This window comes from Marmota marmota, unplaced genomic scaffold (genome assembly GCF_001458135.2).
Source record: "Marmota marmota marmota unplaced genomic scaffold, marMar, whole genome shotgun sequence".
NCBI classification, from domain to species: domain Eukaryota; kingdom Metazoa; phylum Chordata; class Mammalia; order Rodentia; family Sciuridae; genus Marmota; species Marmota marmota.
This window is the reverse complement of record NW_026000051.1, coordinates 6,594,743-6,666,831: the sequence shown is the minus strand read 5'-3', so window position 1 is coordinate 6,666,831 and position 72,089 is coordinate 6,594,743. Positions and strand designations below refer to the sequence as shown.

The following is a 72,089-nucleotide window of genomic DNA, read 5'->3' as shown; positions in this document are numbered from 1 at the left end:
GTATGCTTCATCTTTTTAATAAAGATCAGGTTTTTTTTAACCAGGAAAATGTGGATTAGGAATTTAATGGGATTTACAAATACAAGCATGCAATAGGTCCCTGATGTTAATTTCTTTTTTATCCCTTAATAATAAAAATACTATGCTAAAGTTGAGTATCTGCCATCTTCAAACTTACAAAATAAATCCATTCAAAGCCATTTTATCAGATATCCATTTGAGTCTGCTTGTATATAAATTATTATAACCTATAGTCCTACTGTTCACCACCTCTCTGCTGTATACAAACTGATTTCATAATTTGAATACTCTCAGTTAAAACCTGGAAAAGAATGTGTGAGCCTCCATCACTAGTGGTCTCAGTGCTCAATAGCCCTCAGAACACAACTGCAGGCTGAAGAAGGGCCACCAGGCCAGCCTTAAGAGGACTCCATGGAACATTCAACGCTGTCGGTGAGTTTGGGATTTAAAAAAACCACCGACCGTTGACTGTACCTTGGGATCCTTACAAACAACACTATATTTCCTGAAGTAAAGGAGTAGGCTATCTGTTCGCACATTACATGAAACCACCTTAAAACAGTCCTGCAGCCTGTCCCCAAAAGTGAATTTTTTTTAAAGTCCCCCACCTATTTGAATTACCCATTGTTTCTTGTTTTTTGCTGTGTTTGACTACAGAGTGATTCATTTTAACAAGGTTAAGAGAGCTCCATGATAGGACCTACTATTATATTTAATGTCTCCTAGAAATACACATCTGGTAAGAAATATATCAACATCAAGAAGAAATTTTTTAAAAATAAATTTGGAATAAAACCTAGTCAAATATTTTATGCACATTTCTTCCATTTTCCCTCAAAAATTTCCACTATGGGCAAGGATATGATTTAATCAGCAAAACTGCTCAAAATTGTCCAATATCTATATAGTACTTATCACATCCCAACTCCAATTAGTTTATGTGGTTAAGTTTTAACAGCTATGAGCTATTGCCTCACTATTTCCATACCAACATATGCTTATTAAATGCTTCTTAAATTCAAGCAAAAAGTTAGCTCTGGAATCAGATCCAGAATGAATCTTGGCTCAACCCTCTAACTAGATGTGTGACTGAGCAAGTATCTGAATCTATTTTCTCATGTACAAAATGAATAAGAGAACCTACCTCATGAAGTTTTGAGATTCAAAGAAATAATATATTTAAGTTGCTTTGAACCATTCCTAGCACACAGCAAATGCTTTAGATATGAACCCTATTATTTAACTCCAAACATAATCTGTGCTAAATTACCTTGAAAAAAGTACTCATAGCTCTAAGTGTGACACAGAAAGCAAAACATAAGCAGGGTCCCTGAGCTCTGGTTTACAGTTACCAATACACAGGTACTGCCTATATGGTCACAGAGCTACCTGTGAGGTTCTCTAGGAGCTCTTTCCTTCTCACAGTTTTTCCACCTTTAAGAAATTACCCAGCTCTATGTGAACTGGCAACCATGCAGACAGCTGATTACTAAGACAAAAACAGACTTCAAAGAACCAGTGTGAAAAAGAAGAGCTAGGAGTGGGGAGGACAAAGGCAACTCCACAGACTGGAAACACTGATGGCTGCACTCAACATTCATTGCTGTCGGTGGGTTTGGATCTGAGCTGACTCACTGATCAATGAATGCAAACTGCGGACCAAACAACCCAAAAAACCAAAACAGCATCACCAGTGCATATCAGCTACTGCTCTGTGTGGGATTCCAACACACTAATTTAAGCCTCTCTTATTTCTTTGGTTCTAATACAGAGGAAGCTCTCTAGATTCCTAGTACTATTTTTTCAATGTTCTAGATTTAAGGAAATTATATGTATGTGCAAACACACACACACACACACACACATCTCCCCACCCTCTACCCTCAGTACTGGGAATTGAACCCAAGAGTACTTTACCACTGAGCTACATCCCCAGTTCTTTCTTTTTTAATTTTGAGACCAGCTCTAAGTTGCTAAAGTTCTAAATTGCTGAGGCTAGCGTCAAATCTGCAATCCTCCTGCCTCAGATTCCTGAGCCACTGGGATTACAAGTATGTACCACTGCACTTTGGCTAAGGAAATGGTATTTTACAGGGAGAATAAATTATATATATATATATAAATTTTTTTTTAGTTGTCAATGGACCTTTTTTTATTCATTTATATGTGGTGCTGAGAATTGAACCCAGTGCCTCACAAATGCTAGATGAACAGTGTACCACTGAGCCACAACCCAGCCCAATACATTATAGATTTTTTTAAAGAGAATTTTTTTTAATATTTATTTTTTAGTTTTCGGTGGACACAATATCTTTATTTTATTTTTATTTATTTTTTTAGAGAGAGAGAGAATTTTAATATTTATTTTTTAGTTTTCAACAGACACAACATCTTTGTTTGTATGTGGTGCTGAGGATCGAACCCGGGCCGCATGCATGCCAGGTGAGCGCGCTACCACTTAAGCCACATCCCCAGCCCACATTATAGATTTTAATATCACATTATATTTAAAAACCAATGCTTTTATAATTTTTAAATTAAGCAATTCCTTAGCGGAAATCACATGTGAAGAAAATTATTTGATATTATCTATTACTAAGATAATAAATTAATATAAACTGAAAACTTATTTTTTAAAAAATATTTTAGTTATACATGGACACAATATCTTTTTTTTTTAACTTTATTTTATTTATTTATATGTGGTGCTGAGGATTGAACCCAGGGCCTTGCATGTGCAAGGCGAGTGCTTTACCGATGAGCCATAACCCCAGTCCCTGGACACAATATCTTTATTTTGTTTATTTATTTTTATGTCGTGCTGAGGATCAAACCCAGTGCCTCACATGTGGAAGGCAAGCACTCTGCCACTGAGCCACAATCCCAGCCCTGAAAACTTAGTTTATATCCTTGAGACTTTTATCTATGCACATATAAGGAGACAAATATATTAATTTGAGGGGTTTGGGGAGTGGCTTAAACAAACATGAGCTCATTTTATACCTACTGTTCTACAATTTGCTTTTATACTCAGCTACATATTATTGATAGCATGTAACAATCTTTTAAATGGCTATATAGCATGTCTTAGTATGAATGCCCTAGTAATCACTGTTCAAATGTCTTAAATTTTTTCATTTAACTGAAAGTACAAAATTCATTCATTCTGACCTTTGCAAACCATGTGTCTCAAACAAGAAAAATATGTAAGTAAGATAGCAGACATACCACATTCTTCTTAACAGAAATTAAAATGTAATATCAACTTCCTAAATCCTAAATGTAAGATAAGATGAGCCACTAAAATGTTCATGCTAATGAAAGGAAAACATGAGCCTTATCATATATTAAGTCTGAGACAGAAAGAAACAGACTTATAAGAATAGCAAAGTCAAATAAATAAGGCACGAGGAGAAGAGTTTTGTCAATTTTAGCCTTCCCCAAAATTTTTTCTCAAAGATAGAAAGGAAGCAACAATGCAGGAACAGTGAGACAAGAATCCAAAAAACAAATCAAAGCCAAAAGAAAAATGTACTCTTAATTGTTTCCTTTGCTGCACAGAAGCTTTTTAATTTGACGCTATCCCACTTACTGATTCTTGGTTTTATTTCTTGAGCTTTTAGGAGTCTTATCAAGGAATATGGTTTCTGCATTAATATGCTGAAGTGTTGACCCTGTGTTTTCTTCTAACAGTTTCAGTGTTTCTGGTCCACTTTAAGTTGATTTTTGTGCAGAGTTGAGAGGCAGGGGTCTACTTTCATTCTACATATGGATATCCAGTTTTTTTATTAAAAAAAAAATACAAATGGTCAAAAAATATATGAAAAAATGTTCAACATCCCTAGTAATCAGGGAAATAAAAATCAAAACTATATAGTTTCATCTCATTCAAAATAGAATGTCAGTCATTGAAAATACAAATAACAATAACTGTTGGCAAGGATGTGGGGGGAAAGGTACACTTACACATTTTTTTATGTGGGAATGGCAAATTAGTACAACCATTCTGAAAACCACTCTCAAGACCAGGAACAGCACGGCACAGTGGCACATGCCTATAATCTCAGCAGCTTGAGAAGCTGAGGCAGGAGGATCAAGAGTTCAAAGCCAGCCTTAGCAACTCAGCAAAGCCCTAAGCAACTCAGCAAGACTGTCTCTCAATAAAATAAAAAAGGGCTGGGGATGTGGCTCAGTGGTTAAGCACCCCTGGGTTCAATCCTTGGTATCAAAAAGAAAAAGACCAGGAACAGAACCACCACATGAACCAGCTACTCCTTTCCTCGGTATTTATCCAAAAGATCTAATATCAGCATACTCTACTGATACATGCATATCAATGTTCAAAGCAGCACAATTCACAACAGCCAAGTTACATAATCAGTCTAGGTACCTGTAAACAGACAAATGGATAAAGAAAACGTGGAATATGTTCACAGTAGAGTTTTCCTCAGTCATAAAGAAAAAAGACAAGCTGGGCACAGTGGCACACACCTGTAATCCAAAGCGGCTCCAAGGCTGAGGCAGGAGGATCACAAGTTCAAAGCCAACCTTAGCAATAGCAAGGTGCTAAGCAACTCTGTGAATCCCTGTCTCTAAATAAAATACTAAATAGGGCTGGGGATGTGACTCAGTGGTTGAGTGCCTCTGAGTTCAATCCCTGGTACCCCCCGCCCCCCCCCACAAAATGACATTATGTCATTTGTTGATAAATGGATGAACCCATTGAATTTCATGCTAAGAGAAATAAATCAGGCTCAAAGTTAAGGGTCCAATGTTTTCTCTCTTATGCAGAAGCTAGAAAGAGGGGGAGAAATATTTTTTTAAACAGAGTGGTGCTCACAAAAATACAAAGATAATGAAGAGAACAGATGAAGGGGATCAAGAGGGAGGGAGGGAGGAAGGGAGAGAACAAGTACTGGCAAATGAAATCTACCATATTATGCTATATCCATGCACAATATACCACAACGAATCCCACTTTTATATTTATATATATATACATATATAATATATAATTATAATGCACTAATTAAAATAGTAAAGTAATAATAAGAATATAAGGGAGATCAGTAGATACAGCAAGTGCTCAGGGCGAAGAGGAAGGGAAGAAAAGGGCAGGTACCTGGGAACGTAATTAATCAAATTACCTTATGTACATGTACAAATATGGCATAATGAACCCCATTATTATATATAATTATAATTCACCAATAAAAATGTTTTAAAGGGGCTATGGTTCAGAGTAGAGCACTTGCATTGCATTTGTGAGGCACTGGGTTCGATTCTCAGCACTGCATATAAATATATAAAATAAAGGTCCATCAACAACAACAACAAAATTTTTTTTAAAGTTTTAAAAATGCAGATCCCAGAATCCTACTCTAGACCAGAGACAGTGCCCTAGAATCTATACTTTTTTAGTTGTTGATGGACTTTATTGTCTTTATTTTTATGTGGTGCTGAGGTTCAAACCCAGTGCCTCATGCATGTAGGCGAGCACGCTACCACTGAGCCAAAACCCCAGCCCCTAGAATCTATACTTTTAACAAATGCACCAGTTGACTTTGAGCCACTGAAGACTCATCCAAAGCAAAGCCAAATCTACCAGCTTAACATGGGCTTCCTGCCACGGCGTCATGCTATCTATTTTTCAACTGTTGCCAAATCTTTCCTGCCATGGTTCTTCTGAATAGAGAGAGGTATAATCACACTTGTTTTGTTATTGAGCATGTTTCTCCAAAGTATATAAATATTTGTATTATTTTATGGCAGCCAAAAATACAGATCTGCATTTGGGTTTATGCTCTCATACCTAAAGAATCTAATGAATGAACTAGGTTAAATTCAGATGACTATTCTACCAATAAGTCTTCATAGAAACCCAGGAGTTTTCCTTCTGTCATACTGTGGACACAGAGAAGGCATTCCATGTGTTGATGTTTCTCAGATGCCAAGCATTCTGGGCATTTATTTTTAACCACCAATTATTCCCAAGTTTTCTGAAAACATTAGAAAAGAATGACACATTCATTCTTTGAAAAATGTGCATTTGGACAAACATGCCATTTATTTACAAAGAAAATCAGTAGGCTTTAAATATGTCAATAAAACAATGACATATTTCAACAACCAAAATTCTCTGCAGTTTCTTTTAGACAAAAGTAAGGGCTAGGGTTGTGGCTCAGTGGTAGAGCACTCGCCTAACATGTGTGAGGCACTTGGTTTGATCCTTAGTACCACATAAAAATAAATAAACAAAATAAAGGTATTGTGTCCATCTACAACTAAAAAATAAAACATATTTTTTAAAAGTAAGTGCTATAAGAGGGAAGACAACTATGTGAGCTTAAGGGTATATTCTGTAGATGGGAGTCTAAATAAATACATGCAATAGAGAAAACAAAAGGCATGTATAGTAAGGGAAAGAGTAGAACAGTTCAAAACTGTTAGGAAGTCATGAGGATTATAGATCTGAAAAGCTAAAAGTACAAATTACAGGAAGATGCTATTTATGATTCACAATCGTGGAGTTAAAAGTAAATAAGCTACAAGCAGAAAGAGAAAAATAGTTAACAAATAGTTATTGGACACTTACTGTTTACCTCAAATGCAAAATAAGAGCCAGGAGAAATCGAAAAAACAAAAGTATAAAATGAAAAGGGCAGAACAAATTCCACTGAACAAATATTCCAAGTATGAAAAGCTCTGCAAAAGATAAAAACAAGGTATTATGGGAGTAAATGATAGAAGGAACCAATGCAGTCTTGGGTAAGAGAGTCAGGAAAAGCTTCCTTGAAGAAATAATATTCAAGAAGACTTTAAAGGTATATATAAATACCTGGGTGAGATAGACAAGGTGAGCATTCAGGGCAGAGCTGAGGGACCAAAGAAGCAATAGTGTTTTCACAAAAGTATATGTACAAAAGTGTAGCTAAACTGCACAAAAGACATGCAGTTCACACATTTTCAACATCAAAAAATGAGGCAGGATTTTAAAAAATGATTAATGATACTTTTGAAAAGAACAATTTTGGCACAATCGTCATGGCTGGAAGTAGATTTCTGGAAAGGTAATAAAGAGGTTGAAGGTAAGAATTCTGGTACTTAACTATAGGCACTGGGCAGGTTACTTAACCTTTAAATCTATGTCATTTGCAAATATGTGATATAATAATAGTATTTGTTTCACAGGGCTGCGTAAGAATACATGTAAGTTACCTCATACAGAACCTAATACACAAAATGCTAATCTCATAGTGTATAATACACCCAAGCCAGTGCTTATAAAAGAAAAAAAAAAAAAGGCAGACTGGAAGTTCAAGTAGACTAGAACAAAACAAACCAAAAAAAAAACGTTAACAGTTGTAATCTCTAAACTGTAGAATTACAAAAGCAGATGAAAAATCCACAGGAAAAGGAAAGAAAGATAAACTATTTTTTAGCAAAAAGGGGAACTGTGGAAAAGCACAGCTGCAGGGATAGTAGAAAATAATGGGCTCTAGGTCCATGAAGGAAGTGGCCACTTTGGAAAGCAGGGCAGACACAGTCATCCTCAGAGAATGAAACAATGAAGGAAATTCCATGCAATTCCACTTCTCTTAAGCTGTACCTCAACAGGGTCTAACCAGGCTATGGGATCCCATACCCTGTCCAGAGGCCTGGCAAAAAGTAGGCACTCTGTAAATGTTTGTCAAATGAATTTCCGTAGGATTTCTGGCACAATTTATAATTTAGAAAGTGGTCTGTTCCTCAAATCAAGACTAAGAAACTTTCAGCCATCCATGTCACAAACTACAATTCCACTAGGTATAATTTTAATAGGTCCCAGATATTAGAACAAAGCCATCTTGATTGTACTTAGAATACAACCCATGCATAAACTTACACTGTAGCCCAACTTCACTTCCTATTCAGACTAACTGACAAAAAAAACACACAAAGTCTATATACTTTCTTCCCTCTTACCAGTAAATAGTTGGAGCAAAACAGTTGGTCAAGAAAAAACAATATGGGATACTGAGTCAGAAAATCTTCATGTACATCCAGCTCTATCATGACTGTATGCTCTTTGAACAAGATGGTCCACCCTAAAACACCTACTATTTCTCTGTAAAGGAAAAACTAAAGACACTTCCCATATCTTGTATCACTGTAAGGCCTCAGTGAGGAAACACATGTGAAAATTGTTCTACCAACAGCAGTTTCTGGTGGTACCATTCCATGGGTTCTCCACTTTCAGCTAGTATAGATAAGATCCCTTCACTTCCCAAACACTTGCCTGCATGTCAGTCAGTAGCACATTTGTGAGATGTCTGAAGAGAGTTAACATATAACCTGGACCTTGAAGGCTTTTTCTGCATCAGCCTTGATGAGATGTGTATTAACTTTGGGGTCCACCAAAATCATATGCCAAACAATTGATTCAACCCTCCTAAACAAGAAGTTTCTTTCTAGTAGATCAGGGCAAAGGGTAAGGCTTTGTGAATAAAGGATTTTCAAGAAATGACAAATAAGAGATATCACAAATCATCAGTGCAATATTTTATCAAAATGTCTTTTTACCCCTCATTCCAACTAATCTTAGGTACTGCTTTTAATACATTCTTGAGTATAATTCGCATATGTTCAAATTCATCCATTCTAAGTGTATAATTCAATGACTTTTTTTGTTGTTATTAGGGGGTTTTTGTTGTTGTTTGTGCAAAGGGTTGAAGCAAGGAGCATTCTAACACTGAACCATATCCCTAGTATACTCAAAAATGAGTTGTACTAATTCACTGAGTTTTGCACCCATCACCAAAATTTAATTTTAAAGCACTTCCATTACCCTAAACATTCCCTCTGAGCCTCTTTGCATTCAATCCCCACAGACAACTACTGATTTGCTTTCTTTCTCTATAAATTTATCTTTTCTGGACTTTACATGTAAATGTAAAGTATATACTCTTTTGAATTTGGCATAATGAATTTTAGGCTTAGCCACATTGTAGTATGTATCAGTAGTTCATTTCTTCTTACTGCTGAAGAGCATTCTAGTATATGGGTATTCCACATTTTGTTTATCATTTAACCAGCTAATGGACATCTGGATTGTTTCTAGGCTTGGGCTATTATGAATAATGCTACTACGAACATTTGCATGCAGTCTTTGTGTGGATATATGTTTTTATCTCTTGGATAGAAGTGAAACAGCCAGAGCATATAGCAAGTTTATGTTTAACTACCAAACTGATTTCCATAGTGATTGTACCATTTGAGATTCCTATAGCAACATACAAGATTTCCATTTGCTACACATACAAACATTTTATGGTTTTTTTGACAGTCATTCCAAAATGTACAGTGGATGTTTTCATGATTTTATGACTAATGGTATTGAACACTTTTAAATGTGAGGAAAGGTCTGTTAAAGTCTTTTGCCCTATGGTTTAAAATTTTTTAAACATATTTATTGTGATGCAATATACTTAAAAGTTACCATTTTAACCAACTAAGCCACGGCGCCGCCCGTAAAAGTTACCATTTTAAACTTTTCTTCTTCTTCTTTTTTACTCTGAGACACTGTCTGGTTACATTGCCCCAGGGCAGAGGTGGGGGGTTCCTCAACCCCTAAGCTCAAGTGATTCCCCCGGCCTCTGCCCACCAAGTAGCTAGCACTAGAAACGTGCACCACAATGCCCAGTTTATCATCTTCATCATTTTTAAGTGTAGAACTCAGTAGTGTTGAAGTCACAATGTTGTGCAACAATTATCACTGTCCATTTTCAGAACTTTTTCATAACCCTAAACAAATACTCTGTACCCATTAAACACTACCTATTCTCCACATCCCCTAGCCACCTCTATTTCACTTTGTCTCTATAATTTTGGCTCTTTGTAGACTCATACAATAATTTTCATCCGCTTGTAAAGCTTGAGTTGTCTTACCAAGTTGTTAAGAATCCTTTATATTCAACTCCTTTATCATGTTTGATTTTCAAATATTTTCCCTCAATCTTTAAGCTTATGTTTTCATTTACTTTTTTAAAATACCTTTATTTTCTTATTTTTTTTTTTAATGTGGTGCTGAGGATCAAACCCAGGGCCTAACATGTTAGGCGAGCGCTCTACCGCTGAGCCACAATACCAGCCCTGCTTTCATCTTCTTTAAAGATGTCTTTTGAAGTCTAAGTTTTATATTTACATGTTGGCACTTTATCAATTTTTTTCCTTTATGACTGTGTGCCATTAGTGTCATGTGTAAGAAGTCTTTGCCTCATCCAAAATCACAAAACTATTGTTTGGTACAATTTGTAGTTTTAGAACTTATATTGGGGGCAGGGGGTGTAGCTCAGTGGTAAACTGCTCTCCTGGCAGGCATGAGGCCCTGGGTTCAATCCCCAGCACCACAAAAAAAAAAAGTCATATATTAAGGGGTATTATACACTTTGAGTTAATGTTTGTTTCTACTATAAAGGGCCTGAGTTTTATTTTTAGGATTTTTTTTTAAGTATATATCCCATTTTCCCCAGAATCACATTTCGTTTTTGTTTTATATTTTAGTTTTTGCAGTACTAAGGAGTGAACCCAGAGGCAGTCTACCACTGAATTACATCCCCATTCCTTTTTGAGACAGGGTCTTGATAAGCTACTGAGGCTGGACTCAAACTTAGGATCCTTCTGCCTTAGTCTCCCAACTAGCTAGGATTACAGAACTGTATAACGGTGCCCAGCTCTCCCAGCACCATCTGTTGAAAAAAAAAATTATCATCTCTCTATTGAATTGTCTTGGAAATCTTGTCAAAATTCAACTGACCGTATAAATAAAAGATATACTACCATTACTATTTCAAACTGGGTATTGTGGAACATTCCGGTAATCCTAGTGACTCAGGAGGATGAGGTAGGATGGCAAGTTCAAGGTTACTCTCAGCAACTTAGAGAGACCCTGTCTCAAAAGATGAAAAGGACTGGGGATGGGGACTGGAGTTGTGGCTCAATTAGTAGAGCACTCATTTATTAGCACGTGCAAAGCACTGGGTTCGATCCTCAGCACCACAAAAAAATAAATAAAATAAAGGCATTGTGCTCAATAACAACTAAAAAAATATTTAAAAGAAAAAAAAAGGACTGGGGATGTAGCTCAGTGGTAAAGTGCCTTTGGGCTCAATCCCTGTAGCCAAAAAAAAAAAAGCACTACTGAACTCTCAATTCAATTCCATTGCCTACTCTAACAGCAGTATCACCTGTCTTGATTTTTGTGTCTCTTATTTTTCAAACTGCATAGTGTGATTTCTTCGAACTTAACTTTGTTCTTTTTCAAAACTGTACTGTTTTAAGTGCTTTTCAATTCCATAAAAACATTAAAATTAATTTGTCAACTTCTAAAAAAAATTAGCTAGAATTTTTTTTATGGAGACTGCCCTAAATGAATATATCAATTTGGAGAAAATTACCAACTTAACAATACTTAAAACTTTTAATCCATAAACACAGAATTTTCTGCATTTAATTAAATCTTTTAAATTTCTCTTAGTAGTATTTCATAGCTGTATAAATCTTATTCTGATTTTGTTAATTTCTAAGTATTTTATTCTTTGGATACAACCATGAATGGAATTGTTTCATTACATTTATTTTTGGATTGCTGCTAGTATATAAATAAATATATCATTGATATTTGTATTTATCTAGTATCCTGTGACTTGATCAGTCCCAATTTTTGTTTTTGTGGATTCTTTAGGATTATATATAGAATTATTCATCAAATAAAGACAATTTTAATTATTTCTTTACAATTCGGATCCCTTTTTCTCTCTTATTGCACTAGCTAGAACTTCCGGTATGATGTTCAAAGACTTGGTAGGAATTGCCATTTTTTCCCACCTTATTCTCAGTCTTAGGGAGAAAATACTCAGTATTCTGTCATTAAATATGCTAGTTGTACGCTTTTCGTAGATACTCTATCAGATAGAAGGTGCCTTTTATTTCTAGTTGGCTGAGAAGTTTAATCATGAATCACCAGTGTTGGATTTTGCCAAATGTTTGTCTATGTAGATGATTACATTTTTTTAACCTTTATTAATAAAGCAAACCATGACCTGTGGGCCAGTTATCTATTATGGATTTTTTTTCAGGGATGGGGGTAGTGTTTGCTTGTTATGGTACTAGGGACTGAACCCAGGGCCTCACATATGCTAGGCAAGTGCTCTAACACTGAGTCACATTCCAAGCCCAAACTATCTTATTTTCATAAATACAGTTTTTCTGGAATATGGCCACATCGATTTTTTTTTTTTTTTTACATATGGTAGTAAACAAACAGGGCTGAGTAGTTCCAACAGAGACTATATAGGCCAAAAGTCTAAAATATTTACCACCTGCCTGCCTTTTGTTTTGTTTTGGGTTTTTTGTTGGTGGTAGTTTGTTTCCTCTTTGCAATGCTAGAGATGGAGCTCAGGGGCTTGTGGATACTAGGCAAGCATTACTCCACTGAGCCAATCCCATATCTTATATCTTAAGGTAACATCTGTTGACAATTGGTATATTACATTAATTTTTATGTGTTAATTCAAGCTTGCACTCCTGAAATAAGTTTCAAGTAATCAATATATATTTGGTATATAATCCATTATATATTTCTCATGTTGCTGAATTTGGTTTGCTAATATTTTCTTAAACATTTTCTGCCTGAGTTTATAAGGGATATGTTACACTCATTAAATGAGCTGAAAAGTGTTCCCTTTTCTTCTATTTTCTTAATGAGTTTGTGAAAGGTTACTATTATTGCTTCTTTTAAATGTTTGATAGAATTCATCAATGAATCCACCTGGGACTTGGCTTCCATTTCTAGAAAATTTAATTCATTTTTATGACTGTTCCTATTTTCTATTTTCCTCCTCCATCACTTTTGATAATCTTTCTTTCTAGGAATTTGTCCATTTCATATGTTGTCTAATTTGTTAAAATAAAGTTGTTCATGACATCCCCTTGACTGTAGTCCTTTTAAATTTCTATGGGGCAGTAGTGACCTCTTTTACTCCTGATTTTTATATCTGTCCTTTTTACTGTCTTGGTCAGTGTAGGTAGGGGGTTGGGTTGTTAATTTCTTTGATCTTTTTAGAGAAACAACTTCTAGTTTTGTTAACATTCTCTAAACTATTGTTTTTGTGCCATCTATTTCACTACTTTCTACTACAGGAAATTATGAAAGCAGTATGGGAGGCATCAATCTTCTAAGCAAAGTTTTAGCTACATTTCATATATGTTGACTTTTCATTTAATTAAAAGTGTTTTAAATTTTGCTTTGGAATTTCTGCTTTGATCCTAAGTTGTGAATGTGCTATTTAATTTCCAATATCTGGGAATATCATAGATTTCTGTTAAAAATCTCTAATTCCATTGTGGTCACAGAATACACCCTGTATGGTTTTGCTCTGAAAATAATTAAGACTTATTTTATGACCTACATTTTTTCCCCCTTGCCTTTTATTTTTTTTCCTGAGGGCGGGGGTGGCCGTGCTAGAGATCATACCCAAGTCCTTGAGCATGGTAGGCAAGTTCACTACCACTGAGCTATGTCCTCAGCCTGTCAGAACATTCTTAAAGACTGTCCCATGTAACCTGAACATGTATTCTGCATATAGTACTCAACACAAGTGTCAAATTGTTTGATAGTGCTGATGAAGTATTTTATATTTCTGTTAATTTTCTGTGTAATTATTGTATCATTATTAAGAGTGGGACAGTGAAATTTTCAAATATTATTGTTAAATTGGCTATTTCTCCTTTAATTTCTATCAGTTTTTGCTTTGTGTATTTTGGTGGACTCTTGTCATTATGAAAAGTTCGTCTCTAGTAATGTTTCTTATCTTAAACTCTAATATTAATAAAGTCACTCCAGCTCTCCTGTGGTTACTTTTTGCACAATCTCACTCTACTCACCTTTTCACTTTCAATCATGTCTTTGAAAATAAGGTATGTCTATTATTGACAGTCTAAATTTGGATTTCTACCCAGGCTAACTGAATAGTGTATCCATTCACTTTTTTTTTTTTTAAGATGTTGCCTCATACATGCTAGGCAAGCACTCTACTACTGAGCCACAATCCCAGCCTTCATCCATTCACATTTAACATAATTATTGATATGTAGGACTTATATATGCCATTTTTCTGGCTTTGTCCCAATATTTTTAAGCCTCTCTTTCTCCTTTACTATTTCCTTTTGTACAAAATATTTTTAGTATTCCATTTTAATCCCTTTGAGATTTCTTTACTACATGTTTTGTCATTTATTTTAGGCATCACAACATGCATTTTCACCTATGACAATCTACTTCTAACTTAATTCTAGGAAATACAGAAACTTTCTCCAATGTCTCCTGTCCCCCTCCCTTTCTATTATTCTCACATAGAAGATATAAACTCAAGAAGGCAGTGTTATAATCCTTGCTTTATACAATTTTATATCTTCTTTTGAAATTAAAAGAGAAAACAGATTTATATATACCACATATTTACTATTTCTAGTGTTCCTCATTTCTTCTCACGGACTTGAGTTAATCTGATATGACTTCCTTTTATCCTGAAGAATTTCCTTTAAGGAAATTAAGGCAAGTCCACTAACAGTCTTTTTATATGAGAATGTTTGTGCTCTTTTTTGAATAGTTTTGCTGCATACAGAATTCTTGGTTGACAAATTTTTCTTTCCATACCTTGAATATGTTATCCCACTGCCAGCTTCCATTATTTTGGATGAGAAGTCAACACAAATTCTATCACTGTTTCTGATACAGAATGAATTTTTCTTGCTACATTCAAGGTCTTCTGTTTGTGCTGTCTTCCAACAATTTGAAGCTTATCTTATTTAGAGTTTGTCAAGTTTCTTGGATCTATAGATTAATGTTTATCATCAAATTCAGGGGCCATTATTTCTTCTTATATGTTTCTACCTCTTTCTCTCATTTATCTCCTATGATTCTCATTACACATATACTTGATGTTATCACACAGATCTCACATAAAATCTGTTCTTTTTCATCAATCATTTTTCTCTGTTCTTTATATTTGATAATCTGGATTGACAAATCTACTACAAGTTCAACCATTCTTTCCTGTGTCAATTCAAATCTGCTGCTGGTTCCTCCTTAGTTTCTCATTTATGTTTCAACTTCAGAACTTCCATTTTGTTCTTTCTTAATAATTTCTCTATTGAATCATCAATAAAACGTCCTTTTTTCTTTTTTTCTTGGTACTTGTAATTGAACCCAGGGGGCACTTTACCACTGAGCTATGTCCCCAGCCCTTTTTACTTTTATTTTGTTTTGTTTTGTTTTGTTTTGTTTTGTTTTGTTTTAAGAGAGGGTCTCACTAAGTTTCCCAGGCTGGCCTCAAGCTTGTAATCCTCCTGTCTCAGCCTCCAGGGTAGCTAGGATTAAAGGTGTGTGCCACACTCAGCTAACAAAACACTCTGGTGTTTCTACTAAACCTGGCTGCCACAAAATGGGTAGCAAGTTGCAAAGATCCTTTTGTGAATACACACATAAAATCAATGAGAAATATTACAGTTCTCAGAACTCCACTATCACTATAGAGGGAATTAGTGGTAGTTTTCAATTGCTAGGAAAGAATAAGAGAAAATAGATTTATATATACCACATATTTACTAAGATTTTATAATCTTCACTTATATTCATTCAGCAGCAGCATTTTCAATTTACTTTGATACATGTTGTGTATGATGAAAGGGATTGCATCAACACTTTCCTTATTTTATAATTTTCCAGTAACTAGATGGTGACAGGTATATGTCATGTTTCAAATATGAACTTCATATATGAACTTCAGTTGCCAAATTACATACATCATTGTTACTACAAATGTATTTGTAGATAATAGTTTATTACCAATGAGTTATTTTCAGTTACAAATCAGAACCATGCCAGTTAAGTGGGTAATAAGATCATTAATATGCCAAAGTCAGCATCACTGTCATACTAAAAAAACAGCAGGCCTCAATGTCATACTAAACAAACTGGCCTACCTTGCCAGCTCACACTGCTTTCAGTCTAGTTGTCTTTCCTCTTCTTAATTACCTCAGATTAGCATTATAAACTCATGTTACCCCTTTCTTTTACTTGTCACAGCCCCATAAATCCTACCCATAGCTTCCTGGAACCTCACATCTTCTTCCTCCACCATTATCTTAATTCTTTACCCAGGAAAATCTTTGTTCTCACACTTCCATTTTTATAAGAAAATTCCAAATCTGAGACTAGACATTCATAAATGGACTCCAAAAGAATGGAGGCTAAGATCCAGAGAACATGATGGGGCCATTAATGCCTCCTCCTGCAGTCTCCTGTAATCCTCCTGCCTCAGCCTCCAGGGTAGATAGGATTAAAGATGTGTGCCACACTCAGTAAATGACTCTTGGAAAAAACATGTCCTTCTCTGTTCTATCACCTTACCCTTCCATTTTGCTTCTTCCTTACTCAAATATTCAGAGAAAAGTGACTAGATATCTACTGAGTAAGCCAAGATTTTGACATTTGAGAGGCAAAGGAAAAAAGATGCCAAAATGGATTCCCATGTATTTTTACATGCTCTTAGAATGAAATAAAGGTATAACTTCATTCTCTCAAATTTTGAAGGCTAGAAGTACTACTTTATAGAAAATTTTGTTTTTTGTTCTGCTTAATTTTGAGTTTTCCAAATATTGTCTTCTGCTCTTTTTCAGTCCAAGTCCTCACTCTTTGCTCTTCAGTTAGGCCCTGTTGCCACCTAGTGGATTCTAAGTGGGAATACACACCAATGCACCAACTTCTCATCTTTTTGCTTACAGAACAAACGACGGGATGGGACTTCAAATTTAAAGTAGAAGGAAAGCTTACACCTATCTAGAAATACACTTGGGTGATTTAAGATTATACAAAAAAAACTAATGCAGATTTAGACAAGAGGAAATGTACCTAAAATAACAAGTCAAAGAAAAATCTTGGAGACAGTGTGGCGGTGAGGTTAAGACATAGGCATTGGCTTTTAGGAACATGATCATAAAAATCCATAATAAAACACTATTAAATTGAATTCAGTAAGATATGAAAATTATAATATAGCACGACTAGATGATTATAAATAAAGCTGGTTCAACTTTCAAAATTCAATTAGTATAATTCACATTAACAATCTAAATATCAAGATGCAGGAATATCAAAAGTTGAAAAGTTTTATAAATATTCATGATAAAAGCTCTCAAGCTGATAAAGAGCATCTACAACTGGATACAGGTGTAGCTCAATATCAGAGCACTTGCCTGGCATGTATGAGGCCCCTGATTCAATCCCCAGTATGGGGGGGTGTGGGGAAGAGCATTTAAAAAAAAAAAAAAAAAACTTATTTACAAAGCTACAGTAATTGATACATGTAATACTGACATAAAGTCAATGGAACAGAGAGCCAGGGAAGAAACACTCATATATATGGACAAATGATTGGGCAAGGGGTTGAGGGCTGGGGATTGCTGGGAGTTTTAACCCACAGCCTTGCACATGCTGAGCCAGGCCAAATGAATTTTGACAATGTTTCCTTATTCAATGAGGAAAGAACAATCTTCCTAACATATAAATCTAGGAAAACTATATTCCATGTAAAAGAATGAAGTTGAACCTTACCTTATACCACAAGCTAAAATTAGTTCCACATCAAAGACTTAAAATTCAAAAGCCCAAACTATAAAACTTAAAAAAAAAAAAAAAAGTTCCATGGCATTGGATTTGGCAATGGTTTCTTGGCTATGATACAAAAAGCACAGGTAGCAAAAGAAAAAAAATAATTGTACATCAAACAAAAACACTCCAGGGCTAGGATCAGTAGTAGAATATGTTGCTTAACATTCAGGAGGCCCTGAGTTTGATCTCCAACACCAAAAACAAACAAAACAAGAAAAAATTTAAACTCCTGTGGATCAAACATAACCAACAAGGCAAAACAACAACCTGTAGGATGGGAAAAAAATATTTGTAAATCATATATCTGATAGATAAGGGGTTAATAACCAGAAATACTGAAAGAACACCCCCTAGGGAATCTAATTTTAAAAACAGACAAAAAAATAGACTGACATTTCTCCAAACAAGATATACAAATGGCCAATAAGCACATGAAAAGATCAACATCATTAATCATTAAAATGTACATCAAGGGGCTGGGGATGTGGCTCAAGTGGTATCGCGCTGCCCTGGCATGCGCGGGGTACTGGGTTCGATCCTCAGCACCACATAAAAATAAATAAAGATATTGTGTCCACCTAAAACAAAAAAATAAATATTTTTTTTTAAAATGTACATCAAAAACACAGAAAGTATTGATAAGGATGTGGAGAAACTAATATACTTGGGCACTACTGGTAGGAATATAAAAATGGTAAAGCTAGCAGGTAAACAGTATAGCACTTCTCAAAAATTGAAAACAGAATTACTACATGGTCCAGCAAGTCTACTTCTGGGTCTAGACCCAAAAGAATTTACAGTAAGGACTCAAAGAGTTACATCCATGTAAACCCATGTTCAGAGCAGGATTATTCATAGCAGCCAAAAGTTGGAAGAAACACAAAGTGTCCATCAATGATGGGTGAATGAATAAACAAAATGGGGTATATATAGATGATATTATTATTCAGCCTTAAAAATTAAATTCTAACAATACTGATATACAATATTGATAAACCTTGAAGACATTATGCTAACTGAAGTAAGCACAAAGGACAAATACTACATGACTGTATTTATATGGGATACCCAGAATAGTCAAATTCATAGAGGCAGAAAACAAAAACTTGCTACAAAGCTTCAGTAATCAAAACAGTGGTTCTGACATAATGACAGACATATAAGACAATGAGTTAGGGAGCCTAGGCAAAAGCCCTCACATATATGGACATTTATTTTTATTTGTACATTTGACAAACCTGAGGGGAATGGGTATTTACAATTCTTTTTAGTTGTAGATGAACACAATACCTTTATTTTATTTATTTTTATGTGGTACCGAGGATCGAACCCAGTATCTCACGCGTGCTAGGAAATGCCCTACCACTGAGCTAAACCCCCAGCCCAGGTATTTACTATTAATGGGTACCAAGTTACAGTTTTGCAAAATGAGAAGAATTCTGTGTATGGACACTGGTGATGACTGCACAATTTATATGAATGTATTCAATGCCACAGAACTGCACACTTGAAAATAGTTAACATGGTATAAATGTTATGTGTATTTTACCACAGTTTTAAAAATAAAAGAAAACCCTATAGAGTTAACATCATACTTAATAGTGAAACTGAATTCTTTCCCCTCAAGATTAAGAACAAGGCAAGAATGTCATTCTCATCACTTCTATCAACCACTGTATTGGAAATTTTAGCCAATGCAATAAATTAGGAAAAATAAAAGTCATAAACATCAAAAAGGAAGACATAAAACTGTCTTTATTCACAGAAGTACACATCGCAAGATATACAAGTCCCAATGAGTTTATTTCTTAAAAGTTAGAAGAACTAGTAAACAAATTTAACAATGTCATAGGATATAAACTCAACACACAAAAACCAATAGCATTTCTATACACTAGAAAAAAACAGTTGGAAAATAAATTTTAAAAACAATATGATTTATTGTAGTATTAAAAAACAAAATAGGGATAAGTTTAAAGGAAGATATACAAGATCTCAACACTAAACTTTTTAAAACATTAGTGAGAAAAAATAAAGACGACCTAAATAAGTGGAAAAATAGAGGAAAAACTCACTGCTATTAAGATGAAAATTCTTACCCAAATGGATAGAGTCAATGTTATTCAATCAAAAACTTAGCAAGCTGTTTTGTGTTTAAAAAAAAAAAATGATAAGCTGATTCTAAACTTATATGGAAACAAAAGAAAAAGAACAAAAAGAAGAAAAGCTGATCAAGATGCTTTGAAAACGAGAATGGAGTTAGAAGACTAACACTATCTGATTTCAAGATTATAAAGAAGCCAGCAACTCAAAATGGTATTTGTAAGAAGATAAAAAGATTAATGAAAGAGATATGACGTCTATTTAAGTAGACTCAAATTATTTTCAACAAAAGCATCAAAATATTAAGACAGTCTTTATTTTTATTCACATAAAAAAGATTTTGATTTTTTTTAATATTTATTTTTTAGTTGTAGGTGGACACAATATTTTTATTTCATTTTTATGTGGTGCTGAGGATTGAACACAGTGCCTCAACAAGTGCTAGGCAAGCGCTCTACCACTGAGCCACAACCCCAGCCCCAAGATTTTGATTTCTATTTAATAAGACACAAAAAAGGGGCTGGGATGTGGCTCAAGCAGTAGCGCGCTTGCCTGGCATGCGTGCGGCCCGGGTTCGATCCTCAGCACCACATACAAAGATGTTGTGTCCGCCGATATCTAAAAAATAAATATTAAAAAAAAAAAAATTCTTTAAAAAAAAAAAAAAGACACAAAAAAAATTAAGATAGATTAGTGTAAACAATAAAACCATAAAATTTCTGGAAGAAACATAGAATATCTTTGCAACCTCAGGTTAGGCCAAGATTTCTTAGGAAAGACACAGAAAACATTAATCATAAGCTGGATTTCATAAAACCCTAACTGTTCAGCTCACTATAAAACATGTTAAAAGGAAAGCCACAGATTAATAGAAAATATTCAAAATACACATCTTTGATGATGGACTTGTATCCAGAATAAAAACACCTAGAACTCAATAAATGAATTTTAAAAAACACAATTTTTTAATGGTCAAAAACTTGAAAAGACACCAAAAAGATAATATATGAATAACCAGTAAATACATTAAAAAGTGACCAACACAATTAATCACTGAGGAAATGAAAATTAAAACCACATCAATCCATTTATAAAAATGCTCACTAAAATTACTAAAATTAAAAAGACTAACAACACCAGATGCTTGCAAATATCTGCAACTGGAACTCATATACTATTGGAATTGTAAAATATGTAAACATTTTGGAAAACTGTTTGACAATTTCACAAAAAGGTTTACATAAAACTAGGTGCACTCCAGAGGATAAAACAGAAGAATCACCAAGTTTGAAGTTAGCCTCATTAATTTAGCGAGGCACTAAGCAATTTACCAAGACTCTGTCTTAAAATAAAAAGGGCTGAGGGTGGTAGTGTCAAAGCACTCCTGGATTCAATCCCCAAAACAAGAAAAAAAAAAAAAAAACAAAAAAAAACACCTACCATGTAACCAAACAATCCCTAAAGTATGTCTAAGAGAAATAAAAATATACATCCATAAAAATCTTGTACAAAAATTTTATAACCAATTTATTTGTAGTAGGTGAAAACTAGAAACAGCCCAGATATAAACAGATGAACAGATAAATTGTGACACAGTCAATGGAATACCACACAACAGTTTAAAAAAAAAAAAACTATTAATACCCCTGCATCACGGATTAAGTCTCAAAAATAAAAGCACAAAAGAGCAAGTGTTGTTTGATTCTATGCATGTAACATTTTAGAACAGGCAAAACCAATCTAACATGACAAAAATCAGAAGTTTTTACTTTTTGGGATAGAGAGTTGGAAAAAACATAATGGAATTTTCTGAAGGGGTGTAAATGTTCTTACCTCGATCGAATGTCGATTACAAGGTACACACATTTGTGAAAAATGATTTAATTTTATACTTTAGATCTGTGTTTCATTGTTTGTAAATCTATACCTCAACTTTAAAAAAAAAAAAAGATAAAAAGGACCCAGGCTTTGGGATCACACAGAGTTCAGCTCTGCCACTTACCAGCTGTGTGACCTTGGCCAAGTGTTAAACTGTCAGTTTCCTCATCTGTAAAATGGAGAGAACAAGAGAATAACCTCACAGAGCTGCCAGGAAGGGTAAATGAGATGTTTTAATAATGTAAGCATACAGTAAATGATCATTAAATGTTAAAAAAAAGCTACAAATTTCTGTTCTCTATTTAAGTGAAGAAAAAAGATGCAGGGATGACTATAGCAGCTAAATGCTGGGTAATTCATATATATTATCTTATTTGTTTTTTAAAACAACCCCTAACAGAGATTATTACTGTTTTAGGGATGAAAAAATAGAGGTTGCTATGGTTACTCAGCAAAGAAGCAGTTATACCAGGATGCAAACTTTCACTCATGTTTTCCCACTGTCCCACACACCAGGTGTTCCAGTGGGGTCACAATCCAGTAGAGCAATTAATTCAGCAATTAACCCTGTAACTGTCAGGACAGCCAAATTCAAGAAGTTACTGAGAAGCCCCCTTCATTCTTGACAGTACTATCTCAATCCTCCTGGCTTGGCAAATCTGATGGCTTGATTGGTAAGTGGAAGAGGTAGAGCTACAAAAAGAAGCCTAAAATGCTACTCTAGGCTTACACTCTGTTCTTGGATTTCAAGATACTTTCTGCTACTTGAGGGCACTGATATCCATTCCTTAGAGCAACTTCATAACAGAACTCTGTGCTGGGTGTGGTGGCACATGCCTGTAATCCTTGACTCTGGAGACTGAGGCAATGGAGACTGAGACAAGAGGATTGAGAGTTCAAAGCCAGCCTCGGCAATTTAGCAAGGCCCTAAGCAACTTAGTGTGACCCTGTCTCAAAATAAAAAATAGAAAAGGCTGAGGATGTGGCTCAATAGTAAAGCACTCCTGGGTTCAATCCTCAGTACAAGAAAAAAAAGATAACCCTGAATATAAAACCTGCACTCTAAGTAAGAAGCTAGAGCCTGAGTGGCTCAATTTGGCAGAGAGAAGTACCTTGAAAACTTGGCACATGAAATGAGAATTAATGGTTTTTTAAAAATATGTATTTTTTCTTAATAATTCTTTTTTAAAAATGAAATCACAAAGATAGTGAGTTTCCCTGTAATCCCATTTTTCTAAAGATACCACTGTTAACAGTTCAGCATATCCTCTTCCAGACTAAAACTTGTCCTCCACACTATTTAATTACTCCCCTATTTAATTTTTGAGTTGTTTTCAAATATTTTTACTACTATAAATGCTGAAAGAAATATCTGTTGAATATAACTACCATTTCTTTAGGATTAATTTCTAGAATAAACTCCTAAATTTGTAATTTTAAATTTTTTATTTTTAAATTTTAAACTGTTGGGGCTGGGGATGTGGCTCAAGCAGTAGCGCGCTTGCCTGGCATGCGTGCGGCCGGGTTCGATCCTCAGCACCACATACAAAGATGCTGTGTCCGCCGAAAACTAAAAAATAAATATTAAAAAATTCTCTAAAAAAAAAAAAAAAATTTTAAACTGTTAACTGCAAAAGTAACATACACAATATCAGTTTGATAGATATTATTAGATTACACTTATAAGAGTTTCCATTTAGAGTTTCCATTTTCCTAAACTCTCATCAGCCCTAAAATTTTTCATTCTTTAACATAGGTGTTATAAACTTAAATGTCTGTGGACAACTAGCAGGAAACTTCAGGATGCCACATGGGTCTGTGACAAACCTGAGAGTGCATGCTTATCTAAAGAGGACAGACATTACACCACTCTGTTTCAGCAATGGATTCCACATAGAAATCCAAGCTCAATATTAGATCTTCAATATATCAAGAAAACCAGAAATCTAAATTTTTATAAAATCCCTGCAAGTTTTGACAACTAACATGCTTTCATTTAAATATCCTGGGCTGGGGATGTGTGATAGTTTAATAGGGGAGTAATTAAATAGCATGGAGGACAAGTTTTAGTCTGGAAGAGGATATGCTAACTATTAAGCTCAGTGGTAATGCGCTTGCCTTGCACGTGTAAGGCATTGGGTTCAATCTTCAGCACCACATAAATAAATAAAATAAAGGTATTGCTTCCAACAACTAAAATAAAAATCTAAAAATAAATAAAAACTAAAAATAAACATCCTGCAAGTGAGACAAAAATCTATCTATAGGGCAGACCATACTCAGCATGTTGAATTTTGTGCTGACAGAAGAAAAGGTTATAACACCATATTCTCATTTTGAATCTTAATATTCTATAGTTTATCTTTTCCTATGTTTACCAAAAAGTATGTTCAATTTTGGTTCACAGTGACTATAAACAATCTTCCAAGAAAGAAGCTTATCTTTTCTTTCATATTCATTTACAAAACTACTTCAGGTACAGAAGCTACAGTGTACCCAGAAAAATCATGTAAAGACTAACCTGTGAGGGCTAAGGTATAACTCAGTGGTAGAGCACTTGCCTGGTATGAATGAGGCCATGAATTTGATCCCCCAGAAACTTAAAGGGGGAAAAAAATTCATAAGGACTACGCTGCTGTACTCTCAGCTTACTTAGAGCACCATAAGATTTTTTTAAGAAAATGCTGATTTATAAAACTATGCATAATTTGGGAAAGGGTAGCTTTGATCTAGGGTATCCTTCCACTACTGATATATTTGCCCAACACAAGAAATTTTCAATCTAAGCAACCAATTTCAGCTTTTTTGTTTATGAAATAAAGGTTTATAAGACTCTCTGATCTCTCTCTCTTTTCTGCTCCCACAGAAAAAACAACTGCTACAACCTATCTAGCATCAGAGTTTCTTTTCATTCCTTCTTAGTCATCCATTACAAATCTCCAGTCTTAGATGTTCAAGCATTCCCTGCACCCACCAGAGATAGTGGCAGACATCCATGACTATCCAAGGACCCAACAACGGCCTCTGAATACAACTATCTTTCCATCAATTGTAAACAAGTGCTGAACTCCTGGCTCCATACAGAGTCTCTACCAAGTCAGTATAAACTCTGAAATAGGGGCAGAGGTTAAGGGGATGAGAGTTCAGCTCAAGCTCTGGGTCTCATACTGCCCCCACCCTGTTCAAAAGAATCCTTATCAGACGGGAACTCCCCAGCAAAGGACACATTCGGGAGACTTGATCTAGCAACAATGCACCAGATTCAGGTGAAGTTTTAGAACCAGGCTACTGAACTGTTATGAATGCTATGGAGAAAGGGAGACAGAAAGAGGAGAAATAAGGCATATTTGTGAATTTATCTTCAGGAAAGAATCTGTCTGATAACTGATGAAATAATACTGTACCTGAGCCACAAAAGATATTTCTTTGGGATCTACTGCATAGTGAATTATTCCACTTCATATCCAAAATCATCCTAATATATGCAAAAGATGCCTAAATGATACTTTTTGGGGGGCACTAGGGATTAAACCAAGGGGTGCTTAACCAATGAGCTACAGACCCAGACTTTTTCATTTTTGGAGACAGAGCCTAAGTTGCTGAGGCTGGCTTAGAACTTGAGATTCTCTTGCCTCAGTCTCCCAAGTCACTGAGATTACAGGCTTATGCCACCATGTCTGACTCAAATATTACTTTGAAAATAAAATAACCTGAATTATTCTTCTGTACATAAAAGCCCCACTATATGGGGCTGGGGTTGTGGCTTAGCTGTAGAGTACTCGCCCAGAACATGCAAGGCACTGGGTTCGAACCTCAGCACCACATAAAAATAAATAAAATACTAGTTTTTAAAAAATAAAAAAGCCCCACTATATATATTAGAAATCATTATACTGCCTTAAAGTCTTCCACCATTGGCATCTGAGATTTGTCACAATCAACAAGAGAACTACAGACATTTAAAAACCTGTTTAGGCCTCACAACTCTCATCTGGTAATATAGTGTCTTTTTTCTTTTTCTTTTTAAATATTTTTAGTTGTAGATGGACACAATACCTTTTATTTATTTATATGTGGTACTGAGACTCAAACCCAGTGCCTCACACTTGCTAGTTAAGTGCTCCACCACTGAGTCACAACCTCAGCCCAGGATAGTGTCTTTTTAAACAGGTTTTATGAGCGCTTAATGAAGAAACTCATGTTAAGTATTATATGTGTAATACTTTTACTACTCTGTAACAAAAGCCATATCAACTTTTGTGTTGTCCTTCCTGACTTAACCAGTCCCTTGAGGGTACGAACAGCAGTTTGGCATACAAATTAGGGAGGGAAAAAATAACAGTAACTGTGTTAAATGGACAGGTACTAAAAAACTGAACCTGAAATTAGATAGCTTCTTAGGTATTAACCCTTCTCACAACTACTGAACATATCCTAAGTACCTGGCACATAAATTCTACCCAATAAATGGTAATTCCCTTTCCCTCTTTGATATCTAACATTCAGTCTTAAGTTCATTCTCTACAACAATACTTGAACCTACATGAACTACTTGCTGAAGCCAAAAATTGTAGCAGTTTGATAACTATGAATACACCCAATAGGACATGGGACAGAATTCAGGAATTCTAGCTAGTACCTATGGGTACACTATACTTGAATGTATGGATACAAAAGAATCTCCTTGGGATCCCAACATACTTGACAGTTGAATGCAAAGTGAGCAAGTTGGTGGTGACAGGCTATCTTAATATGAGCCTGTTTTGTTGTTGTTTTGTTTTGTTTTTTTAATTTTACTCATTTATTCCACTATCACCATCCTTGCTTGGTACAGCAAAAAAGGGCAATGATTAAACTTTCAAGTCTCTTTTTTCTTTGGCAGTGCTGGGGATTGAACCCAGGGCCTCACACATGCTAGGCAATCACTCTATCACTAAGCTACATCCCCACATGTCTTTCTTTTTTTTTTTTTTTTTTAAAGAGAGGGAGAGGGAGAGGGGGAGAGAGAGAGAGAGAGAGAGAGAGAGAGAGAGAGAGAGAGAGAATTTTAATATTTATTTTTTAGTTTTCGGTGGACACAACATCTTTGTTTATATGTGGTGCTGAGGATCGAACCCGGGCTGCACGCATGCCAGGCAAGCGTGCTACCGCTTGAGCCACATCCCCAGCCCCCCACATGTCTTTCAAAAGGCTTATTTATCTAGGTTCTTTATTAGAATATATTTTGCTTTTTAAAGTCTGGATCATCAAGAATCCCAAATATATAGTGTTTTTAAAATGGTAACAGATTTTTAATTGTACAAATCCTTTCCTCAGCATACTTTTTATTACACTTTGCTATTAACCAAAGAGAAAATACATAATCTGAGTACTTCTTTTAAATATGCAGTGATCCATGCCTGTGTCAGTGAATTGGGAGGCTAAAGCAGGAGGACTGAAAGTTCAAGACCAGCCTCAGCAACTTAGCAAGACCCTGTCTCAAAATAAAAAAGAGCTGAGGATGTAGCTCAGTGGTAAAGCATCCTAGGTTCAATCCCCAGAATGAATGGATGAATAAATAAATAAGCCAGCCAGCTAGCCAGCCAAGTAGAGAGTTAACTTCTTTAATCTCCTAAAGATAAAATGGGTTTGCAGATGGGCATTTGGAAGGTTATCTGCCACTAGTTGGAAGCCAAACCCTGTAACAACTAACCAGATACTAAAGAAAAACCTTCGCCAAAATGATTAAAAGTGCATGGGCTCTGTTCCTATGACTGAACTATTTACTTGAAACAGTAATTTATACCTGCCGATAACTGGAATACAGACTAGTTTAACTGAATAAAATGCAGTTACAATAGCCCATTACTACAGACTGAGAATTTCAACACTATACTACATAGCTTAGAATAGCATATGCTTAATAGTCTTTACCATTTGCCAAGAATTGTTCCAAACCCTTTACATATATTACTTCATTTAATCTATACTAAAGCTCTAATAAAATAGAAATAAACTTTTACTGTCCCCATTTTATAGATTAAAAAAACCAAGACACAGAGAAATTAAATAACATAACCAAGAATGCAGAGTTAATAAATATTAAAGCCACACTGAATCCAAGCAATCTTGAGCCATAGTTCATGATCCTAATTCCAAAGTTTTTGCTTATACAAAAAGCTAAAGTACTCATTTGAAATGCAGGTGAAAAACTCTGAAACAAACTGTTCACTGTGACATTACATATAATATCCGAAAAAGGAGAAACAATTTAAATACCCAAGAATGGAAAATGGTAAGTACATCATGGTAAAGCTATTCAGTTTCAATGAAAAATTATCCTGCCATTAAAAATATTTGTGAAAAAAATGTTTCAAGACTTCAGACAATGGTCTCCTAAGTGGAAAAACAAACAGGACACAAAACTGCATTTATAGTATGATTCTTAATTATGAAAAAGATGAGCTCAGATACAAACTGGAAGGACATACTGTCAGATGAGAAATACTGGTTACCTCTAGGTGGTGGGATTAAGGATGCTTACATTTTACTTTTAGTGTTTCCAGAAAGAACATATATTATTCTACAAAGGCAATTTCTTTCCTTTAATTAAACTGCACTAAAGTCCTCAACCAGTTGGCAAAAGAACAGATAAAAAGATCCTAGCTAACTTCAAGTGGTTGCTTTCCTGAGGATAGTATCCTGTGAACATCAGACAACATAACACATTTCAAAAAGAATGTTCATCTTTAACTTTGGAAGCTGAACTAAAATAAGAATTTTCAATTTTGTCCCGTGTCTATTCTTTGTGTAATCATTTTAGGATATTGCAACAAGAGAAATGGATTTCATTGTACACAAGTAAAAAAATTAGGGAATAATTTTGCTGATATATATAATAAAACAAAAATTTGACTAGAGACTGGAAAGACAGCTGTTGCTAATCCAACTATTTACCCTTTGACCCTCTATCTGCCCAATAAGTGAACAGTACCAATTGTTTCCCTGTATTATGTGCTGTTTACAATCCCTGAGGGAGGCATGAAAGGAATTAATAATTTAGCCTAAAAAGCTGATAGTCTTTATTGGGGAGCCCCTTGTCTGTGGAACAGAAATCAGAACAGGAGCTGTTGTGAAGTCACAGGTCGCTTTACTGTTCCTGTTTTATAGCTTAATTGGCCTCCAAACATAAATCAATTATTTCTCCTGTTTTAAGTAACAATGACTTCTATTCTTTAACTTCCCTTGTATCAAGTCAGTCCTTGTTCTCTTGAGTTTTACAACTACACGGTAAACATGATGGCTGAGGAAAAAACTGGGGGAGCAAGCCAGACTGGGGTTATTTGGAAACAGAAGCACAGAAAGGTTATGCTGTTTTGAACTTCTCTTGACCTTTGACTGCCCTTGTCCCTAGCTTATGCTAATGGACACGGTATAGGGACATTTCTTGTAGAAATGAACTTAGCCTGAACCTGTGCCATAACATTGGACTCCAGGAAGCCCAGGAATCGTAGGAAAGCAGCCAGAGTGTGAACAGCTGCCCATATTCCAAACATAGCTTTCCATCTGCTCAACTACAGAAAAGGTTTAAAAAAAAAAAATTACACACACACACACTTGAATTGGACCAAGTTAGTATTTGTTTCAACACATACAACGTGTTATCCCAAATCTCCATGTATAACCACTGCCAAGCACAACTGGAAATCAGCAGCAAAAATATTTCCTATTACAAAATAGGCAAGTGTGAACAGGCTTCCCTACCAGGAATTTGGAAAGGGGGTAGAAAATGAGGCCTCCAAATTCCAAAGATACAACAACAACAACAAAAAATCCCTATTATTCTCAATCTAATGTGCGAAAGTCATGAGGTATTAACAAATGTTATTCCTTTCCAGTCCAAATCTACAGAATTTGCAGTATCTAAAACCATAATCAATTTAATACAACATACACAGCCCATTTCAGTTTTGAGGCTTCCTGTAACTTCACAAGGTAAGCATGTCATGTTAGGCACAGTGGCGCGTGCCTGTAATCTTAACAGCTCAGGAGGCTGAGGCAAGAGGATCACCAGATCAAAGCCAACCTGAGCAATTTAGCGAGGCCCTAAGCAACTCAATGAGACCCGGTCTCTAAATAAAATATTAAAATAAATATTAAAAAGGGCTGGGGATGTGGCTCAGAGGTTAAGCACATCTGGGTTCAATCCCTGGTACCCCCCACCCCCGTAAAAAATGCATGCCTAATTGTACCCCAAGACAATAAAATTTTATTTTTGCCTATTTATTGTTAATGAGATCTTTATGTATTTCTTCAAAGAGAAAGAATAAAAATACTAATTTCACCAAGATAAAAACTTAAGAATTACTGAGAATACCACCCACATACACGAAGTACTTTTTTAAAGTGATACTTTTGGTGACTTTCATTCTAAATTGATATATAAAATTATATCTTTCTCATGGAATGGAGAGGTCTATAAATCAGCATATTTAGCTGGGAATTGTAAACAGAAATGTTAAATGAACCAAAAAAAAATTCTTGGGCTCAGAAAGCAGAATAATTCAACAATAATCTTTATGAGATCAAGGGTTTTTCTCAGAAAATAGCAGGAGCTACTTTCCGTTGCTCTTAGGTGCATAAAATGAAAATAAATTTGGGTACTATGTCCTAAATTCAAGGTTTGAAAAGTCTCTTCTCAAATATTTCATAAGACTGTCAAAAGGTGAGGGCAGGAGCTCATCATTTGTACAACCCTTGAGCCTAGAATGGGGCCTGAAGCAAAGAGAACACACAATGTTTAATAAAATGAATTTTCAGTTTATTTAGTATGTTTTATATGATTTTCTGAAATATTACATAGTATCTCAACATCCTTCCTAGCACTCAAAAATTCTAGGAAAGGACAACGACTCAAGAAAATAACTGAATTTACCTTTTCCTCCTCCTATTAAGGCTATTCAAAAGAAGAAGGACAGAAAGAAAGTAATGTATTTACCCACAGTTACTGGTATACTGGGGATATATGACCTATTACAGAACTAATACTGAGCTAGGCACCATGACACATGCCTATATTTTCCAGCTTCTTGGCAGGCTGAGGCAGAAAGAACACAAATTCAAGGCCAGCCTAGGCAACTTATCAAGATCCTATCTCAAAATAAATGTAAAGGGGCTTGGAATGTAACTCAGTTGTAAAATGCTTACATAGCATGTGTGAAGGTTCACTAGGTTCAATCCCCAGTACTGCCCCCTCACCAAAAAAATAAAAAAAAATAAGGATTCTGAACTTTATGACTTCCAAAAAGATAAATTTTGTTTCCTGTTGTTTGATACGTACCACAGGACTTATTTTGTTTCAGAATAGTTGAACAAACATGGATATTTATACTACAAAGGTACATGGGAAAATATGAAAAGTCCATATACTCTCAGAGCTGGTATAGCCAGGATGGTATAAGGTCCACTTTATCACTTACCTTAAGAGCAGACTGGTGACAAATGACCCCATTACCTTTAAAAAGTTCTAGCACCAGAAATAACTCTAGACAATCTCATGAAGTCTTACTCTAAATCATCATTTAACCTTTTCTCATATAGCAAAATATCCATACACAGTGGATTTGCTTGTGTTTATTTCTAACAATTATATACCATATCCCAGAACTACCAAAATACTGTGTGGTACATTTTGGTAGCATGAAAAACACAAATGATTATCTTTGATCATCATTTAATTAGATCTTGAAATGGTAACTCTTAAACCTTAACCTGAAGAATGTAGATGCAAATGCTTTACAAATTAAACTGGTACAAAGTTATCAATTATAAATTTTTAAATGACAAATAATCTTTCTTTGAAATAAACTGTCAAAACTAGTCAATATTTTAGAAAAGAGTTGAGTTGTGATATATGGTTGAGATGTGCACATAAGAATGCATACATTTTTGTTGTTTTTGCCAGTGACATAGGAGGATGAGGAACAGAACAAGGAGATTAGTGTTAAGTAGAAACTTGAAGCAAACCAACTTTCTATGAAATGAATAGATCCTAGCTATCAAACAATATATGGATAGCCAGGATCTATTCATTTCATAGAAAGCATTGTGTTGTGTCCAACTACACCTAAAATAAATAATAAATATTTTTAAAATATATATATATATATATATATATATATATATATATATATATATATGGAAAAGAAAAGTCACCATTAGAAAAACAGAATGGCATTCCCATAATTACAAATTGAGAATCAAACTATAGAAGGTTTATCAATGACATATTAAGTTATACACTTAAAAGCATACACATACATCCTTTCCTTACCAACAAACATTGGGTAACAATTGGAACTTACTAGTGCCTGGATCAAGCTCTGACAACTCATCCTGACAGAAACCTGAAGAGAAAGAACAGGAAAAAAAAGATTATGATTCGTGAATTATTGTAAGCTAACTTCAAATATGAACTATTATCCAAGTGGGGGGAAAATTCAGAATGGAGAAAACAGCACTTACTACACAGTTGCAAGGAGGATTAGGGAAACAGCAATATAAAATGCTAAGCACAACTTATCACACAGTAGGAGCTCAATAAGCAGTAGCACAAGTAATTATGAGTAAGCATGCCAATGTCTGTTAGAATAAAAACACATAGGAAAATTACACTTCATTTCAGACCTGTAATGTTCTACTTAAAAAAAAAAAAAAAAAAAAAAAAAAAATTCTCTCCCAAAAAGAGAAATAAGAGCTTCTAACAAATATCAAACAAAATAATTTTATTTAAAATTTTCACAGATGCTGAAATTTTGACCCATATATACACACGGAAGCAATTCTTCTATAGTAAGTGCACTGTTTAAGCTAGAGGTATATCTGAGTGGCAAAGAATGAGGCAGCCTGAACAGCATATGGAAGGCCTGAAAAAGGAGACTGAATGTGAAACTCCAAAGTTCTAAAGCTGCTGAGAACAGCTGAGAAGCCTGGGAAAGCTCATCTCAGAGCCATTTTAAAGTCTCTCTACATACAAATAATGGAAATTTGAAGATCCCTGGAGAGATTCCAGGTATCTTAGTCCACTCAGGCTGCTATAACAAAATACTATAAACTAGATTGGGTTAATGACGTCATGCAGGATCCCTGTCCCAGGTCCTGCCTTTATAATTTGAAAAGCTGGCTCAGTACAAAATGAAAATATGGTGCCTATCATCTATTGATTTATTCAGGAACTGGAGATGTACCTCAATAGTAGAGCACATGATCGAATTCAATCTCAGCACTTAAAAAAAAAAAAGGGGGAACTGGGGTTGCAGCTCAGTGGTAGAGTGCTTCCTAGCATGTGTGAGACACTGGGTTCAATCCTCAGTACCACATAAAAATAAACAAATAAAATAAAGGCATTGTGTCCATCTACAACCAAAATTTTTAAAAAAAAAGAATTTCAAATTATGTATTCAAGTTTGGGAAGGATAAACATTCGGACACAGCACCTGGCAATGAGGAAATAACTAACTCATCATTTACACATTCACTGAATACTCAATATCCTGCCAGAATTAAAACAAAGAATACACATTCTCCTAATCCATAACTGACCTAAAAACAGAGTGATATCACGGGAAGGCATGAAAGGACAATGGGAAAGACAGATACCACCCCCCACAGATTAACTCCAGCCACTTTTAGTTATATGACCTGAGGCAAGTCACTGCCTACTATGGGCCTCAGATTATAGACATTAAATAAAACATCTATGTCATAGTAATTTTTTTTTCTTTCATTTTTTTGTGGTGCTGGGGATTGAACCCTTGTGGATGTAAGATAAGCACCCTACCAACTGAGCTATCTCCCCAACCCTAAATAAAACATCTATATTAGAAATATCAACAAAGGACAAAGCTTAATGTTCCTTCTGAAGCATTCTGAACTCAAAGCAATAGACTGATCATAAAGAGAAGGTAACTCAAAAACAAAAACAAAAAAATACTAATAATGCTCATTATTGATAATAATGACATCTATTGCTTTAATCTGCCTAGCAATCATTCCCTCCTTCTGTTAATGAAACCCTAATTTTTCTTTGGAGACTTCCACTCCCACGTCCATATGATCCAAGGCAGATTGACCCTATCCTTCCTATAAACTGGGATTGACAACAGCAGCTATCTCATACGGGTATTAAAAGGATTAAATGAGATAGTGCATGTAAAAGACTTTGCACAGTACTTACAGAGCTCAACATAGGTGAGCTACTGCTAACTAATTCCTAGGGATCCATTCAATTTGATGCTGTGACTGTGGGGACAAAGTGTTCATCATAAAAGGGCAACTACTGAGCCATTCATGACATTGAATGGAACCCTAATAATGTCACCTTAAGTAACTGCTCTAATCCTTAAAACCTGTTTTTATATTTTCAGCTTTAAAACTATTTGATGTGATGATTCAAGATGTTTGCTACTCCCTGAGGAAAGGTCTCTCTATATTTACCCAAAATAAATTTCTTCAAGAGTCACAAAATGTTCTAATTATGGAACTCGGTAACTGATGTCCACATTTCCACCATCTCATCCTGAGACAATCAGCTAAGAATATCTCTGATTTTTATAAAAAAACAACATAATTCTACCTACAAACCACACATTTCTAAATCAGTGCAATGGGCAGATTTGGTTACCATTCCCAAGCAGAATCTACCCAGACTTCAGCAACCAGATCTAGCTAGCAAAATTATTTGTTTGTTCCTAAAAGGATGCAAACCACTGCTAGACATAATCCCAAAAGGACTTCTTCAGGTAGGTTCAACTCAAAGGCAAAAAGTATCAGTTATTCAGTAGAAAGCAGACACCTAATCCCAATAAGCATATAAAATATCCCCCCAATGCCATCTGCTTCACAGAATACACTACATTAAACATATTAGAAAATATTATCACAAATCCATGGTCTCTAGCTGGGACCCTAAATTGCTTTCCAACAAGAAACACAAATATATTCCTAAAATATCATGAATTCAGTGTACACACAAGATATCTGAAGTTACACTGTGATTTGCCACTGTGTTTTTGCCACTGTTTAATTAACCACCCTAAGTCTACCTCCTGAAATGGGGATTAAAAATAGCCATCATGTTTATCTGCTATGATTTAGTGAGTATATGTAAGTGATCAATGTATGCATTGAAGTTAAGGAACACTCTTTAATACAAGACAAGGTTCAATTGACAAGCTTCTCCTAATAGGCATCTGACAAAAAGACCAATGACTCCTTAGACTGTGACTGGCTACAGTGACAGATTAGAGTCACTGATTTTTTTTTTTTTTTAACTACAAAACTACTTTACTAGGAGAAACAGTTAAAACTTTTGAGTAACTTTTTCCAAATGTAAACAAATAAAGGCTATGGGTCATGCCCATCAACAAATTCAGGCCTGAAACAATAGCTAAACTATGCTTTATAATGTATCTTAAAAATTGAAGTCAGTGTTAACTCAAGGAATGTTTTATATGTATTCATTTATTAATTACCACAGTACTGGGCATTGAACCCAGGGATGCTCTACTTCTTGAGTTACATTCAGCCCTTTTCAAGTTTTATTTTGGAACAGGGAGTCCATCCTCCTATCTCAATCTCCCCAAATTACTGGGATTACAAGCATGCACCATCACACCCAGAAGGAACGTTTTGATTTAATCTGACTGGACGAAGATGGGAATAGGACAAATGAGCACTGGATCCTAGTTACTCAGTATATTTTGAAATTGAGCAGTCCACAAGTGAGAGTTAGGGTGAGACCCTTAAAAGATAAATTCTATAATTCTATTCAAACACACGTTATATATATATATACACACACACACACACACACACACACACACTATAGTTGAGACAGGAGGATTGCAAATTCAATGCCAGCCTCAGCAACTTAGCAAAACCCTAAACAACTTAATGAGACTAGGTCTCAAGATAAAGGGCTGGTGATATAACTGTGTGTGTGTGTGTGTGTGTGTGTGTCCTTCATAATCTGCCTACCATTTCAACTTTATTTCTTGCTTTTCACCACATCCCAACCAACAGTGTACACTCTATCCATAATGAACTACACTGAGGCTCCCTGAATTCAGTATGTTCTTCAGCATCCATTCCTTTGCACATGCTATCTTTTCCAACTAAACCCACCTCTAATCACCACTCTAAGATCAGAACTCAGATCAGGTCTCCTCAATCTTGCCCCTGCTATACAGTTTGGGTTAGGCCTCATAGAAACAGTAAATTAGAACTTAGCTTTTCTAAAGGGAGGGAAAACTGGTTTCAAGATCATAGAAACATTAAAATAATCTCCAAGTTTGAAATTTAAATATTTTAATTAAATGCAAGATAGAATATTTCACCCAAACCACTGCAATTCAAGTTTTATATTGGTCTTTTTTAAAATATTTTTTTAGTTATACATGGACACAATATCTTTATTTTATTTATTTGTTTATTTTAATGTGGTGCTAAGAATCAAACCCAGTGCCTCACATGTACAAGGCAAGCACTCTGCCACTGAGCCACAACCCCAGCCCCTCAAGTTTTATTCAATGTGAGATATAAAAGTGACTAGGGAGCTGGGGTTGTGGTTGAGTGGTACAGTGCTTGTCTAGCATGTGTGAGGCATTTGGGTTCTATTATCAGCACTGCATATAAATAAATTAATAAAATAAAAGTCCATCAATGTCTAAAAAAAAAAAAAATTTTTAAAGTGAACCAGAAGCCAGGTACAGTGGCACTACCTGTATTCCCAGAGACTTGGCAGGCTAAGACAGGAGGATTATAAGTTCAATGCCAGCCTCAGCAATTTAGAAAGGTCCTAAGCAACTTAGTGAGAGTAGGTCTCAAGAAAAAAAAATTAAAAGGACTGGGGATGGGGCTGGAGTTGTGTCTCAGAGGTAGAGCACTGGCCTAGGACAGGTGAGTCCCTAGGTTTGATCCTCAGAACCACATAAAAACAAGTAAACAACAACAAATAAATAAAGGTTAAATTCTTAAAGAAAAAAAAAAAGGACTGGGGATGTAACTCAGTGTGTAAAGCACACCTGGGCTCAATCCCCAGTACCCCAAAAAATAAACAAATAAATAAAGTAAAAATGAACCCAGGCTTCCAAGAATAAAATAGCCAATCATCAAAAAAAGATTTTGATTTACTCTGATTAGTTTTGTGCCCCTCTTCTATGCTCCCACAGGCTTCTGTGCTTTCTATACACATCATGATCAGGCCCATTAGAACCCAAATTCTCTAAAACCTAAGAATCTAGAAATTTATTTTTTTTGGCTCCCCTAAAAAAAAAAAAAAAGAAAGAAAACTTTACCCAGGATTTCTACTGATATACAATAGTCACATGTTGGTCCTTTCTGGACCAACCAGCTCTGATCAGTTTTATCAATTCTCACCTAATCTTAATTAGGTCTCCAGTGAAACTATGTTATCTTCTTTCAGCTGGATCTAGTCTCAGCTCCAACTACAGCTGTAGCCTCAGGACTGAGGAAGGTTACCATGTCCCAAGAAAGGTTCTTAGTAAATGCTTGAAGAACTGTTTCTCCAAAAGACAATGATGGTAAATAACTATGCAACCACAATGAGTTAAACAAATTGAAAGAGAAAGTGAGTTTCTCAGCTTTAAAGGTCTAGAACAGTGCTGTCCAATAGAAATTTTTACCATAAAGGAAATGTTACATAGCTATACTGTCCAAGAAACTGAATTTTTAACTTTACCCTTAATTAATTTAAATAGCCACATAAGGCTAGAGGTTATACTATTGGACAATGAAAGTCTAAAAGTCACCCATCCTTCTAGATGTTATCAGGTCAAGTGTTTTGAATTCTGTTGCAGTTTGTAATATGGAAATGTATAAGGTAGAATTATTTGCTATCTGACTTATAATTATAGATGGCTGTATCAGTTATTATCAGAATAATATATCCATCAGCCTGCAAATGCAGTCACTCACTCCAAGAAATGTTAAGTATTTACCCATGCTGTAGCAAGCCTGGGGCCTAGAACATGAATAACTAACTACGAAAGAATAAACAGTCCAGTGGAGTACAGACTAAAATAATCGGAGAGCCCAATAATGTGAATGTTCATAATGTAACTACACTGTACATTTAGAAAGTTAAAATGGTAAGAAAGGGCTGGGGTTGTGGATCAGTGGTATAGCGTTCACCTAGCACATGCGAGGCCTGTTAAATCCTCAGCACCACAGATAAATAAATAAAATAAAGGTATTGTGTCCAACTACAACTAAAAAGAAAATTACATCAAAAAAATTAAAATGGGGGCTGGGGATGTGGCTCAAGCGGTAGCGCGCTCGCCTGGCATGCGTGCAGCCCAGGTTCGATCCTCAGCACCACATATAAACAAAGATGTTGTGTCCGCCGAAAACTAAAAAATAAATATTAAAAATTCTCTCTCTAAAAAAAAAATTAAAATGGTAAATTTTATGCTATGTATATTTTACCACAATAAAAAATATATATATAATAACGCCTAGTGAAAAAACATCAAACAATATTTCTGAAAAAAACTAACTGTATGGGGACATATGAACAAGTACAGAGTAAAAGACCATAATTTTTTATAGCAGAATAGACTCAAACACTGAAACTATTACTTAATAATTGTATTGTTAAAGTGACCTCGCACAGACAATTTTGTTTTCTGTAGACTATTATGAAGATTCAGTGATATGATGCACTTAAAGTCAGTGAAAGTGCTCAGTTGCTATGATCAATATTAGTGAGAGCGAAAAAGCAGTAATCATGGAGTCAGGAGTATGGGGAGGAAAACAAGCATTCACAAGACAAATAGGGATATTTCTGAGACATATATATTCTGAGGAAGCAGCATGTAAAAGGAATGGACAGCAGAAACAGAATGTTACCTGACAATCTGATTTGAGTAGAGGGCTACCAGGGCCTTAGCATAAAGACATTTTAACTACTATACATGAGTTTTTGGCTTTTATCCTATGGCAATAGTAACTAAAAATACAGATATAGCTAAGGAAGTAGAATAATACCAGCCCAACTCTATTTCAATACAGTGGCTCTAAAATTTTAACCAGGAAACTAAAGCACATAGAGTTTTTAAAAAAAACACAAAAGCTTTCTTGTTGTTAGCCAAGAAACATGGTAAACCATCCACAACTCCTTAAATCTAGGAACTCTTCCCAATTTTTACAGTCCTCCTCCAACCCCTTCCACATTCTAGATGGCTTATGTACTATGCATGGCTTGGGTATATGCTAAGAAGAAATGTGGCTTCCCTTTTTTTTTTTTTCCATTTCTGTAACATCAGCTTGTCAGACCACAGTCTGGGATACAGCTGAGTTAATGCCTTCAAGCTAGCTCCAGACCCAAGCAAATACAAGACCCCTTTTCTTTGGATTGGCTGAGCATTAAATTCACATCTGCCTCTTGCCTTTCTACTCATGGAATGAGGCACCACTTGGACCATTAGTTTTGTTTTTTACAGGCAACCTGACAAACCATACTTCAAGATCCAGAAAATGGATTTTTTTGAATGCAAAGACCTAGCACCAGGAGTCCACACAGCAAAAGCTGGCTGGAAGAGCTTCAAGTAATAGTTCCCCTTCTCCACCTTTACAAATGTCAAGGTCACATTTTAAAAACTGCAATAAAGGGCTTGCATTATGGCTCAGTGGTAGAATGCCTGCCTAGCACATGTGAGGCACAGTGTTCTATCCTCAGCACCACATAAAAATACATAAAGGTATTGTGTTTATCTACAACTAAAAAAAGATTTTTAACTGCAATAAAAAATGTCCTTTTCCTAATGTCATTTTCTTTTTTTTTAATTTTTTTGAGGTTGTAGAAGGACAGAATGCCTTTATTTTATTTGTTAATTTTTATGTGGTGCTGAGGATCAAACCCAGTGCCTCATATGTACTAGGCAAGTGCTTTGCCACTGAGCAACAGCCCCAGCCTTAATGTCATTTTCTTAATATGAAATCTAAGGGAAAAAAAAAAAAGCAGAGATGGAGGAGTGTGTCAAGGAGTCTTAATTATAAAATCTATTATGCCCACATATTTGCTCAGGATAAATGAAGTTTATAAAACTGCCTATATTTCTATGGAAACATTAATGACTTCTTTCTGATCAACCTATATCACCTTTTATATCATTTTTCAGGCTTCTAGCTTTGTAATCATAACCTTGAAAGTAGATGAAGGCAGAATAGCCAGCTAAAGATTATGACATTTCAATTTTAAAACATTCCATTAAAAAAAAAATACCCAGATTCAAGGCTGCGGCTACAGAATCAGAAGGTTAAAAAAAAAAAAACAATTTTCAATCTGATGAGTCAGAGGTCAGTAGTGTTTCCATGGGGAAAATAGTACAGGGATTTCTCAGAAAACAGCATGCATGTATACTGATGAGCCTTTGACTTTTTTTTTTTTTTTTTTTTTTGGTGGTGCTGGGGATTGAACTCAGGGCTTTGTGCATATGAGGCAAGCACTCTACCAACTGAGCTACAACCCCAGCCCATCTTTGACACTTTTCATTTACAATTTCTGGTTCTCTGGAGGAACAAAAGGGGTTGGTGATAATTTCATATTCCACTTGAAAGTTAAAGAAATTTCAAAATGTATACATACAAAAATGTATAAAACAATCTGTCAGCTGCTATTTATTGAATCTTTACTACATGCCAATGGTCAACCTGAAGCTTTATGTGAATTCTTACTGAAAAAAGAGATACTATCATTTCCATCTTATAGGTTTAAAGAGATTACTTTATAAGGAAAAAAAAAGACACAGCAATCAAAATCAACTTGAAGACATCTTAACTAATAAAACCCTACCTTTGCATAGTACATGCTTTGCAACAACCAGAAGAGGGGAATTCGGCGTAATTTTGAAGACCAAATCCTCACACTCATGACAGCAAAGCCTCTTCTTGAATAATCCAAGATGTCCATGTCAGAAGCAACCATTAACTGCTGCCTTTTTTTTTTTTTTTTCCAATATTGGGTATTGAACCCAGGGCCTTAGGCATGCTAGGCAAAGCAAGTGTTCTACCACTGAGGTACACCCTATCCCTGCTAACAGCACCTTTTGGAAAACTCGAATGTTCCCAGCAGGATTGGGGAAGAGTGAAGTTTGGTTTTTGGGGTTTTTTTTTTTTTTTTGGTTTTTGGTTTCTTGGGGGCTGTCATTTCAAAAACTGGGGGGAGGGGAAGTTCCTCACATGCCAAGGAGTTTGTTTGAACATGGTCAGAAAACGTATGAAGTCATTTCAGAAAGTGCCCTATACTGTCCTCAACAGATGGTGTGATGAAACAGTAGAAGCCAGCCAACTTTTGGGGGGAAATTCATTAGAAAGGAGTAGATATGACCCACAAGTGGCAGAATTTTATTTTATTTTTATTTCCTTTTAAAACCTCTATATGAAAATTGATGCATGAAAAGCCTTTAAAATGTCCGTTTAAATCCACCCTAGAAATCTAAGACAGAAATAAAGAAAAGAGTACACAATTGGAAGCACCTAAAAATTCAACCCCAAGGGAATAAATTAGGAATAACTATTCAATTCTTAATATTCAATTAAGAGTCTATAATGGGCCAGTATCATATAATGCCATATTTTAAAGTGTAACATTAAATTGTATTCCTCAAAGTGAGTTCAGCTATATTCTAACACCTATATATATGACAAAACACATTTTGGTATCATTTCCCAATGATTATCTCTAAGCATGAATGTTACAGCTGATTTCTTCCATCAAATTTTTCTGACTAAAAGTATAACACTTTCGCCGGGCATGGTGGAGCATGCCTATAATCCCAGCAACTCAGGAGGCTGAGACAGAAGATCACGAGTCAGAGGCCAACTTTAGCAACTTAGTGAGAGCCTCAGCACTTAGCAGGACCCTGTCTTGAAATTAAAAAAAAAAAAAAAAAAGGACTGAGGATATGTAGCTCAGTGGTAAAGCATCCCTGGGTTCAATCACCAAGAAAAAAACAAAAAACGTTTATTATTTTTATATGTAGAAATGTACACTTTTTAAATCCTCAAAACAAGATGATTTGAGTAAACTCTAAAACACACACATCAACAGAATAAAAAGAAAATGCAAGACATTCTCCATTGAATTTTATGTTACCATCGTTTTAGAAATAGGATTCTTTCAGAATACTAGGTTGGTCATTAATATCTAAAGCTCAATATCATCTACCAACTTCAGAAATCCACTGTGTGGCAACAAAAAGATACAACTTCTTTTACCTTGCGCTCCAGAAACCTTCAAATCTGAAGTAAAACTAGTTAATTATATCTGCGAAATAATTTGAAAAGAAATTTTAAGACTATTCAAATTTGATGAGTTAAGACAGAAGACACTCCACAAATACAAAGGGTATTACACAAACAGGATTAAGGAGAAGAACTGTTTTTCTTAGATACTCAAACTTTCCATATTCTAAAATTAAATTCCATTAATATGTATCTAGTGTTTTCAATGGACAGGGCACTATACTAGATTACAAAAGGGAAACAATGCTGAATAAATCTGGTTATCCCTAGACTGTGATCACTTGCTAGAGAAAACAGAAAAGTTATTGGATACAAGGACAAACAGTCCTTCTTATTTCTTTCTAGGGAAAACCAGAAAAGACTTAATGGCAAAAGTAGCACTTGAATCAAACTAATAAGCATGAAAATAAGAATGCAAATAAAGACAAAAGGGCTGGGACTGTGGCGGCTGGGACTGTGGCTCAGCCTCCCAGCCGTAGAGCTTTTGTCTGGCACTGTGTGAGGCACTGGGTTCGATTCTCAGCACCGCATACAAATAAATACAGGTCTATCAACAACATAAATAAATAAATAAAGACTATCAATAAAACTCAGCAAGCCATATATACCTTCTGGATGTCCTTACCCGCACCAGCAAATATTTTCCCCAGAGGCAATCATAAAAAAGATGAGAATTATGTAGGTCCTATCTGGCACATTGTTTCCTAAATGAAATCAAGCAAATCAAGGCCTATTCTGGTACAGACACACTACTGTCTCATCATGGGTTGGATGGTCCCATTGACACACATGGTTTCATTTGCATTTCCCAACTGTTGACCTCACACACAAAAACTTCCAGATGAGACTCTTCTGAATCACAGACCCATCTGTCAAACTGCCTACTGTCAAATTCAAGATGTCAAACTGTTACTTTCTCTCTGAAACCTGCTTCTTGTATCCCCAGTCAGGTTTCTAGGTACCACTAATTCTCAGTCCCCAATAAAGATTCCCAGGGATCACTCCTAGGCACCTATTTAACCTTCCCCAAATTCCCATCTCAGTCATCCTCTCTTTAATCTCTACAGACCTAACTGAAATCTTCTAATCACCCTAGAATTCTAAACTATTAAAACTGTCCTCTCAGAATTTAAACTTCCTGATCCACTCAAAAATCCTATTAATTCCTCTTTTTCAACTCATTAGCATGGCACTCACGGGCTTAAATTACAGAAATAAATAAATTCAACATTTTGGGGAAAAAACATATCACTCACATAAACTGCATAAACAAGCAGGGGTATCCATCCTCATACCAGATAAAGTGGACTTCAAGCCAAAGTTAGTCAGAAGGGTTAAAGAAGAATATTTCACACTGCTTAAGGGAATCATACATCAAATAAGACATATCAATCATAAACATATATGCCCCAAACAATGAAACATCTATGTAGAATCAAAAAGAACATAACACAATAATACTAAGTGATTTTAACACATCTCTCTCACCACTGGATAGATCCTCCAAACAAAAACTAAACAAAGAAACTACAGAACTAAATAATACAATCAATAATTTAGATTTAACAGATTATATAGAATATTTCATCCATCATCTAGTGAATATACTTTCTTCTTGGCAGTACATGGATCCTTCTCTAAAATGACCACAAAGCAACTCTTAGCAAACACAAAAAACAGAAATACTACCCTGCATTCTATCAGATCACAACAGAATAAAACTATAAATCAATGATAAAATAAAAAATAGAAGCTACTCCAACACCTGGAGAACAAATAACACGCTACTGAATGACAAATGGATAGCAGAAGAAATCAAGGAGGAAATAAAAAATACTTAGAGGTAAATGAGAACACTGATAACAACATATCAAAATCTCTGGGACACTATAAAGGCAGAGCTAAGAGGAAAGTTCATTGCATTGAACTCATTCATTAAAAAGAATAAAAAGTCAACAAATAAATGACTTAGTATTATATCTCAGAGCCCTCGAAAAAGAACAAATCAACATCAAAAGCAGATCATCCCTTTGCTGGTTATCACTTTTTTTTTTTTTTTTCACTTCATCCTCATGAAACATTTTGTTGAAAATGTTCTGTTGGGCTGGGATTGTGGCTCAGCGGTAAAGCGCTCACCTAGCAGGGCGGGACCTGGGTTCGATCCTCAGCACCATATAAAAATAAAGGCATTGTGTTGTGTCCATCTACACCTAAAAAACAAATATTTTTTTTTAAATTAATTAAAAAAAAAAGAAAAGAAAACAGCTCTGTTGTGTAGGCTTTCTAGCTGTGAATTTTTAAATTTTTGTTTATCATGGAATGTTTTAATTTCATCTTCAAATCTGAAACTTAATTTTGCTGGATATAAAACTCTTGGGTGGCATCCGTTTTCTTTCAGAGCTTGAAATATATTATTCCGGGACCTCCTAGCTTTGAGGGTCTGGGTTAAGAATTCAGTTGAGATCTAAATTGGTTTCCCCCATATGTAATTTGATTTTTTTCCTCTCACATGCTTTAAGATTTTATCTTTACTCTGTGTGTTATAATGTGTCTTGTTGTGGGTCTGCTGTAATTTTGTACATTTAAGGTCCTGTAAGCCTCTTGTATTTATCTATTCCATTCTTTAGGTTTGGGAAATTTTCTGCTATTAATCATTGAAAAGATTGTGCATTCCTTTGCCTTGTATCTCTACTCCTTCATCTATTCCAATAATTCTTAAATTTGGTCTTTTGTTATCCCATAATTCTTGGATGTTCTGTTCAAAAAATACCACCAGAAAACTTCTAGGACTAATAAATGAATCCAGCAAAGTAGAAGGATATAAAATCAACACATATAAATCAAATGCATTCCTATACATCAGTGATGAATCCACTGAAAGAGAAATTAGAAAGACTACTCCATTCACAATAGCCTCAAAAAAAATAAATAAATAAAATAAAATACCTGGGAATAAATCCAACAAAAGAGGTAAAAAGACCTCTACAATAAAAACTACAGAGGGGCTGGGGATGTGGCTCAAGCAGTAGCGCGCTTGCCTGGCATGCGTGCGGCCCAGGTTCGATCCTCAGCACCACATACAAACAAAGATGTTGTGTCCGCCGAAATTAAAAAAATAAATAAATAATAAATATTTGGGCTGGGGATGTGGCTCAAGCGGTAGCGCGCTCGCCTAGCATGCGTGCGGCCCGGGTTCGATCCTCCGCACCACATATAAACAAAGATGTTGTGTCTGCCGAAAACTAAACAATAAATATTAAAAAAAAAAAAACTACAGAATAAAGAAAGAAATTGAAGAAAACCTCAGAAGATGGAAAGATCTCTATGCTTCAGGATAGGCGGAATTAATGTTGTCAAAATAGCCATACTATAAAAAGTGCTATACAGATTTAATGCAATTCCTATTAAAATCCCAATGATATTCTTCATAGAAATAGAAAAAGCAATCATGAAATTTATTTGGAAAAACAAGAGACCCAGAATAGCTAAAGCAATCCCTAGCAAGAAAAAGTGAAGCAGGAGGCATCACAATACCAGAACTTAAACTATACTACAGAGCTATAGTAACAAAAACAGCATGGTACTGGCATCAAAATAGACTTGTAAACCAATGGTACAGAATAGGGGACACAGAGACAAACCCACATAAACACTGTTATCTCATACTAGACAAGGATGCCAAAAACATTCACTGGAAAAAAGACAGCCTATTCAACAAATGGTGCTGGCAAAAGTGGAAATTCATATGTAGCAAAATGAAATTAAACCTCTATCTCTCACCCTGCACAAAAATCTACTCAAAATGAATCAAAGACTTAGGCAGTAGAACAGAGACCCTGCACCTCATAGAAGAAAAAATAGGCCCTAAACTTCACCACATCAGCCTAGGCTCTGACTTCCTTAATAAGACTCCTAAAGCACAAGAAGTAAAATCAATAATCAATAAATGGGATGGATTCAAATTAAAATGCTTCTTCTAAGCAAAGGAAACAATAATGTGAGGAGAGAGCCTACAGATTGGGAGAAAATCTTTACCACATGCACCTCCAATAAAGCATTAATCTCTATGATATATAAAGAACTCAAAAAACTTAACACCAAAATAATAATAATAATAATAATAATCCAATCAATAAATGGGCTAAGGAACTGAACAGAGACTTCTTCACAGAAGAAATACAAATGATCAACAAATATATGAAAAAGTGTTCAACACCTCAAGCAATTACAGAAATGCAAATCAAAACTACTCTAAGATTTCATCTCACTCTTGTCAGAATGGCAATCAAGAATACAGCCAATAATAAATGTTGGCAAGAATGTGGTGGAAAAGGTACACTCATACACTGCTGGTGAGACTGCAAATTGGTGCAACCACTATGGAAAACAGTATGGAGATTCCTCAGAAAACTTTGAATGGAAACACCATTTGACCCAGTCACCCCACTCCTTGATTTATTGATTTGGTTTATACACAAAGGACTTAAAATCAGCACATTATAGAGATGCAGCCACATCAATGATGACAGCAGCTCAATTCACAATAGCTAAACTATGGAAATAACTTAGATGAACTTCAACAGATGAACGAATAAAGAAAATGTAGGGCTGGGATGTGGCTCAAGCGGTAGCGCGCTCGCCTGGCATGCGTGCGGCCCGGGTTCGATCCTCAGCACCACATACAAACAAAGATGTTGTGTCCGCCAAATACTAAAAAATAAATATTAAAAAATTCTCTCTCTCTCTACCTCTATCTCTCTCACTCTCTCTTAAAAAAAAAAAAAAAAAAAAGAAAATGTAGTACATATACACAACAGAATATTACTCAGCCTTAAAGAAGAATGAGAGCTGCAGAATATTATGCTAAGCCAAAAAAGCCAATTCCAAAAAACCAAAGGCCAAATGTTTTCTCTGATAAGTAGATGCTAATCCATAACGGGGGAGTGAAAAAACTTTGGACTGTGCAGAGAGGAGCAACGGAGGGGAGCAGTTACGAGGATGGGAAGGACAGTGAAATGAGACAGACATTATTACCCTATATACATGTATGATTACACTACCCAGTGTGACATTGCACCACGTTCAGCCAGAGAAAGGAGAAATTGTGCTCCATTTGTGTACAATGTGTCAAAATGCATTCTATGGGCTGGGGCTGCAGCTCAGACAGAGCACTTGCCTAGGCACTAGTTTTGATTCTCAGCACCACATTAAAATAAACGTAAAATAAAGGCATTCTGTCCATTTACAAGTACAAAAAATAATAATTAAAAAAATGCATTCTACTGTCAGGCATTCTACACGTCATGTTCTAAGTAGAACAAATTTTTAAAATAAAATAATAAATCCAACATTTGAAAAGCTACTTTTTACCACCTTATTTTCCTGGACACACACACAAATTCTTAATTTCAAACTATCTTTACACAGATATAAAAATGTACAAATTTTGATGTTGAAAGCAATTTCCTAATATGAAAACATCAATAAGGGCTGAGGTTGTGGCTCAGCGGTAGAGCACTCGCCTAGCAAGTGCAGGGCCCCTGGTTTGATCCTCAGCACCATATAAAAATAAATAAATAAAGCTATTGTGTCCAACTACAACTAAAAAATAAATATTTATTTTAAAAAACAATCAATAAAGTGATAAGACTAGAGAGGCAAGACACCTGAACACTGGCTTTGCTCTACTAATAAGTCATTTGTGTAAAACCAGGGAATCTATCCCTTCTATGCCTCTAATTTTTTTTTTTTTGGCATATAACAGATCTTTTAATAATAAAATTATACAAAGATCTTACAATGCTAACATTTGAGTAACATGAGTTCAGGGATACTACAAATCATTTCTAATCTCATCTATCCCTCACTAGCCCACATTTTACAGAAGGAAGAAATTATGAATAAGAATTAACGTTTGTAGCAGTTCTGTGAATTAAATACTAACTATGGTATCAAAGGCTTCCACATTTTTCTGATTTAAAAAAGGAAAAAGTAGGATTTACTCCATAAGGATTGAATAATAAATAAAAAGCACTTGCGAGAGTACTTGGCACATAGTAAATGTTCAATACAAGTCACCCATTATTATCATTGTGTCATTCTAATCTTCACCCTCCAAAGTACAAATATAAATACTTAAAACTTTTTTATTTAAAAAATTTTTTTAGTTGTAGATGGACACAATACCTTTATTTATTTTTATATGGTGCTGAGGATCAAACCCAGTGCCTCACACATGCTAGGCAAGCACTCTACCACTGAGCCACAATCACAGCCCTATTTTGTATTTTATTTAGAGACAGGGTCTCACTGAGTTGCTTAACACCTCACTTTTGCTGAGGCTGGCTTTGAACTTGCAATCCTCCTGTCTCAGCCTCCCAAACCACTGGGATTACGGGCTGGGGATGTGGCTCAAGTGGTAGCACGCTCGCCTAGCATGCGTAAGGCACTGGGTTCAATTCTCAGCACCACGTAAAAATAAAATATTGTGTCCACCTAAAAATAAAAAATAAAAATAAAAATAATTTAAAACATTTTGCAGCAGCTGTAAGAAAATATTACATTCTATGCACACAGAAGGAAAGGGAACTTTTATTAAGTCTATTAAGTTTTCCTTTAGTGCTGTTTTTGAGATGCTGACTTCTTGACAAGCCGGGAAAACTGACTTCATGTCTCAGATCTCCCAATCAACAAAATACATAATTAGGGTATATTTAAGTGCTACAGATTCTAATCTTACCCTACCTTACTAAAATCACAACCCTACTCGTATAATACATGCTTCCTTATAGTGTTCAACACCTGTTATAAATGCATCAGGTTCAGAGAGGAAGTTCCTCTTCTAGAATCATCATGCATTAGCAAAAACAATGTTAGAATTGCATTCTTATTTCCCTACATCTCAACACTAAGTGAAATACTGAGAACTGGGCTTCCAGAGTAAGAGATCATTAGCTGGTATACAGATGTTCTGATCTAACTCTAATAATCCTCCCTTTGAATATGCCTCACATTTCTGAGAAGCTGAAGTGATCGTAATTTTTAAAAAGCAAATACTGTCAAAATGAAAAGGGCATACTTGTAAAGTCAATTAAGGCAAACCAAAATACAAACTGGCACAGGAATTAAAACTGTAGAAATACATTGGTTATTTATAGTCCCTACCATGTTATGGCTCTTGTGTTTACATTATTCATTCTTCATCTTTTTCTCAATAATATTTAGCCTTATGCTATTGTGTTTTATTTCCTAAAAGGCATCAAGGATCAGAAGTCTTCCATTCTAGAGATATGCTTCTCTGTCACATGCCCACATCCAACATTTAAGCAAGATATTCTTTACTTGCCTCTTCACTGGCAAGAATTTGTTTCAAAACTTACAATAGCATCTTTCTCCAATAGCACACAGTGGGTTTGGACTTACTACATATAATTATGTTAAAAAAATCATGGCAAGGCAAGTAGTATACCAGCAGCTCAGTAGGCTGAAGCAGGAAGATCACAAGTTGAAAGTCAGCCTCAGCAACTTAGTAAGCTGCTGAGCAACTCAGTGAGACCCTGTCAAAAATAAAAAACAAAAAAGGCCTGGGGATGTGGCTCAGTCGTTAAGTGTCCTTAAGTTCTATCCCTGGTACCAAAAAAAAAATCATGATCAGGTAAGAAAAAAATTAAGCCAGGCATGCCTGTAATACCAACAACTTGGTTGGCTGAGACAGGAGAATCACAAATCTGAAACCAGCTTGAGCAAGTTAGTGAGGTCCTAAGCAATTTACAAAATAAAGAATTTTTAAAAGAGGAGGGGCAGTCTAGGGATGTAACTTAGTGTAGTAAAGCACCTCTGGGTTCAATCTCTAGTACCAAAAAAGGGCGGGACAGGATGGGCTAAGATTTTTTAAACAATTTTCAAAGAACATGCTATATCTATCCCTAAGGTTAAAAATGGAGGAGACATTCCTCTCTGGTTTTAATTCTTGTATCTGACATTAAAGCAATGTCTCCTAAATACCTACCAGATTTCTCAGAGTGCAAACAGCTTCAGCTTTTGGTAAAAGAGGATCCAAAATGCAAACCTTGAATTCAAACACCTGGATTTGTGTCCCATTTTTACCATTTACTGGGTCAAATCACTTTACTGTTCTCAGTTCTCACATCAGCAACATATAATATTATTCCTTATAAGATTTCTGCAGTGAGGGGAAGGGGGGATAGGAAGGGAAGCAGAATAGAATAGACATTTTGATTGCTGTATGTATATAGGTGACTCTGACCAGTGTGATTCTGCAATCTGTACAATCAGAAAAATGAGAAATTATACCCTAATTGATTGAAATGTATGAATTGCCAAGACCACTGTAATGTCATGTGTAGCTAATAAAAAAAAAAAAAAATTAAAAAACCAAAAACCAAAACAACAACAACAACAACAAAAAAAGGAGGGTACCCAAGCCTATTCTTTCTTCCTAATAAAAAGACCTGGAAGTGTGAGGCTGTATCAGCCCTATCAATCCTGGCTCCCAAAAAGTGTAGAAATCTGGATTTGCCAAGTAGCTACATGCATCTTCAGCTTAGCTCAGTTTCAACTGATTGATTTCAAAAAGTTTTGCTTGCTTGCTTTTCTTTCTTTTGCTTTTCTTTTTCTTTCTTTTCTTTTCTTTTGGTACTGGATACTGAAGTCAGGGGCACTCAACCACTAAGCCACATCCTCAGCCCTTTTTTGTGTTTTATTTAGAGACAGAATCTCACTGAGTTGCTTAGTGCCTCACTTTTGCTGAGACTGGCTTTGAACTCACTATTCTACTGCTTCAGCCTCTCGAGCTGCTGGGATTACAGGTGCCACCACACCCAGTTCATTTTAAAGACCAGGGAGCAGAGTATATGTATGCCCAAGCTATTCATGGTTGGGGATAATGGCCTAAACTATCATTTAATGTCTTTTAAAAATAAAAACCTATTCCCAACACTGATTTAATGGAATATGTGCACACCAATATGGAAAAAAAAAAAAAGTAGAACAGAATTTTCTCTCATTTTGCTTAACGTCAAGAGCCACCTTTCAGCTACTATAATCATCAGATTTGTTGATCTCGAGATATAGATAAAGAAAATGTAAACCTAATGTTGTCAGATTTAAAAAAAAAAAAATGTATAGGAAAGTAGGGAAAACAACATCTGATTGTCCTGTGATATGCTCCCCTGATGTGGAGAGGAAGCTGATGCTAGGGAAAATGCTAATAGTGGTGATGGAAGAAAAAGGAGGAGAGAAATATTTTTAAGTGCTTACTATGTGCCAGGAACTGCACTTCTCATACTCTCTTAACAACCTCAGAGTGAAGTTAATCCCTGTTTAACTGACGGCGAATTGATATTGACAGAGGTTAAATAACCTGACTTGAGACCCAGAAAAATCTGCGGAGTGAGAATTCAAATCCAAGCATATCCAACTTTCCCCTGCACCAATACCACCTCCACTGAGCCACAAGAGTACCAGCCACTGTTTATGATATTTAACTGGAGTGGTACAAATAAACAAAAAACAATCATTCAACTGAAAAAAAAAAAAAAGATTTCTGCATATAATTAACCCACAACGAGCACACAATAAATTTCAGTTTAAGAAAAAACAAAAGGTAAATCATTAACTACAAAATCTTCAGAGAATGACACTAGTCATACCCCAGCACTAATTAGGCTAAACGTGGACATTAATGGAAATTTTTTAAAAATCACAGTTCAGTCAAGAAAAAAACTTTCTTCTTAATAAGAACACATATAATTTTTTGAGAGAGAGAGAGAGAATTTTTTTTAATATTTATTTTTTAGTTTTCGAGAGACACAACATCTTTATTTTATTTTTTTATGTGGTGCTGAGGATCGAACCCAGCGTTGCACACATGCCAGGCGAGCGTACTACCGCTTGAGCCACATCCCCAGCCCTGAACACATATAATTTAATGTGTGCTCTAAAGACAGAAATTATGGTTTTTGTGTGATTTATAATTTAAATGGTAAAACTTTTTCTAGATTGTGTAGATATGAGCTTAAGAATAAAATTTCAAACTTCGAGTTTGAAATCTTGCTTACTTCATACCAAGGCATGCTGACAAATTTTCCCCAAGTGAGGAGGCCTTGCACATGCTAATGCTAGGCAAGCACTCCACCTCTGAGCTACATCCCCAACCAATACTGACAAATCTTACCCTGAGCTAAATTTTGGATTGAAAGTGTCTCAGAGCGGTGAATTATACATTTAGGATATACCAAGTATCAGAAAATTTTTAATAAAATATTAATTAAACCAAGTGTGGTCCTCTATACACTAAATCAATTTAGTCCCTAAGGCTAGAAACCTATTAGAAATAGGTTTCATAAGATGATTTATCAAGAATTTATAGTAAATATTCAAAGATATGCCTAGCGTACATATAGTCCAATAAGTGAGACATAGGAAAATCTGACTTCTAAGAAAATCCCTCCATAATTTCTTTCCAAATGCAAAGATTTCTTTAAAATAATTCAGACTGTAATCTTTTTTGTGTGTAACCAGTGGAACATAGTATTTAAATACAGGATATAAAAGTTCCTCTTTTTGTATTTGAAGTAACCAACACAATACAAAATTAAATAAGAAAAAATGTCGAGGCTGGGGATGTGGCTCAAGCGGTAGCGCGCTCGCCTGGCATGTATGCGGCCCGGGTTGGATCCTCAGCACCACATACAAAGAAAGATGTTGTGTCCGCTGAAAACTAAAAAATAAATTAAAATAAAATAAAATAAAGAAATTGTCAACTTAAAAAAAAAAAGAAAAAATGTCAACAGATTGTTTTTTCTTATCATAAAGTTTAAAAGATTTAAAAAATATTTAATTTGATTTAAAATCAAATTAAAATAATCACCTTTTTCAAAAGAAGGGCATCTTTAGAATTCAAATTAAATTATAATCTAGACTCCAATTATGATAGTTATATCTGGTATCTATTGTCTCCAACAGAACATAACCCACTAAAATGATAATTATTATAAATATGAATTATAAAACTACAAAAGACAATAAAATCAGAGAAACTACTTCAATTGCATTTGAGATAACAACTGTTTCAAAAATTGCTAGCATTTTCTTTTTTCAAATGCACATCCCAACACTATCTAATTCGAAGTCAAAGTAAGGTTTATGACTTTTTATAGTTAGTTCAACAATCACTTTATGTAGGGGTATAAGTGCCTATAAAATTATTTTATAGCCAACTCAGAGAACTACATTCAAGAAATGCAATGTTTTCAAAAAGACCTGAGTTCCTTCAGATGAAACTCTCTCTCACAATAGTTAAGTAAAAATAACAAAACATCAGAAATATGCATCTAAAAATCTCCTCCATTCTGGAGTCAACTGAATTCTTCCAGATGAGGAAGAAAAGAAGAAAAGCAAGAAGAGTGACAGAAGTTGACTGAGGTTAAATAAGGAAAAGAAAGGAAGGAAGAAGAGGGTGTGCTTAAGTAGTAAGGTGTGTAGAACTACTGGTTCAAACTTAAAACAAATGTCCTCCCCTCTAAGCCTCAGTTTATTCATCTAATGAGCACACCATCACTTGTGTTAGTGTTTCACAAAGCAAGATGACCACTTCACAATTTTAAGTGGTTCAAAGAGAAAAAAACTTTATTTTTTTATTATTTATTTATTTTTATTTTATTTTTGTATTTTTTATTACTTTATTCCAAAGCTATTACCTTTTCAATTCTCTTTCGATCCTTCTGACAGTATCAGAAGAAAAATTTCAGTTTGGTACTAGTTATACCAAATTAATCAACCTTTCTATGAAAGGCCTAATCAGAGACTGGTAGACAATAGCATCTAGTCAGAACTTAACACAACTTTATTATTTATTTATTTGTTTGTTCATTCATTTATTTATTTATTTATTTTAGTTGCCAATGGATTTTTCACTTTGTTTATTCATATGTGGTGCTGAGAATTGAACCCAGGGCCTCACACACGCTAGGCAAGTGCTCTACCACTGAGCCACAGCCACCACAATTTTATTTTCATGGAACATATTTTAACTGTTACCTTCTTTTGTGGTAAATAATTTTTTGTTTAAAATAATGACAAACTTTGTCTTAAATAGTTATAGTTAATGCTTTTATTAACTATAACCCAAAATAGTTAATTCCTTTGGCTGTAAAGTATTAACTATTAAATAAATCCAAATATTAAATAAACTATATTAGAAAATGGCAAAAATCATGATGGCAATAAAGAAAAAACTAAAGTTTGAAAAATACTAGTTTAAAGCACATGCTTTCTATGTTCGAGGCCCTGGGTTCAATCCCCAGCAACACATACACAAACTGGTTTACTGGAGTAGTGATACAAGTGCTGATAGGTTATTTTTCAATTCTAAGCCTCTGTTAACCTAACTATAATATGGGCCTATCACAATCTTTCAAAACTACAGAAAGGATTACACAAATAAGTTTAACCCAATGCCTGGAACTGAGTGCTCAACAACTAAAGAATATTATCTGAAAGCACTTTTAGAGACCTCTAGGGAAAGAGTATATGGAAAAGGGTTAGGGAAGCTAGGCTTCCTGTATATTAAAACCCGAGCATTTCCTCTGGTTGTAATACTTCCCACTAAGAACCTCCAGGGACCTCGCCTTGCTTTTTACCCTGATAAAGTTGCAGTCTAATCTCCTAAGGCTAATGATTTAGTTACAAGCAAGTGACTGGGAATAAAGTGCTACAGAAAGAATAGTACATATCTTAAATCACTGAGAAGTCAAACCCCAGAAGGTACCAAGAAAGGAAGGGCCATTCTATAACAGAAGTCCAGGCGAAATTAAGATACTTCATTAAGGCAAATTCAAATTGCTGTAATCACCAAGTGATTGGTGGCCCATGAACCAGTTTTGATCACTTCATCATCTGCTACTAATCAACTAGAACTCACAGGTGAAAAACCCCATAGGAGGAGAAAAAAGGAAAAGATCCAACCCTAAGTAGAATGCTCCCAACAAAAACACCAAAGACTCGGTGGTAGATGCTTGCCTAGCACGTCAGAGTCCCTGGGTTCCATCCCTAACACCACAAAAAATAAATGAGTACATTTAAAAAAATATATATATAGTCTTACTCCTATGTGAATGGCCACTTTATTTTATATGTATTTCCTAATTTTTCCAAATCTGTGAAGTAATTCCAACTCAATTCACCAAATCACCAAATCTCCACAATTTTCTAAATTTACCCAAAATTTGCTTTAGTATTTAGGTAGTTTATTACAATTAATACTGATGGGTCGTTTTGATTAGCTTTAAGGATTTCTGCCAAGTGACAACTGACAGGATAACAGCATTTTCAAGAATGTTCAATTTGTCTTTCTCCTAGCTTTCTGTTCCTGTTGCTAGAAAGAACTGGAAGAAGAAGAGGACCTCTGCTGGTGGAAAAATCCAGACTAGTGTAGGTTGCAGGGAATGGGAAAGGAAGTTCCAGAAAGGAAAGGAAGACAGGATAAAGGAGAGGAAAATTAACAATGATTCTGTAAATTCTACAAATATGACTTAGCAAACTGACTTTTATTGCATTAGATATTAAGTAAACTGAACATGTGGCAAACTGGTTTTCAGTGATTTGGATTTTGCTGAACTGGTTTGTTTGACCTGTGAACTCAGTAACTTTATTTACATTATTTTATTTAGACTGCATACCTTTATTGCTCATATGATTTCATATCAAATTCAGAAAAGGAAATTAACTCAGGAATTCACATTCTTAAAGTTATACAGCTACATTCTAGGTTCTTCACGTACTATCTCATTTCATTCCCCAGTAAAATCTATGTGTCGATTCCACAAGCTTTTACCACTGCCCCTCCTCCAAAAAGTCAAATAATAGGAAACAAAGGATTTACCTTAGGTCTAATTTGAAAACTCATGCTCAAATACATCTAATAATCACTACATCATAATAACAATTTGCTGGGCTGGAGCTATATTGCTCAGTGGTGGTGCACTTGCCTGGCATGTGTGAGGCACTGGGTTTGATTCTCAACACCACATATAAATAAATAAAATAAATGTCAAAAAAATTTTTTAAAAAATTACTGATATAACTATAACCCCTCACACACCCTAATACAATAACTACCTAAACATATGTATCTGCTACTCAGACTGAGTGGCATTACTTTAGGCAAAAAAAAAAAAAAAAAACAGAGATGTCATTATTTTATTTAGACTGGATACTCTTTATTGCTCATATGATTTCAGATCAAATTCAGAGCTGAAATTGCTTGAGAACTTCCATTACTATCATTAGGGACTCTTGACTGAAAATGCCTGCTATGTACTAAGACCTTTTCCTTTTATTATGTTGGCTTCATTCACGGAAACACAGGCATATGATTTCATGACAAAATTTATTTTGTCAAAATGTGTCTACCCTAGTCTCATAAAATAAATATAAAAACTAATTCTAAAATCTAAAAGACTTTGCTTTTAGATTTGCTTTTAGACTTGCTCAAACTATTTTTTACAGCTGGACTCTTCAGGAAATTATCACATACATGATGCTAGGAGACAAGTTTTCTCTCTCCTATTGACAGATAAAACCTGACTTTTCCTATTAGTAACAATTTCAAAGTTCCTTCTATCAATAAGATAGTAGTTCGAGGATCTCTAACAACTGAGAATATATTCTAACTTTTGGGTAAACCAAAAAAATTATAGATCATATAAAATAGTCTGTATATAAAGCAATGTGAGTGTGCTGGTGCTAGGGATGGAACCTAGAGCCTTGCACATGCTAAGTACATGCTCTACCACAGATCTACATCCCCCAGCCCCTAAAGCATTTTTTAAATAGTAATATTTTTACTTTAACACTAAGTATAATCATAAACTTTTATTAACAAAAGTTCATAATCCTGTAAAATATATTTTAAGAATCAATTAAACTTACTTTTTTAAAAGTGGTAAATATTTGTTCTTATTTTCTAAAAGATTCAAAAGTCTCTTTGGGCTGGGGTTGTAGCTCAGTGATAAGACAACTTGCCTCACACATGTGAAACACTGGGTTCAATCTTCAGCACTGAATAAAAATAAATAAAGATATTGTGTTCAACTATAACTAAACACACACACATACAATAAAAATTTCTTTGATATTAAGATAGGGAAAATTAAAAAAACATAGGGAAAAGATAGGTCTTTTCAGCAAATCTGAATAGCCCAAACTGACATTTTGAAAAATGCCACCCAGGGTCTGGGATCGTAGCTCAGGGGCAGAGTACTTGCCTAGTACATGTGAGGCACTGAGTTCGATCCTCAGAGCCACATAAAAATAAAGGTATTGTGTCCACCAAAAAAAAAAAAAAAAAAAAAATTAAAAAGAAATTTCACTCAACCTTAAATCTTTTCAAAAAATATTTTAAATGTTCAATATGAACTTCTATGTTCTTTAAATGTTCTATATGAGCTTCTCTTCTGCATAATAGTGCCTCTCATCATTTCTGATCTTCAATGTCCACCCAAGACTAAGTTTAATGCTTTAGCAAACAGAATAGGATTTTACCCAACCTCTTTTGAAATCAACAAAAGCTATAAATTTAACTCAAGACAGCTTTTTGTAGTTCAGTTAAATTCAAGGTCATCTCAAGGATTTTAATTACTAACAGAATTTGAGGAGATATATACTTGGTATAGTTGAGAGAAAGAACAGCTGGTTTATTCACTTTCTTACTAAAGTATTATAAACAACTGTCTTGGACAATTTCAAGTTCTCAGACCACCAGTGGTAAGCAAAGGAGCAAAGATAGAATCTTCAAACATTTGTTTACTTTCAATAGACACAAAGATTTTTTTTTTTTTGTACTGAGGATTGAACCCAGAGGCGCTTAACCACTGAGCATCATTCTCAGTCCTTTTTTATATTTTATTTTTGTATTTTGTATTTTATTATATTTGCTGAGGCTGGCTTTGAACTTGTGAACACTCCTGCCTCAGACTCCTGAATTGCTGAGATTACAGGCATGCGTCACCATGCCCAGGTCAATGACACACACCTTTAAAAAGACTTGAAGACGCCTTCTTTTTATTTCAGCCAATGACTTATCTTTAATTAAAAATTTATAGACAATCAAAGTGTTTCCATTTCCATCCCAGTTTAAAAAATGTGAAAGTCTTTCAAATTAGTATGACACTTCACAGAAGAAGAAATACAATCTATCAAGAAATGCAAATAAAAACTCCATTCAGAATGGCAATTATCAATAATACAAGCAACAATAAATGTTGGTGAGGATGTGGGGGAAAAGGTACACTCATACACTGCTGGTGGGACTGCAAATTGGTACAACCATTATGGAAAGAGGTATGGAGATTCCTCAGAAAAGTTGGAATGAAACAACCACTGAACCAGCTATCTCACTACTAAGTTTATACCCAAAGGACTTAAAATCAGCATATTACAGTGACAGTAGCTAAACTATGGAACCAAACGGGGTGCCTTTCAACAGATGAATGGACAAAGAAAATGTGTGGTACACATACACAACAGAATATTACTCAGCCTTAAAAAAGAAAAAAATTATGGCATTTGCTGGTAAATGGATGGAGCTAGAAAATACTATGCTAAGCCAAGTAAGCCAATTCCAGAAAGACCAAAGACCTAATGTTTTCTCTAATATGTGGCTGCTAACCCAAAATAAGGGCAGGGGAGCTAAGGAAGAATAGAGTTACTTTAGATTAGGTAGAGGGGAATGAAGGGAGGGGAGTGGGATATGGGAGTAGGAAGGACAGTAGAGAGTAAATCAGTCATTATTACTCTATGTACATATATGACTACACGACCCAGTTGGGTTCTACTTCATGTACAACCAGAAAAAATGAGAAATTATGCTCCATTTATACATATCATAGTAGTGTATTCTGCTATCATATATAACTAATAAAATAATTTTTAAAAAGGAAAGAAAAACAAATTAGTATGAGATTTATGTAGATCCTTTCACCATCAAACCTGGAGGCAGGGTCATAACAGAAAAGAGAAACCCATGCAGATTATGCAGATTTCTAAAGAAATTCAAGTTTAATTCATCTCTCCATGTACCTAATTTATAATCATACCCAGCTGAAAAGTCTCAAAACATATTAAAGACTTTGAAGAAAATAAATGTATTAGAAGACACACTCGTATCAGTTCATTCTCCCAGGATTTTGAGAGACAACCAGAGAAGGTTCCAGAGTATCTTTGCCACTCATTCACCCAAAATCTATAAAAGAAAAGCAGGCAGTGTCAGAAGGTCCTTAAGCCTTGCTCTGACCAAACTGGAAATACTGGGTGGGTGTGGGAGGCAACGTGCATGAAAAAACTAGTGCTAGAATCCAAAAGGTTCAAAAACAAGCACTGGCAAAAATTTTCTCTCACCAAAAGAGAGAAAAAACAATATAAACGGCCTATCACAGTGTCTCAATTTCATCTCTAGCACCAAGCATTCATTTTTTAAAAAAATTAGTCCAACTGACATCTCTAGTCAGCATCCTTAGAAGTTGAGGTATCTCAGTATAAACTAGTTGTTAGTGAAGGTACTTTGAGGTAGATATATACTTTTTAAAATCACCACCACCACCATCCCAAAGAAAGCACAAAATAGTATGGGCAGCAGTGGAAAAACGGTGAAAAACTAAAATTATCAAAATGGATGGCAATGAAAAACAATCATACAGCTATCGAGTTTTATATAAATTTGCTATTGAGTGAAGTTTATTACATGAGAAAATACAGAAAACAGTATTTACAATATGATGGCAAAAAAACTAGTATTTGAAAAAAGTCTATAGGGCTGGGGATGTGGCTCAAGCGGTAGCACACTTGCCTGGCATTCGTGCGGCCCGGGTTCGATCCTCAGCACCACATACAAACAAAGATGTTGTGTCCACCGAAAAACTGAAAAATAAATATTAAAAAAAATTCTCTCTCTCTCTCTCTCTCTCCCTCTCTCCCTCCCCCCTCCCTCCAACCCTCTCTCTTTAAAAAAAAAAAAAAAAAAGTCTATAAGGATGTTAGGTTATTTTCCTTTCATGTTCTATATTTTCTACAGTGACTACATACTTCCTACTCTAAAACATTAAATTCTTAAGCAGTTCACACCTAAGGATATAAGAATAATAGGCAATTTAAGCACAGAAGTCAGGAACCACCTAAAAGCTAAATTCAAGATACAGGCTAAATCCCTCCTGATTTTTATTTACATGCAATCACTTCCAACTGTGTTCCCCAGGATATGCCCCTTTCAACAAAGCTCTGACACTGCTTTCCAAACAAAGTATTTGAAATACAGCCCAGTCCCATCTGTGCTCCCAGAATTAGCTTGGAGAATAAATTTACAGTATTTCACATGTATTGCCCATAAATGTTCATTAATTAATGAACATTATGTATGAAAAGCAAACTTACTTTGAAATATTTTGAAACGGCTCACAGCAGATAGGAAATTTTATCTTGAAATGTTAAATGCATTCATCACAGTAGCATTTTCAGTAACTACTTGCCATCAGCTAAATTCTAAATTCCAACTAGCCCAATCTTTCAGTTAATCTGTCAACAAGAAAAGGAATATTTTTTTGTAGGAAAGCAATTGTACTTTCCCACATTAGGTGATTGATTAAGTTCTCTTCTTTAAAAGGCTGATTGGTTTCCTGGTGCCAGTAAAATGATTGATGAATATTTCAACTGCAGCTCTCTTGCTATACCCCCCACTTTGCCCCTCCCCCACGCACTGCCGCCCCTTTCCTGCTGGGTTCCCTTTTACAGGCCAGCAGCATTTAAGTTTTCTCTTCTGTTTTGCAATTTTCCTTAATGAACCCACATTTTCAAAGGCAAGGCATCTAATCTTAAGATACGACTCTTCTCAATGTGAATGAAATTTGCAGATAAAAACCCCTTTACAAGTCATTAGGGAAAACTCTGAAATTAATTATGGATTTTACTCAATAAATGAAATTGTACTCACAAAAAAGAAAATGTGGCAGGAAGAAATTATAAGTGGAAAGAAAAGAGGTCATGTTAAAAAACAAAAATGAACATCTCAATTTATATTATAAACTCCCATAAAATTAGAACTTTAATTATAAACAAAAATCAGACTCAGAATGGAATTTTAAATTATGTGGTCCTGCGAGGTGTTCTAAAATCAAAACAGGGAGGAGGGGAGGCACTGGGGTTTGGCTCAGTGGTAGAGCACTTGCCTAACACATGTGGAGCACTGGGTTCGATTCTCAGCACCACATATAAATAAATGAAACAAAGGCCCAATGACAAGTGAAGAATAAACAGGGAGACTACACATAAGTGTTCTTAGAGGGATGATTAAATAGAATTTGAAATCATCCTAGAGAATGTGGGCAGTAGGTACCACAAACAGCTATTTGTTTTAGGCAAGGCTTTCCTAAATTGCAACTTCCTGTTTTACAACTGATTCATTCCAACATAAAGTTGGAAAACACCTTCAGGGATTATATAATTTAGCCCCTTTATTTCATAAGTGGGCCCAGAGTGATATGCCTTTGCAAAAGAGTAAAAAATCAGAATTCAGATATAAAACTACTTCCTGGGCCTCACTTATAGCATCTCAATGTGGTCTGTTCTGTGAAGTCCTTCCCCAAACCTGATACAGGGGCATAAACCTGTAATCCCAGCAACTTGGAAGGCTACAGCAGGAGGTTCACAAATTCGCAGGCAACCTTGTCAATTTAGCAAGACTTTGTCTCAAAAAAAAAAGAGGGATGGGGGGCCTGGGGATGTAGCTCAGTGGTAAAGCACACCTGGGTTCAATCCCCAGCACACACCCAAAAAAGGTGAAGTCCTGGGCTGGAGTTGTGGCTCAGTGGTAGAGCACTTGCCTGGCATGCATGAAGGCCCTGGGTTTGATCCTCAGTGCTGCATATAAATAAATAAAAGATCCATTGACAACTAAAAAATATATTAAAAAAAAAAAAGGTGAAGTCCTTCCTACTCAAACTACATTGTTACCATTCAATCTATTAACCCACACTATCTATCATCTTCCATTTTTCTATCTCTTTGCTAGGAAATCACCTTCTATATTTCACACTTTGGCCAGCTAGCTCTTATATTTCTATTTTCAAAGGGACACATCAACTTTCTCAGCTTACTAAATCTAATATACTGCTTAACTTAGATTCTGGCCTCAATTTTCACAAGCAGCTTTAAAAAAAAAAAAAAACCAACTCCCTTTCCCTTTTTAGATTTTTTTTTTTTTTCTGACTACCAACAAAGTATTCTGATTAAGTACAAGACTCGGATTCCTGAACTGCCTCTTCTTTCATTCATTCAACATTCATGAAACATCAATTCCATGTGCTTGAAGTACAGGTACAAGATATCATCCCTGCCTTAAGCAGCGCAAAATCCATTTTCCTAAGCACTCCATAGATTCACCAATTTGGCAAAAAAAAAATAAAAATAAAAAATAAAAATTTCTGGTCAATTACTTACTAAAGTCAACGTGAGAAAAAGAAAATAAAAAGTCATAGGAACTTGAAAAGTGAATCTTTGTGTCTCTCTGATCTATAGGACTTGAATTCCTGGCCTCAACAACTATAAATGGCCTGTATTCTCAAATGTCTGCTTTAGCATAGACACTATGCTTGGCACTTTACAGATCTTTATAAACTCTAGTCAAATTCCAAGGTGCTAAAATATAGGAGTTCATATTGAATCTAGTGAACAAACTATTAACTGTTTCCTGGCTGTTACTGTGAAAATAGGGGAGGGGATTAACCCTACCCTTTGTCAGCCTCAGTTTTCCCATCTGTAAATGGAGACAATAATTCTACTTCATAGGATTATAAGGATAAAATGAGCTAATATATGTAAGCTGCTTGGAGTATTATAGAAGCATCATGTAAATGTTAGTTGCCTTTATTAAATGAGAACACTGAAGTTCAGAGAGGTCAAGTGACAAAAGTTACATAGCTATAACCATTATTCCTCTAGAAGAGCAGTCCCTGCCCTTTCCCTCACACACCATCTACCAAAATCCTTCCTCCTCCTAGATGGAAGTACTACTGGCACTTCAAAAAAAAAAAAACAAAGCTCTCTAAATGGATGTCAATGGGGGGTTTCCTCCCCCAGGTGGTTTATTATCCTGCAAAAATGGTATCTTGGGGGAAGGACTGCAAAGCTAGAGAGGAAATCTCATGACAAATTAAATTTCAAGAGTACAGTAAGAACATGGGAGGAAAAAATCTGTATCAGTTATTGGGTTTAATATTTAAAGTGATGGGCTGGGATTGTGGCGTGGCTCAGTGGTAGAGCGCTCATCTAGCATGTGCGAGGCCCTGGGTTCCATCCTCAGCACCACATAAAGACAAATAAATAAAATAAAGGTATTTTGTCCAACTACTTCTAAAAAATAAATATTTTAAAGAAATACTTAAAGTGATTTAACTCAATTAAAGTATGCATTTAAAAGCTGGGTTTAGTGGTACATGCCTATAGTGCCTGCTGCTTGGGAGGTTGACAGGAGGATCACGAGAACCCAGGAGTTCAAGACCAGTCTGGGTAATATGGCAAGACCACATTTCAAAATCAAAAATAAAATAGAGAATACACTTAAAGATTCATCTGGGGGCTGAGGTTGTGGCTCAGCGGTAGAGCGCTCGCCTAGCATGTAGGAGGCCCTGGGTTCGATCCTCAGCACCGCATAAAAATAAATAAAGGTATTGTGTTCATCTACAACTAAAAAAATTAACAAAAAATTCAGCTGAAACTTTAAGTAAAATCAAAGCATTAAAATGTAAAATGTATCTTATAACTAAGCTGCAATCCCCACAAAACATAGAAATGTTTAAAAGGTTCATGAGACTCCATGAACATCAAGGTAATCATAGAACTATGAGAAAGCCTAAATATATCACTAATCTTTCATCGCCAACCCAATCTTCACCTAAAATTCTGATGCAGTAACTCCTTATTGTTATTCACATTGTTATGTGACATTTCTTCAACACCAAGCCCACTACAGAAAGAGTTCTGTCTAACAACTACCCTAAGGAATAAATCCTTAACTCCTTAACAACATAGTAATTGACTTACACTAAAATGTTACTCACACTAAGAATGGGTATTCTTAGACCAGAAGAGGAGCTGCTGCTCCTTACTTTATTACCACCTTAGGGAAAACCAGGTTGAAAGTAAACCAACCCACAAAATGACATTGCCAAAAACCACAACTTTAAAAACCAGATGAAAGCTAAACTTGTCTAAGAAAAGCAAATAAGCAAATATTTTTAAAAGATGGGAGTTTTATCTAATATTTTGTTATTTTTATAGCAATAAATCTTATTAAAAATTACTGTATCGTCAGATTTTTTTTCCCCACAATTTTAAGTCTATCCTTCCTGAGGAAAAGGGCTCTGTTAGAAAACTGCTGCCACAAGATAATTAGCAGTTAAGCAACAGGTTTCATGTAGCAGGTAACAAAAGGCTTATCAGAGAACTCAGGGTGAACTATGACACATTTCATTTTGCTTCAAGCAAAGAAAATTTAAAATAATACCCTCTCATTTCCAGCAAAAGGTAGCTCCATTACAGAAAGGGGAAAGATAAGAAAATCCTAAAGTTAAGAAGTACTAATAGCATCTGATGAAGTTACCATTTTATTACAAATTAAGTTGGTTCATTTAGATGAGTCTCACATAGTTTTGTATGAGTGCCCTCCTAAGAGCCTTTTCATACTCTTAAATATTATTGAAGAACCCAAAAAACTGGTGCTTATATGAGTTCATCTATCGGTATTTACCATATTTAAGAATAAAACTGAATTTTTAAAAATATATTTTTTTTTAATATTTATTTTATTAGGTGTAGATGGACACACCACAATGCCTTTATTTTTATGTGGTGCTGAGGATCGAACCCCGGTCCCGCCCATGCTAGGCGAGTGCTCTACCGCTGAGCCACAATCCCAGCCCCTTTAAAAATATTTTAAATATTCATTTGAAAGTAATAAGGCATTAACAAAAATAACATTAAAAATAATTACATTTTCAAATAAAACAAAAATTAGAAGAGTGACACTGTTGCATTTTTGCTAATCTCTTCAATATCTGGCTTAATTGCAAAAGCTAGATCCTCCTGTTTCTCCAATCAGTGTGTTGTGATGTATGTATGTGTTCAGGATTTTGTTTCTCATGTGGTTTTGGATGATGTATAGGTAGAAATCTGGCCTAAAAGAGATTCCTAATTGGAAAAGGAGTAAGAATTCACTTTCTAAAATAGCTATACATGTTTTCCTTTGATATTATACCAAAATTCAATAAGTGGTGATTTCCTGTAGTTGAATTCAAGGTGCTATCTAAAACTACTGACAGCAAACTATGTGTACTCCGTTAAGTTAAAATCTACAGGTCAATATGTTTTGTTTTGTTTTGTTTTGTACTAGGGATTGAACCCAGGGCACTCAAACCCTGAGCCACATCCCCAGCCCTTTTTTCATTTTATTTAGAGACAGGGTCTCACTCAGTTGTTTAGGGCCTCGCTAAGTTGCTGAGGCTGGCTTTGAACTCAAGATCCTCCTGCCTCAGTCTCCTGAGCTGTTGGGATTATAGGCATGTACCACCACCTCCAGCTCAATATGACTTTTTAAAAGGTCTTTTGCCCACACAGGATTTTTAATTATCACACCTAAGTGTTTTGGAAAAGACTGTATCACTGAGATATGCAGAACTTCCAAATAGTTAACAAATTTCATTATACAATATTTTTTAAAAATCACATTTGTTATTACCACCATCCATCTTATAAGAAAATGTTTTAAGTTACTGGTAAGCTGCCAAATTCATAGCTACAGGTACAAGTTTTTCAAAATTCTAAATGTTGCCTGAAAGCTCAAATTTTATTCACTGGCAACAAATGGTTAGTTTTCCTTAATGTGACAAGCTCACTGTTCATTTTGGAGGTCAGACAAATGCCCAGGACTGAATGAACAAACCATAGTATGTCAATTGCTCTTTTAAGTGAATATGGTGTTAAATGAAAAGAAGTAGTCAATTCAGCTCACAATATGATCACACAAGCACTCTTCCTTAAAAAACAACCATTCTATTGAAGTATACGTAAGAAATGCTTTATTGTGTACTTGCCATTTCATCACACATACAACAAAAACACAGATACCCAAAGGTTAAGATTTAACCTGTAGCTCAGTGGCAGAGCGCTTGCCTAACATTTGTGAGGCACTGGGTTCGATCCTTAGCACCAATTAAAAAAATAAATAGATAGATAGATAGGGAGATAAAGGCATGCTGTCAATCTACAACTACAAAAATTAAAAAAAAAAAAAAGATTTAATAAAATTAATTTTTTTTTCCTGCTTCTTCAAGGGCATTCTCAAGTGAAAATGGCTTTAAAAAAAAAACAAAAAAAAAAAACAAATGCATGGAGGTAAAGAATAGTTTGGTACCCTGATTTCCTATAAGGAACCAGCAGTTTTTACCCACAATCGTTTTTTAAAAATATCAGTACAAATATCAATACAGTGGAGAAAAAAGCAAATGTCTTAATAATATAATGACAAGAGTTTGACCTGGAGAACATAATGAAAGGGTCTCAGGGACCCCCAGAGGTTCATAGACCACATTTTGAAAACTACTACTTTAGATACAACCCTAAATAAGTTTAAGAACTCAATAAATAAGAAGAAATTAAGTCTGAAACAATTTAATAGTGAGTGGTCAACAATGATTAATGATAGAAAGTAAACACAGTCCAACTGAGTGATTATTTCATTATTTTTAACTACTTCATTATTTTGTTTATAAACTTTAAAAGGCAAGAAATAAGGATGATGAAAAGGATATATAAGGCTACAAAGCAATGTCTTATCCATGTTTTCTTTTGTAAAAGACTAAATTACATAAATTGGAATAAATGGTGATAAATAGAACATTGTATCTGATGCAGTAGAGCATAAGAAACTAATGAAAATAGTCAAAACTGATTTTTTATTTCTTCCAAGGTCATACAGCTTCAGATTTAAATTAGCACACGAATTAAACAGAAGAAATCCTTAAAGTGAAAACCAGGAATGGTTAAGCTAATTCTCATTGCTAAAATTAGTCTATCCTTTGTTTTAATACAGATTTGTACTAGTTTCCTAAATTACGGGATTATGTTAAAGAAACATTATAGGTAAAATATCCCAGTCATTTTAATTTCATCAATTATCTCCCTATTCAGTGTTTTAGAAGAAAAAAATAGAGATCACAAATTTTGGCACTACAGCAAAGGATTGGAAGAACAAGTTAAACTGTTAACAAACCTCTGAAATGCTTTTATATAGACATATCTAACAGTCCATGATTTATGAAATGAAAGGAGGAATTGGAAATTAAAAAGTGAGAAGGCAGAGCTGGGGATATAGCTCAATTGGTAGAGTACTTGCCTTGCATGTACAAAGCCCTGGGTTCGATCCCCAGCACCACCAAAAAAAAAGTGAGAAGGCTATCCACCTCTTCCGCATAAGTATTTCTCTCAAAATATATAATGAATTATAAATTATTTCCAATGCAAATTATTGGCCAAGCAAATATCTTTTAACACATTCTTTGCTAATACCACAATAACTACACTTCCACTTTCAATGGGCTATTTATTACTCTAACAATTCCTTCAATTACTATCACCAAATTCTTTTTATAATATCTTAATTTGGCAATGAGAGAAAAGTATTATTGTTCAAACCACCCACAGAGCATATCTTCAAATCAAATGCTGGGATTTGTTTCCCCGGAATACATTACATGTTGCTGTCCAGGGAATTGGTTTTAGAAACATTACACCTGCCAGCTGACTTATCAACAGTGCCCATAGAATGGACACCAACTTAAAAGCAAGAAACAGTCCAGAAAATAGAAAAATATACTACTACTGCCATCTGTGGTTTATGCTTGAATGGCTTCTCTGGTGTAAACAAATCGAAGGGTGTAGTGTTTGTAATTAAATGTAAAGATGTGAAGATAGTTGTTAAAGTTAATTTTTAATATAACAAAATTGTAGGAGTAATTTAGTATGAAACGTAAGAATTTGTGAGAGTCTTCAATTTGAGCTTATATAATACTGAAGGAAAACCCACAATTACCTTGAATTAAATGTTTCCATTTAATAGAGACTAACTTTGTTTTCAATCAAACATACACTCCTAAAGAAATTCAAAACTCTTAAATGCCTTCTATGAATTTAAAATGAGGGTAGTTTCTTTCTTGAAATGGCTATTGTCAGTATTAAAACAATCCCCCAAACTTGTAAAGAAAAAAAAATGTATTTTTTAAGGAAATTCAGGAGTTTTCTATTTACACACAATAATTTGGCCAGCTTGCTTCCACAAAGATAAAATTTTGAGGGTTCAACTATTCCTATAATCTAAATAACAAAAATTCCAACATGCAAATGAAGGTTCAAAGTAGGCTATTTTCACAACTTATTTTCTCTCGGTTTGCTTTCTCAAATGACAGCCACTGTAGCTTGGGATCAAAAGATTCAATGTAGCTGGGGGTGGGGAGAAAAGCAATTCAGCTCCCCAGCAGCCAGCTAAGGAAATCCTGGTCTGCTCCCAAACTAAATCACTGTTAATTAGAATTACCGGGAACACCAGTAAAGTCTTTTTAAAATGATTGTAACTAGCGGAAAAATCTATTTTCTTGAGAAGCTGTTCTAGAGAGACTGCTGTTGAACTGGCAATGAGAAAGAACAAAATAAGGTAGGAAAACCTTTATTCTTTCAAATACAGTTCTCCATTCTGTAGCTTTCTAAACCACAATGAAAAAGCAGGTTGAACATCTCACTTTTTTTTTTAATCTCATTTTCCATTACCTATGATCTAACACCCTTCACCTTTTTCATGAAGAAAAGCTATACCAGAAGACCAATAAACAGAAGATGGGCTTGATTCTAGGGACAGGTTGTTTTTCAAAGTTAAGATTAAGCTCAGAGGAATCCGAAACTTCAATTACAAAAAGTTCAATAGCCATAAAAGAATTACCTGCTCAATACCAAGCTCCTTCTTGCCAATTTAAATAATTCTGGTATTTCTGAACCCCAGTTGTCAATTGAAGGCATCCATAAATCCTTAAGAAATTACCTGTGTCTGGAAAAACTTTAAAATTAAAAAAATAAATAACCTTAAGAATATAAAAAAAAGTTAGAAAGAAAACATTTACCCTTACAACTTGTTGGTTCTGGAAATACTTCCAAAGTGTTAGAGAAAAAATAAGACACTTTTATTGTCCTACTTTAAAAAATAGATTTTACCAACAATGTAAAATTTACTCTTAAAAGGCATCTTCTCAGATTTAACTTTCTACTTAATTATATGCTTTGAAAAAATACTGAACAAAGAAATGACATTTAACTTGGCCACAACTCAAAAATGAATGTGAGGGAAAAAAAAAAAATGACAAGAACCCAAAGACCAAGACAAATTGACAATAAAGTCTCTCTTGATGTGGAAGGATCTATCCTAGCATGTTGAAATTTTTTTATATCTTTATTTATTTTTATGTGGTGCTGAGGCTAGAACCCAGTGCCTCACATGCGCAAAGCGCACGCTCTACCACTGAGCCACAACCCCAGCCCCAGCATGGTGAAATTTTGAAGCTAGAAGTTGCCATCTGAACACAATTCATTAGCGAACCAGTTTTTCTAATACAACAAATCATGGGAAGCATCATTAGCAATTTAAATCTGCACAAGAAATGGTATGGGAAATATCCCTTTTATCAAGTAGCAGTTGTCATTTCAATCTACCATCCTCTGTTATGCTATAATCAGTATTTATTTATTTAGTTATTGGGGATAGAACCCAGGGACACTCTACCACAGAGCTACATTCCCAGCCCTTATCTTTTTTGAGACAACGTAGGAGGCTGGCCTCAAATTTTCCATCTCCAAAAAGAAACTGCCTCCTGAGTTGCTGGGATTACAGTGGCACCATGTCCACCTATAATCAATTTTAATCTAAAAGTCTATTTTCTATCTTTGCCCCATAAGTGAGAAGGAAAAAAACAAAGAAATGAGAAACCAAGAAATGGTGGATGAAACACAGAAATGCATGATACAGGCAGACTTTTGGAAATTTGCCAGCAGTTTTTTTCATTAACTCCCCCATTTAACTCATTTTTACATGCTAACACACCCCATGCATACACCTTTTTGTTAGAGAATTCAGAATGAATTATGGGTTAGGAAGCATGTCATGATCATATTCTGAGATATATGAGAGTCAGAAATGCTCAGGAAAAAAAATGGCAAATTGTACATCAGATTGGAAATGTTATCTCCCACATCAGCTGCCCAAAATTACAAGTGGATTTGTTTGTTGTTGCCTTTGGGTGTTTTTTATTGTGGTCACAGAACCTACTACTAATCAAAGAAATCTGTGTACTGTAGGTATAAGCATACTGATTTAACAAAAGCAGAAATTTTGAGTCAACTCAATTAAATTTTAAAGTAACAGAACGGAAAAGTTAAATTGTCATGGAAAATATTTAATTTCAGGGATAAGCATTTAGTTGGCATAGTACGCAGGAAAAAGGCATCATACTATTTAGTGAACTCCCAATTTCCTATAAAGTGTAATTATATAAAAATGTGCTTTTAATTACTTGTAATGCCTTATAACTTTCTTTTGCTTTAAATATTTAAAAATTTACTCTCAAAACGAGTAAATATAACATTCAGCATATGCCTCATCAAATCATTCATATGCCTTGGAAATCCCAAAAGGGAGCAAAAACCTCTATTATCACTGAGTTCATGTTTGTTATGAAAACCTACAAGCAACAACTGAAAACAGCATTGTCAGCACAAGGAATTCCTGCAAGGGTGATGGTATATCAAAAGGCTAACCACTCTTTTCTGATAGAATTAAAAAAAAAAAAAATTAAAGGACTGTAAATTCAGCATCTGGGGTGTTTCTGGCAGGAAAACATTTTTAAAATTCCACCTCCAGTTTATTTCTTCATGGCACAGACCAAAGACCTCCTATCTAAATAGCTATCTCTTGCAACCACTTCATACAAAATGGAAATCTGTCACTGTGATAAAAAGTCAGGAGTTCTTTGTGTGTGTGTGTGTGTGTGTGTGTGTGGTGTGGTGTGTGCGTGCGCTTAGAGATTGAACAGTTTTGTTTGTTGTTGGAGGAAAGTAGTAATTAGAAAGCAAAAATAAAAAAGAAAAAGAAATATGCCCACTATTCCAAAGGCAAACTATATTTGATTTTTTTTTTCTGGGCAATTCTTCTTTGAACATTTTAAGTTCCTGAGTACTAATAAACATGAATTGTAAAACAGTATACGTTAATTTTAAACAACAACAACAAAAAACCCACAACCCCATTTTATTTATGTATTTTCTTTTAAGCCCATCAAGCTAGAAGCTCCCATCGTGTTTCCAACAAAAAGAAAATATTTGTATTACGAACTTGGACTGATGTGAAATATTAAAACCACCTTAGCAGAAATAGATTACTCAATAACATCCTTTTAAATGCTGCTGACCAATTCAGGAAATGAGACTATGAATGAGAAATCTGATTAAGAGTTAAAATTACCATTTAGTTCTTTAAAATGTACTAATGAATAATTAATAACAAATGCAGTTCTTTAGCTTCCCTTACAACAATATTCTCAAGTAGAACTGAAAGTAATGTCTGCAGTAAAATCTGTCATCTACATTATATGCACAGGTGGCACAGGAAGTATTCACACATAGGAAGACATTAAGGAAACATCCTCACTAGTATGTGGGCCATACAATAGCTGCGGTGCTTGGGTTTAAAAACTAAGCACAGCAAATTTTAAACTAGGACTTACAATATTCACAAATTAATACCAAACCAAAACTCCACACAAACCAGCTTTAAAACTCAAACGCATTAAGGAAATCCTTTGTTTCAATGATACTTTCCCATTAGACCCTAACTGGATTCCAGGCTTCTCTTTTGTGACATGGGGTTTTATTGATTTCAAACATGTTCACATTCAGAAATTAGTCTCCAAAG

At 35.0% G+C, this 72,089-nt stretch overlaps 1 long non-coding RNA gene across 1 annotated transcript; it reads right to left on the bottom strand.

The window, feature by feature from the left end:
• Positions 1 to 14,644: 14,644 nt before the first annotated feature.
• LOC125619650 lies at positions 14,645 to 36,608 on the bottom strand. Its single transcript, XR_007351185.1, has 3 exons — positions 32,056 to 36,608; positions 21,837 to 21,881; positions 14,645 to 17,998 (listed from the first exon to the last, which is right to left on the bottom strand). It is a non-coding gene; the product is annotated as an uncharacterized LOC125619650 (long non-coding RNA).
• Positions 36,609 to 72,089: the final 35,481 nt, after the last annotated feature.